The 72,089-nt window shown below is 37.7% G+C and overlaps 3 protein-coding genes, 3 long non-coding RNA genes and 1 pseudogene across 6 annotated transcripts in view; 4 read left to right on the top strand and 3 right to left on the bottom strand.

Moving 5' to 3' along the window:
• Positions 1-2,414: 2,414 nt before the first annotated feature.
• Positions 2,415-4,493, top strand: LOC126595522 (protein CURLY FLAG LEAF 1-like). The gene is made up of 2 exons (XM_050261798.1): positions 2,415-2,831; positions 3,712-4,493. Exons 1-2 carry the CDS (start codon positions 2,553-2,555, stop codon positions 4,048-4,050), a joined length of 618 nt encoding a protein of 205 aa, XP_050117755.1. The 5' UTR covers positions 2,415-2,552; the 3' UTR covers positions 4,051-4,493.
• A 6,913-nt stretch (positions 4,494-11,406) lies between these two features.
• LOC126595217 (uncharacterized) lies at positions 11,407-12,830 on the bottom strand (annotated as a pseudogene).
• Positions 12,831-17,043: 4,213 nt separating this feature from the next.
• Positions 17,044-18,938, bottom strand: LOC126595800 (uncharacterized). The gene is made up of 3 exons (XR_007613693.1): positions 18,465-18,938; positions 17,927-18,364; positions 17,044-17,267 (listed from the first exon to the last, which is right to left on the bottom strand). It is a non-coding gene; the product is annotated as an uncharacterized LOC126595800 (long non-coding RNA).
• A 7,457-nt stretch (positions 18,939-26,395) lies between these two features.
• Positions 26,396-27,431, bottom strand: LOC126595539 (uncharacterized). The gene is made up of 2 exons (XR_007613580.1): positions 27,297-27,431; positions 26,396-26,452 (listed from the first exon to the last, which is right to left on the bottom strand). It is a non-coding gene; the product is annotated as an uncharacterized LOC126595539 (long non-coding RNA).
• A 188-nt stretch (positions 27,432-27,619) lies between these two features.
• On the top strand, positions 27,620-27,880 carry LOC126595540 (uncharacterized). The gene is made up of 2 exons (XR_007613581.1): positions 27,620-27,724; positions 27,792-27,880. It is a non-coding gene; the product is annotated as an uncharacterized LOC126595540 (long non-coding RNA).
• A 10,775-nt stretch (positions 27,881-38,655) lies between these two features.
• On the top strand, positions 38,656-40,050 carry LOC126597108 (protein CYSTEINE-RICH TRANSMEMBRANE MODULE 13-like). The gene is made up of 2 exons (XM_050263879.1): positions 38,656-38,927; positions 39,737-40,050. Exons 1-2 carry the CDS (start codon positions 38,731-38,733, stop codon positions 39,783-39,785), a joined length of 246 nt encoding a protein of 81 aa, XP_050119836.1. The 5' UTR covers positions 38,656-38,730; the 3' UTR covers positions 39,786-40,050.
• A 31,002-nt stretch (positions 40,051-71,052) lies between these two features.
• LOC126597487 (uncharacterized) overlaps positions 71,053-72,089 on the top strand; it is a 2,363-nt gene continuing 1,326 nt past the window's right edge. Inside the window, exon 1 of the mRNA XM_050264282.1 lies at positions 71,053-72,089. This exon is cut by the window's right edge and continues 1,326 nt beyond it. Coding sequence (XP_050120239.1) covers positions 71,282-72,089 — 808 coding nt within the window. The 5' untranslated portion in view covers positions 71,053-71,281.

The raw sequence follows: 72,089 nt of genomic DNA on the forward strand, positions 1-72,089 counted from the left end.
AATCATATAAAAGCGAGAGAAAAAAATATACATACATACATATATATATATATATATATATATATATTTGTGTGAATTGATACATAATTGCGACTGGCATATTATTATGTTTGGTAAACGAGTTGTGTTTGTCTTATTCGTATCATTTTTGTATCATATTCCTTATCTTAATGGGTCTTATCGTGTTAAATCCGTTATTTTAACAAGTGACCCGATAACGACTTGATTTGTTTATGGGGCATGTCATTTCTCATTTCGTGTTGGATTAATGAGTTATACAAGAAATTGTCATACCTAATTTTGATATTGCAAACAATATCTTGTCAAGTTTTTTAATGACTGATTCGTTAACAGATGATCTGATAACGACATGACTTATTAAAAAGTTGATCCGAAATATTTTATTTTTGTATTATTCATATCGTATTAACATATCTTACAAAAAATTGTGAGACAAACATATTTTAATGAGGTTGCTCGGTAGTGGGTGGATAATTTGTTATGAATAAAATCATGTAAATATAATTTATTTTTTGTATAAAAAATGATGAAAACCCTTGCTTGCATGTATGTATGTGTATGTGTGTGTGTGTATTTATATGTTAGGTTCAGTTCCACATACTATTCTCAATTCTGTTTTATGTGGATTTTGCATTAATGGGCATTCGGCGCGTGGTCAGACACTGCTGCCACAGCCCACGTCCCGCCATTTCAAAACCCCACTACCTACTTCTTCTTCTTCTTTTTCTTTTCCCCGTTCCGTTTTGTTGCAGCATAGAAAATACACAAACTGTGAATTTTTATAGAAAGTTCCGGCATTCAGTTCCGGCAATCGCGTTTTTACTGGGTCTTCTTTGCTTTTATTAATTTTAAGCCTCCCGAGATTATTCCTTCAGCTTCACTTATTAACTTTTTTTCAGTAATTATAATCAAGCGCCTCATTAGAGAATGCCCTTTGAACAACCACTTTACAAGGTCTTTTAGATTGGTTTATGTGAGCTTAATTGCTATAACACAATTGCAATACAAGGTGATTTATTACTACGATTTATTGTATTCCTCTTTACGATATATTGTATTCCTCTTCACTTGTAAGTAAGAGGTCATAGGTTTAGTTTTTGTCAAAGACGAGTTTGAACCACATTATTGCTAGCCGATTATGAGACTAAACCCATCCCTTTTTACTCTAGATAACATCGTTTATTCAAAAACAAAAATTGCTATACAAGTTTTACATAGGTGAGTTTTGTCAACTAATTCTGACTCCAATTCAATTTCTATCATAATATTTGTTATTCCCTATCCCAAACCCATTAATTTAAATATTGACGTCAAGAATTTGAAGCATTCTCATATAACTCAACCTTTTCAACCTATGTTAGGAGTTTGATTTCTATAAAATAGGAATCAAACTCAAATTTTCTAGTTTATTGTTGAAAGCCTAAGTGTTTTCTTTTATAAGTACTTTTATTATAACAATTTTTATCAGACTCTAATAAACAACGTTCTATAAGAGGCTAGGAGCTAGTAGGGCGGCGGGCTGGGGCCTAGCGCCTAGACGAACTAGGCGAATTTAAGTAAATCTATTGTATTTCATGTAAATGAGTGTTTGTTTATATTTAAAATATATATAATTTCATCATAAACTAGAAAATATAATGATATATATATATATATATATTATGAAGTATTAGAACATAATAAAAACATGGGGAGCAAACATATAATGTGTATTTATTTAAGTATTCAGCAAGTCTCTTACAATTTATTGGAAATAATAAAATGTAAAAGAAAAGTTATCTATATTTTATCTAAGTGAGTCGCAACCTAGGTAGGTGTATAGGTGGGCTAGGCCGGTGCCTAGGCAGGCACCTTAGTAGGTCTAGGTGTCTTTTCTCAATTTTCAAAGTCTAGACATTAATCGGGACGATGATCAGCCACCTAGCGCCCAGAAGACGCTAAGTGGAGATTTTTAGAACAATGCTAATAAACAATAATTCAAGGATTTACTTGTCTTTCTCCAAGGATTTATCAACTATGACCTTTGGGCCACTAATACAAAGTCATTTATGCAAGTTTCTTCACATGATATTGTATTCATATTTCATGAATATGATCGCGATGAATTTGTTTCATAGGAAAATAACTTACATGTTAGCAAGCACATGACATTATGCCAATTAAACAAAAAAACTTTGATAAAAGTTTATGTATCTTTATTTCATTAATACAAAACGTTACTATAAAGATGGGATTCCGCTATGTAAGTCCTAGATTCATAATAGTCTTTGTCCATTGTATAACATAGTTCTCAAGCTGGGTCCCACCTATTACTCCCTAAAAAATCTGACGCGCATTTACAGGGCGTGAGTTCCATCATTCTACCCAACTCATCTATCTGTTTGTGCCTGCCCCCCCTTTAACCTTGTTATATTTCCCTTTCCAAAATCATACCTTTAATCTCTCTCTCTCTCGTTTGTGACCGGTGGTTTTTGTTTTGATTGTTGAAGCCCATTTTGCAATCATATTCTGGGATTTTTTTGCTGAGTCAAATGACAGCTCCAAACATGGCGACAATCGCCGCTTCTCTGGAGAGGTCTCTCCAAAACTGCTCCCTAAACAACCAGCAGAGTGAACACCACAACCGGAGAAGCGGCAACGTCACAGTCGACGGCGAAGGTCAAGGCTCGAGCGTCACTGACGGCGTATTGGCCGCCATGGGGATGCAGGGCAGGTCATCGTCTTCAACCTCATCAACCTCGGACGCCACTTTAGAGCTCAACTCCCATGTCTCCCTTCCATACCATTGGGAACAATGCCTCGACTTAAAGGTTGGTTTTTTTATTATAATTATAATTTTATCTCCTTTTTCCTCTTGATTGCTGGAAAAAAACAGAACTCATTAATTATTTTGTTTAGGATTTTTTCCATTTTTTGAAGCTTCAATAAATGCAGAAAACACAGCAGATCTTGCAACTTCTTCATTAAAATTCCTTTGCTGTATTTAATGCTTTGTGCTCTCTGTAATTTCATTAATTTCTTGTTGCATTTACTGCTTCATGCCCTTTTGTTATAAAATTCAGAATCAAGAACTTTGCATACCAAAAATCCTTTCACACACTTCATACCAAAAATCCACAGAAAGGGAATAAATGGTTTTTTATTTTTTATTATTTTATTGTTTTACTTTCATTCCTCTTCAATCTTTTACTTTAGGAGACAAGGAAAAAGAGCAAAGCTTTACTGGGTTTGAACCTCTAGCGGTGCGGCAATAAATTATTAAAGAAAAAATTTGAAATATGTCTACTTTTGAAATAGGTTTAATTTTTAGTGACTTTTGATTTTTGAAATAGGTTTAATTTTTAGTTACTTTGAACCTATATCAAAATACCCCTTAATTAAAAGGAGAGAAACTTTTTACTTTTCAATGTTTTCTCCCAGATTTTCCTCTCTTGGTAAGTTAGTACGTTTTCTTTGAAGAGTAAAGGTGAAACCTTTTTCTGTTTGAATAATTGCATTGTCTCAAACAAGAGAAAAAGAATCTGGGTTCAATCATATATAGTCGTTTTCAATGTTTTCAGTAACAAAACTTATGTATATTTGAATTAATTCCTTCAAAGAAAATAACTGAGCTCTTGAAGTGTTTTTCTATAAAATTTAGAATTGTCGGGGCGTTGTTTTTAATTTACTACTTGATTTAATAATTTGCAGACAGGGGAGATTTACTACATAAACTGGAGGAACGGGATGAAAGTGAAAGAAGATCCGAGGACAAGAGCAGAGTACAGTGGCGACTTCTACTACTCAGAAGAAGATGAAAACAGCTCCTATGACAACGAAGAGTCTTCGACCGACTCGTCGCCATATTCGTGCAGATACGAGCAGCACCAGCAGCAGGTAGAGAATCACAACAACAACAATAATGTGTTAGTAGTGGGTGGCTGCAAAGTCTGTCTCATGTACTTCATGGTCCCGAAACAGCTCGAGGACTGCCCCAAATGCTCCGGTCAACTTCTCCACTTCGATCGATCCGAAAATGGCTCCCCATGATCACCACTCACTCACATTCATTTTCTCCTTAATTTCTTAGTTAATTATAATTTGTTCTTAATCATGTTTTGGTTTTTTCAAACTTAGAACAAACCCCCTTGTGCTCTAAGATTATGAAACTATAGACAAATCACAAAAGGGTTTCTAGTTTTTAGTATTTAGTAATTTGGTAGTTTATTTTGTTGATTGCCTAGCTCCTGTTCTTTAATTTTATTTTTTTCTTGTTAATTATTTTGGAATTTTGAGGGAGGCCATGGGGAGTGGAGGAAGAGAGGAGTCCTACAGTGCCAGCATAGCACCACAACAAGGTCAATGGTAGAGCCTATTAGAGGGAGGAACAGGAATAATATTTGGTAATGATTGCGACGTGTAGGTTTCCTTCTCTTTTGTTCCATTTCCATGATAGATAATGATGAATCCATGATGATCTCTCTTTTATTTTATTTTTTTATCTTCTTATTTTTCTATATTTATTCTGTCCAAATTATTCGTTGTTATTAATCAAAGTACTCGTCAATCATCATGCGAAGCTCCCAATAATTCCGGTCAGAATTTCTCTTTATTACAATTATATCTCTGCATTTTCCTTTTCGAAGAGGACATGTTTTAATCAATGTCATTGTTTGTCATACGCTTGTATTTGGTAATCTTACTTTCTTAATCGATTCATTTGATGTGTCAATTTATCATACTAGATCAGATGAGTCTGTAAAACTTAAGAACACAAAGCTTTCACTTCAATTGCATGCCCATTTAATCGTGGGATGCATGTATTCATAACCACTTACAGATTACAATTAGGGTTTAAAATAAGGAAAACTAATGAAAAGGGCTTGAAAACTTTGAGTTTTAATGATAAGGACAAAATAAAGGGTAAAGTGAATAGTATCAGGATTGATTTTTTAGTGTAAAAATGTGGTTTTTCGTTAAAGTGAACAGTACCATGTGCTTTTCGTTAAAGTTCCCTTTAAAATAACCCCAGAAGTTCAAAATTCAAAATTCAAAAGTACAAACTGAAATTTACAAAGATTACACACAGCTTTAGTTACAAGAATAATTCAAAATGAAGTCCTACAAACAAGGAAATAAGACCGTAAGCACAATACAACTCCTCAAGAGACGTTGGTGGTAACAAACTGTTGACTTCGTCTAACAGCCCCTCGCAAGCTGACTGGTTGTGGAACAACATGAAGCTTGGACAACCAGCAACTTGAAGCGGCACCGTCGACAATCCTTTTGTAAAGAAATCAGTTACCTGATCTTGAGAACAAATGTAATTGACTAATAATTCAACACGAACAACCTTTTCCCGTATGTAATGATAATCAACCTCTAGATGTTTCGTGCGTGAATGGAAGACAAGATTGGAGGCAAGGGCAATGGAAGAAATATTGTCACACCAAATCGTTGGTTGACTAAGATGCAAATGCAGGTCTTTAAAAAGAGATTGAAGCCACGATAATTAGCTGCAGTATAGGCCAACTGTCTATACTTAGCCTTTGCACTAGACCTCGAAACTGTCTTCTGTTTCTTGAACTCCATGATACAAGATTGGCACCCAAATAAATGCAGTAACCACCTGTGAGAATGTCTGGTATTTGTACCAGCATAATCAGCATTAGAAAACGCATCAACTTAGCATTTCCAGGTTTGTAAAGACGCCGTATGCGTGGCTTTCAAGTAACGGAGGATACGTTTCACTGCCTTCTAGTGAGTAAGTTTTGGTACATACATAAACTGGCATACTTGATTAACCGCGTAGGATAAATCAGGACGAGTAATAGTAATATATTGCAATGCTCCAACAACACTGCGATAGTTTGCTGGATTCCCATACGCCTCATTATCATACGCACTTAGTTTCGCTACTACGAAACCATTTATTAGTGTCGCTACGATAACCGACAAGAAACGTATATTACTGTTGGATTTTAGGCAAAATCCGACAAAAAATAGATGCAGTGGCAGATATAATAAGCGACAGAATTGTCAGCGTCAGGAAATGGATTTTTCCGACAGAGAATACTTAAACCGACAGAAATTGTGTCGGATATAACTGACAGATAATATTAATAATGAATAAATAAGAGCATTCTCTGTTGTTAAAATCGACAAAAAATATATTAATAATAATAAAAATATAAACCACTTTCTGAATCATTTCTTTCCCTTTCAAGTTAGCCTCCCCTGATACTAATAAAAATATAAACCACTTTCTGAATCATTTCTTTCCCTTTTCAAGTTAGCCTCCCCTGCATTCATCGCATTTTCCATATTCAACCTATGTTTCAAATCCTTCCTCTCTGATGACAACATGTTTGACAGGGGAAGAATTTACATGGGCACACCTAAACCCTATATATAGTTAGATAGAAGTTTGACCCCCAACAACAAGAAAAAGGATTGAAAGACAGATAAATATATTTGAAAAAGTAAAGAAAAGACAAACCAGAAATTTGTGCAAGTTGTGTAGACAGGTTAGACACCCTATGCTTCGCGGCAACATCAAGGTCTTGACCAGAAAATTTCATCTAGCTCCATATGTCTTAGGTTGACAAGTTTTTCAATATTTTCAAGTTCTTGGGCAAATTTCATCTAGCTCCAGATGGGCTCTCAGTTGCAATGTTTGAACTGGGAAGTAATGAGGAGAGAAGGAGAAGGGAGAAAGAAATGAGGGAAAGGAGAAAATGAGGAAGTAAGGGGATGTCACATCCCGGCCCGGGGCGGATCACTTCCCGGGCTCGCTCCACTACCGTAGCACGATATTGTCCGCTTTGGGCCCCGACCACGCCCTCACGGTTTTGTTTCTGGGAACTCACGAGCAACTTCCCAGTGGGTCACCCATCATAGGAGTGCTCTAGCCCCCTTCTCGCTTAACTTCAGAGTTCCGACAGAACCCGAAGCCAGTGAGCTCCCAAAAGGCCTCGTGCTAGGTAGGGATGGGAATATACATTTAAGGATCACTCCCCTGGGCGATGTGGGATGTTACAGGGGAAGGGAGAAGGCACCGGCGTAAGGAAGAGATGGAGCAGTTTTATTTTGGAAAATTTTCATTACTGTCGGTTAAAACTAACAGAAACATTTTTTAAAATATAAATCGACAAAAAATTTTCATTATTGTTGGTTATAACCGACAGAAAAAAATGGTGGCCAAAATCCCCGCAAAATTCCCTCCCAAAATTTAAATTCCCCCCCCCCCCCCAATTTTTGTTACAATTTAAAAAAATAAAATAATAATTGTTTGGTTTAATAAATAAATAAATAATATGTATTTAAATAGAATATGTCTTTAAAAATTAAATAAATAATTGTTTGGTTTAATAGATAATAACCCATGTAAAATATGCAATAAAGAAACAAAAAGATAATTGTATAATGAAAATGTCATCACACAAACTAAATATTGTCTAATCAATACTTGAAAAACATAAATAAAAAATTTAGCACAAATTACTTTTCTCACTTCAAAATTTAGGCAAATTTAACAGAGATATGCATTCTACGAAACTAGTTTCAATGATCTAACCGTCAAACTTGTTTGTAGATACTACAAGATCGCATACGTAAAAAATCACAAAAAAAAAACATTCAGAGATTAGGTAACGGAACAAAAGTTTTCGACGGTTATAAACAAAAAATCACAATTTAACGGTTATTTTAGCTCCGATTTTGATGATCTTTTACAGCTACACTCTTCGACCCTATAAAAATGTATCGAATGGACTCGATCTTCAATTTAAAATATTTACACTAGTGGATACCATAAAATCTTATTTTATACTTGATGGGGAAGTATAACATTAACTCTAAGTGTTTGTTTAATCTACAATTTTATTGTGATACGCATTCCACGAAACGTTTTTCAACGATCCAACCGTCAAACTTGTTTATACATACTCCGAGATCGCATACATAAAAAATCGTAAAAAATAAACATTTAGAGATTAGGTAACGGAACAAAAGTTTCGATGGTTATAAATAAAAAATCACAATTTAACGGTTATTTTAGCTCCAATTTTGATGATTTTTTACCGCTACACTCCTCGACCCTATAAGAATGCAATGAATGAATTCGATTTTCAATTTAAAATATTTACACTAGTGGATAAATCTTATTTTATACTTAATGGAAGTATAACATTAAGTGTTTGTTAAATCTATCAATTTGATAGGATATGCATTCTATGAAACTAGTTTCAACGATCCAACCGTCAAACATATTTGTATATACTTCGAGATAGCATGTGTAAAAAATCGCAAAAAAAAAAAAAAAAAAAATCAAAGATTAGGTAACAGGACCATGAGTGAAAAAAAAAAGAACTTTTAGAGATTATTCTGGCAGCCGCACAAAATTTTACTTTGTTCGTGTCAATTATATCCGACAGGACCATGAGTGAACAAAAAATTATTTAAACCATGTGTTTATTTATTTATTTTTAATCAATATAACATTTTAAAATAATAAAATAGTCAATTTCTGTCGATTATAACTGCTAGAATACTAAAATAATAACCGCTAGAAACTAAAATAAAATGGACTCCTCTCTTACAGTTTCTTGGAGCGATGGATGATAAAACAAAAAATTTGTCTTATCAATGTTATGAGTGCATTAAGTAATTACTAGTGACTTTAACATTAGTTTGTGACTTTAACATTAGTTTGGTTGAACCCTCCAGGCTGGATTACTCCTTGGTGATTTAGGACTTGACAGAGTGGTCCGACATTCTAGTCGTGGCTTCAGTTTGAATCCCATATTTCCTTTTCCTAATCAAGAAGTACTCAACATAATATCACTGTCTGGCTACACACTTTTCACCTTCTTGTTTGGAGTAAAAATGGACGTCGGATTAGTATATAAAACCGGAAGAAAGGCCACCGGTGGTTTAACCTTGATAGTGCCTCTAATTGCCGCCACTATAACCCTTCTCATCCTCACATTCCAGTGGTCCTTACGTGTTGGTTATATCTGACAGGGCCATGAGTGAAAAAAAAATATTTAAACCATGTGTTTATTTATTTATAATCAATATAACATTTTAAAATAATAAAATAATCAATTTCTGTCGGTTATAACAACTAGAATACTAAAATAATAACCGCCAGAAATTAAAATAATAAAATATTCAATTTCTGTTGGTTATAACCGCCACCATTAACTTAAAAACTGCCGGAATATGTTAAATATATTAAAAAAAAGAATTAAAAAATACTGGCGGTTATAATAATTTTATGGCGATTGCATCCGACACTAAATATCCGCCAGGAATTTATGTCGGATATAACTGACATGATTTCATTGTTAACCGACACTAACTGAATGATGTGTTGGATATCTTTTATCCGACATAATGGCTTATTAAACCGCCACTATCATCCGACACCTAAAGCTAATATTGTAGTAGTGTTTTTGTCCACATGAGACTGTAGTGGATATAGGCTTAGCATCAGTGAACTTTGTATGTATGAGTAGGTCCAAAGCATATTTGGACTAACTGAGATGCATGCAATTCCCAAAATATTTGACTTTAATACCCAAAATATAGTGGAAAGGTCCCAAATCCTTCATGGAAAACAAGGTTTGTAACTTGGTGATCAAATGTGCCATCTGTCGTGGACTATTCCCAGTGAGTAGAATATCATCTACATAGATTAACAGGATGAGATACACACCTTTTTTATTAAACACAAATAAGCTGTAATCACATGTAGATTATTGAAAACCAAGTTGAAGCACAAATTTTGAAAATCGTTGAAACCAAGCCCTAAGAGCTTGTTTTAAATCGTAAATGGAACGCTGTAACTTGCAAACATGATGGGGAAATTGCTCGTCAACAAAACCCGCAGGCTGTCTCATGTATACTTCTTCATTTAAATATCCGTGCAAAAATGCATTCTGCACATCAAGCTGTCGCATATGCCAATTTTTTGAGACTGCAAGACTAAGAACAAGTTGAATGGTACTGTAATTGACAACATGAATGAAGGTCTTGGTGTAATCCACTCCAGCCTGTTGATGAAAACCATTTGCAATTAAGCATACTTTGTGTCTTTCAATGGTGCCATCTGCATTCCTCTTTATTTTGAACACCCACTTGTTTGGCAAAAGATTCATGTTTGGACGATATGAAACCAAACTCCATGTTCCACACCGTTGCAAGGCATTGAACTCTTGGACCATGGCATTTCTCCACTCTGGATATTTGACTGCCTGAGTAAAACAAGTAGGCTCAACAGGAAGATTGTTAATAGCAACATGCAAAGCATACTTAGGGTTTGGTTTATGTATTCCTGACTTGGAGTGTGTAGTCATGGAGTGTGGTGGTTCAATAGGAGCCTCGTGAGGCACTGGCATAGGTTCTTGAATTACTGCAGCTTGCTCATATGACACGGGAGGGGAGCCTACGATAGAACTATGCTGCAAAGTCACATTTGTGGTTTCTATTGGAATAGGTGAAGAAGCAAGATTAGGTTGGGTCATTGTTTGGCATGGATTGGCAAGTGTGGATGATATTTGTAGTGGTGTGTTAGTGTGAGTTTGTATAGGATTAGGCATCTCGGTCACAGAAGGACTAGTGATTAAAGGAAAAGTAAATAAGAGATATGGTGAAAGAGGATTACCTTGTGTTTGAACGCTCTCGGAGGAAGATGTGAGTCCTTGAAAAGGATAACAGTCCTCATTACGCTGAACATGGCGAGACAAATAAACTCGTCTCGTGGACAAATCCATACATTTATATCATTGATGATTCAATGAATAACCTAAGAACACACATGATTTTGATTTTTGTTGAAGTTTATTTTGTGTATACGGCATCAACCATGGAAAACATTGACAACCAAAATTTTTTTGCATATCATAGTTTGGTGGTTTATGGAATATATTCTCATAAGGCGATTTGTTAGACAACATTCGGGTTGGCAACCTATTGATCAGATACGTTGCTGTAGAACACACATTAAACCAAAACTTATTAGGCATGTATGACTGAGAAAGCATCACAATGCTGGTTTCAACAATGTGTCGGTGTTTACACTCCACAATTTCATTTTGTTTTGGATGTTTAGGGCATGAAAATCTTTGAGAAATTCCATGAACTGCTAAAAACTTTTGAAGGGCAATGCTTTTGTATTCACCACCTTCATCACATTGAAGGGCTTTAATTTTTAAATTGAACATATTTTTAACTTTGGTTTTAAACTGCATAAAAATTTCAAAGACTTGAGATTTATTTTTCATGGGAAAAATCCAGGAATATCTTGAGTAATCATCAATGAACAACACATAGTAATGAAAACCTTCATTGGAAATAATTGGAGAACACCAAACATCAGAATGTAAAAGTTGCAAAGGACAATGGGAAATAGACTCGGACACTTTGAAAGGTAACTTGATACTCTTTCCTAAAGGATAGGACTGACAAAATGTTACATTAGAGGTACCATGAACTGGGACCAATTTATTTGAAATTAAAAACTTTATTGTAGAATTGGCAGGATGACCAAGACGAGCATGCCATTTTTGAACAGAAACTCGAACCCCTACAAAGGCTGTAATTGGATTTGGAAGTTGTCCACCGCCACCAAAAAACGGATATAAGCTGTTCTCATTTCTCCCTTGGAAATGCGTCTTTCGGGTCTTGAGGTCCTTAACAAGAAAGAAGTGTGGGAAGATTAGTAAATAGTAGTCATTGTCTAATGTAAACTTATGTGCAGAAATGATACTAGTTGAGGCTTTAGGGTAGTGCAGAATGTCTTGTAGATCAAATAAGCAAGCATAAGTGTGAATTTTATTAGAACCATAATGTGAAATCAAAATACCAGAATCATTACCTACACCACCAACATCATCATTACCGATATACTCCTTCGGATTTACAAAAGATCCGGAGTAATGTGAGCATTAGCTCCTCTGTCGAGCAACCAATTGCCATTTTGTTGTTTGTTAAGGGTGATAAAAGATGATGCCATTGCAAAGAGGCGTTTGGCAGGAATGCGACCTTTAAAAGCAACGTTCATTCGTTGATAACAATCAAGAGCTGGATGACCAAGTTTGCCACATATCTGACAGACAATGCGTTCACCAGTCTCCAATTTCCATAAACATAACATTGACTGTTGTTAGGACGAGGGTTGAAGCCTCGTTAATTTGTCGGACCACCACGATTTGAGGGAGAAACCCCTCGCCCAACACCACGAGTGCGTTCTTCACCTCAACCTCTTGCAACAACAAAGGCGTTAACAGGAGCCGGTTCCACCACAGGAGTAGCGTGCTCCATCATTCTTCTTTCAATGGTTAGCAATAGTGCCTCAAAAGTCAGATACGTGATGGGTGTATCACATGCTTGAGCATCACTAATTGTCTTCTCGAAAGCTGGACTAAAATTGTTCAACATAATCTGCATTAACTCATTGTCACTCACAGGTTGCCTAGCTAGGGCAAGGTTGTCAGCAATCACATTCATGCGATCCAACTAGTCAGCCACAAAGAGATCACCCTTCTTTGTCTGAAGCAATTCATTCCTCAGAAATAGAATTTTATTTTGTGAAGAAGATACATACCTTTGCTCGAGAGCTTCCCAAGTGCTTGAGCACTTCTCCCAAGTGCTTGAGCACTTCTCTTGCTGGCCACGACAGACAAGACTGACGTAGTAAGAGAGTCATTGATCCAATTAAGGATCATTTGATCCTGTTGCATCCAGGAAGTATAGGCATGATTGACAGTTGCCACACCAAGCAGGTTCTTAGGGGGACACGACAGAGTGCCATCAACATATCCCATTAAATCTCAACTCTTGAGAATAGGAAGTATATGGGCCAACCACAGTGGGTAGTTGGTCCTGTCGAGCTTAATGTTTACCACTGTGGTCATGGAGGAAAAGCGATGGGTGAGATTGTTTGGGGGGACAAGGATGGAAGGTTAAGGAAAAGCACCGCTATTTTCAGCCATTGGAAGTGAGGAAAAAAAAACAAGGATCATTATCATTAGATAGTAGGACTCAATACCATGTAAAACTTAAGAACACAAAGCTTTCACTTCAATTGCATGCCCATTCAATTGTGGGATGCATGTATTTATAACCACTTACAGTTACAAATTACAATCAGGGTTCTTACACGGAAGTTCAAAATTCAAAAGTACAAACTGAAATCTACAAAGATTACACACAACTTTAATTACATGAATAATTTAAAATGGAGTCCTACAAACAAGAAGATAAGACTCCTAAGCACAACACAACTCCTCAAGAAACATTGGTGGTAACCAACTGTTGAGTTTGTCTAACAGAGTCATGATCATCTTGTTATGCAGTCAAAACAAGGGTTTTTTCTATAATACAATGGAATCTAAACGACTAGATTGAGATTGTAAAAAACTTAATCATGCAAATTCAATTGTTATATATATTGTTGCATCTTATATACTGATGCTGGCAAATATAATGCACGTTTGAATGTGGCGTGGGCTGAACATGCTAGATTAATTATGTTTGAATATGGCCTTCACTTGTATTTGATGATTAGATCTTGAGGTACTGGTTCTTTTTGGCCGCCTTGTGCGGATAAAGAGAGACGCTACAAATAGTATGTCCAACAACCTAGCCTAATGAGTAGCTTGGTTACCCTAATTCTTCAACATCTTTCCTTTTGTTTATTAGGTTTCCAATTTTCATCTCTTGTACTGATTTGGTTATTTCTTCAATAATATATAATTCAACTTTCTATAACAAAAAAATGCTACATTGATTCGAAAAAATAAAGAAAGATTTAAATGTATTGTCAAGCATAAGAAAATTCACATCATTTTCTTTATTATGAAAATTCATACCAATTAGCTCTTGACTTTAGTGAGATTTTATATTCCCAAAGGTGCAAGCTATCAATAAAAAAAATTCAAACAATGAAAGAGAGGAGATTATTAAGCTAGCTCTAGCCATATAGAGATCCACTCGGTATCTTACTGTTTAGAGTCCAAGGACCAGGCAATCTGGACCATTCAAATTAAATCCAATAGTCTCCATTAACTCATTTTGTTGGTCATCTCACACAAACCAAGGAATCCGACTTCTCTTTCACACAAACCAAGGGTCTAGGTTTCCTAGTGCTTAAGCTCCGGACATTAAGGTCCGAAGATGATCCAAATTCGCTCTAGCCTTAAGTATACTAGTAAATAATTTCTAGTTATAAGCTTTCACTTTTTAACCCTTTCCAAGAGGAGTAAGGTTTATGATCCCCCTCTCTTCTTGTATTTTCTTTTTCAAGAAGGGTAAGATTTATATCCCCCTCTTTTCTTGTATTATGGTTTTCTTAATTTTCAGGGATAACTGTGGTAAGGTTTATATCCCCTGACTAGGTATAACTTCTTTTTTCATATCAATAAAATTTCCTCGTACATAATGCCGAGATTAAAAATATAAAAAAAATATAAAAAACCCTTTTTTTCACGACAGACCGAAAAATGCTGGTTGTCACACAAACTTACAAAGCACTTATGTCCACACCATATTTCCAAACTCAAAGTTGAAATCTTTCCCTTTTTTTCTCAAAATTCTTTAGTTTGAATTATTGGTTAATGTTTTGCTTTTCAATTAGTCAAAGACACGTAAATAAAACTGTGTCAAAATATGTGTCATCGAATCCTAACTCATACATAAATATGTAGTGCCAACAGTTCCTAAGTTTTTGATTGAATTTGCACGCGTGAAAATACCGGACGGGGCGGAGTGAGTTCGGCTTGGTGGCCAGGTAGGTGGATAAAACGATGGCATTGGCATGTAGCTCAAACCAAAAGCTTTTGGAGTTTTTGTGAACAATAATTTAACAGATTAAAATAAAAGTCAAAATTTAGGCTGTCCAAATAAATAAATGGAAATCGTTAGCCAGCCATCTATAGCCTAGAAATTAACGTCCCTTGCCCGTGCCTATACCGATCTGGGGTGAGTTTGATTAGCATGGTCAACTGCTTTATATAGGAGAAAACCATCTGATAAAAATAGAGATTAATGGCAGGGACGCTACATCAAACTTCAATGATTCGAATCGTCTATTTTTCACGTTGCATTTCATAAACTATCCTTACAAAATATTAGCCAAATCAGAATTGTTTGAGGCATCTAATTGAGTTCAAGCAAATTGATGATCACTATGTTTAAAAAAAAAATATTGAAATTTCATCATGATAATCAAATGGGTAAATAGTTTGACCAAAAAAAAAAAAATCAAATGGGTAAATGATTTTGACTTGAATTAATTTTTTTCAAGGATAAACAGTTCGGATCGTTAAAGTTTATTCAAAAAAAAAAATAGATAAATTGTTTGGATTGTTGAAGTTCGATATAAAGTAGGCCTCACACTAATCCCTATTTTTACAAAAAAAACAAAGGAAAAAAAAAGAGAATCCGCTTGAGTAATATATATATGTGAAGTTTACTGAATTAATATTATTTAAATCAGCCTAATCCTGGTGGATGTGGTATGAACTATGAAATAACAAATAAGTCACAAAATTGTTGTAGCATATTGTGAACAATCGAATATAATGTTGTAATAGTGGTCTCTATTGTTGGAGAACAATTCAGAAATAAATAAAAATAACATAACTCGAAATTGTAGAATATTTATTAATCAAAATACTTGCTGTGCAGAATGAAATACAGAAATAAATACAAGAATATCAATGGTACTAACTTGATTACAGAAGGTAGAGGCTAGCCTAATAGCTATGTCATTTGAACAATATTTACGTCCCACTCTTGTGCTTGTGGTTCAACAACGTCTGCTCGATCAGGATTCAACTACCTAATTCTACAACCCGCACTGGATTCTAGAATTCTAGCGAATTTGCTTTGTGTGCTTACTCTTTGGAAATTTCGTACGGAAGAAAGGAGGAAGAAAAGATATCTGGAATGGAACTGAGGACTCAAGTTATATAGGCTCTTTCATATATCTTCAAATATCTTTTGGATGTATCTGAAGCTATACAACTCTTTCCAAAGAGTTGTGTCTATTAATCAAAATGTTTTTAATTAATTTTAATTAAAAACTTAATTCGAAAATTAAAACTAATTGATCAGATTAATTTTAATATATATTAATATTATGGTATAATCATCAAGCCTAATCCACACAATTAGTGGCCCAAGCCTCAATTCTCATTCCAAGTGGTCAAACACCTAACTAATATTGTAAAGGACAAAACATTTATAAAGGTCATTGGGAATCTTGTTTTCTCCAATGTGGGACAAGAGTCTCAAAACTCTAACATCTCTTTCATGTATCATTAAGAACTTTTATAATAGTTTGGAAAAAGTAAGTGTGATATTAATATATTAAGCTCATATAAGAATTTTACACTCCTAAAGTAAGCCAGAAAATTTGAGAGTAACATGAGTTCAATGTATTAAACTCACGAGTGTGATGTATAATAAAACCTCTATATAGTTATAATATTGGGACCAAATCATTTTGTAACTTTAGAGAGGTTATTACTTAATAGAGGTGTATCTAATTTTTTTTTTTTTTTTACTTTAGGTATCTTTAATGAAAAATATATGTATACAAAAAACTACTAGTGGAACACGGCAAATTTCAAGATGTAACATGAAAAAAAAAACCCCCAATTTTTAAAATCTAGGGCATGTAAACACATTTGTGAAGCTAGAAACAATATGGCTTCATCAAGAAGAAATCCATGTTGACGAGATATTACGTATCGGCCAGCTCAAAGGTGTGGTATAAACTCTATGGACAATTATTACTATATGGAGACAAATTTTCTTAATACATCATCTAAAATAATAATAACTTATTATAATCTGGAGTTTATTCTTATACATAATATGTCCAAATTGGGACAAAAAACTTTTATGGCTATAGGGAGGTTGTTCTTATATTTAGCATTATTTGACACACCTTGATTGGAGTCGAGGCATGCTGGCCGTCACCTCAAGGTGACATAACTAAAAAGGAAAGTGAAGCATAAAAATATGGGTAAATTAAAACCAAAGCTAACATTTATTTAATCTAAAGTAGAGAGTGCGCAATAGTGGAAAGAACCCATAAAACACAAGTGTTCAGAGCATAGATGACATAAAAGTGTGCAGTCGAAACTAGTTAAAGTGCTTAATACACAATCGGGAAAACTCCTACATTTATTTAAGGGTATGTCAGAACTGCCGAATATTCCTCATACGCCACAGAGTAATCAGCTAACTAGGACCTGAAGGGGCGAAAAACAGAAAGGTGAATGGGCAAAAACAAAGGTTTATAAAATACATTTATTTTTTTAACATACTAACCCATCGCCGTAAAACATGTATAATTTCTAGAAAATTATACTACGTATAAGTATAAAATCAAATGCAAATCAACAGTGAATCCAGAAATACGCTAATCATAATATCTCAATAGTAGTATAAGTAAAATCAAGTGCTCATCAATCTATTTTGACACATGAGTTCTTGCAGATGATTTCTGACATGAACAAGACTGGGTGTAATCATAATATACGCTCTAGTGCTAAAATCATGTGAAGACTGGTACTATTTGCGGTCACATACGAGTCGGAGTTGCCTATTGCAACCTGTACGACAAGATTGGCACCTACTTGGATCCAAGGTGAGCGTGCAGCGCATATATGAATATACACGTGAAAGACTGGCCCTGGCCTTGGGTGAGCACTAACACCGGGTGCAACAATGTATGATGAGTAGGTAAATTGTATATAAACATGCCACGACAGTATATAAATCTCAACCACGTAATAACATTTCTAAAATTAAATAAAACATGGCATGATAGTCATAAATCAATACAAAAGCACATGTGGAAATTATAAAACATATATATATATACACACACACACAAGTGACAACTCACTGATACGTCGATAGGTCGTAGCCTCCTAGCCTTATTTGTCCTCATACCTCCTCAGGGTAAGTCTCACCTATATGTGAAATAACTTTACTAATTAATTAATTAGGACCTACACAAAAAGGCTAGGAAAATCCCCCATAGTTTGCTCAAACTAAGGGTTTAAATATACGAAAACGTTCTACAAGAAGTCATAGACCCGTACACGTCGACCACAAGTCGGCTAGAGGCCGGACGCACCTTCATGTGCCTCCTAGCCTATGGCCACACGCGTGCCCACGCATTGGCCACATGCTGACATACCTAGGAATTATTACGTCAGACTTGACGGAATATTCCGCTAACGGTAACGGCATCAGTTAACGGCGTTAGAATATTTTGTCAAATTTGACGGAATGTTCTCCTTCTTCTTCGATTGTCCTCCGCCATTTGGTTCGCCGGATTCTGGAAAAATTTCAAATCTTCATATATTTTTCATTTCTCAACCATTTTCCACGTACTTTATATGGAAATAAAGCTGGGGAAGAGGAGAACAAGATTATACCTCTTAAAAGTTCAAAAGGTGGATGGAAATGGATCAAAATAGACTCGATAGCCCTGGACCCAAACTCTTAGTCTCAAAACCGTGTGTTTTCCTTTTTGGCTCCACTTCAAAACTAGGCTAATGGCCTCGAGGAGTTGCCTAGATGCTTCCAAAACTCCTAAAATCTTGTAACTCGAACAGAAAAACGTTAGGGAAAACTCCACCCGAGTCAGAGCTCCGAGTTGCTTCAAGTTGGACACTCAACACTCGTCCATTTCATGATCGGTTGGTACAAATGGGTTCGTGAGAATGAAAGGAGCACAAGGGTGGTGGTTTGAGTCTCGATCTGTGAAGTTTTGAAGGTGATCTTTGTTGTTGCAGAGAATAGAGAGTTACGGGTAAGGAGAGAAGAAGAAGAGAAGAGAAAGAGAGAGAAGAATGTTTATGATTGGGCAGAGATGAGAGATGTCTGATTGGTTGAAAAAGTGTGGGAAAATAAATAATTGGTGGTGAGGTCACGGGACAGATTTTAAAGAGAAAAGGGATAGGATTTGTACAATTCCAGATTACACAAAATTTGTCCCCTTAAAAAAAAAAACTGTGTTTCTAACACTGGATAATTTGCACACTCGTGTACAATGTTACCCGTTGTTAACGCACTTGAACTAAATGTAACTTTTTCGTTACAAATCCAATTCAAGTATAACATGTGCTCATGCCATCATAACAACGAGTACTATTTAATTATGATAACAAGAAAAATAAATTAAAAGCCAAATAACTACGTCCACGTCAGGTTTCACTTTTGCCAAAAAGGACATAAACGTCAATTTACATACTCGGAAAGAAAATTACATAAAAAATTTAAGAACAGGTCGTCACATTATTAGTTTTATTATACTCATGTATTATATATAAATATCACACACGCAAACTACTATGAAAGATCTAGTAAGATTGAAGAACCTCTCATTGATCGAATTTTTTTTTAAATATATTTAAGATTTGGTATTTGTTGGAGGGAGAAACTAGTGTGTAGAGATTATAAGCTTTGCAAGACAAACCCTGGCGACATAAAATTCTTCGTCAGAGAAAATCTTTGCCTTTTTTATTTATTTTCAGTGTCAAAAGGTGACTAGTTTGAGGGTCATAACTTCGAAAGATTTTTTAATATGATCGGCACACGAGGTGGTACATTACGTGTCATTATACAAATGATAGGATTTGTGTGTTAAAAAGTTAATAACTTAGAAATAAAATTTCCCACTACTTACATAAAAACACGTGGTATACCACCCATATTCCCGTCACAATAAAAAAATTTCCCCCCAACTTCTCCATGAGTCGACATTACCGAGTTTAGAGTCTATGATGTCAAATTGTCCATCATGTTTTAACTTTTAATCCACCCTTAAATCAACGGAGAGAATCCTTTAGTAGAAAAATGTGGTACACTTTGCCTCTAAGTCAATTATAAGAAAAATTAATGAAAATTGTCTGAAAACTTTGAGTTTTAATCAAAATGACAAAAAAATGTTGTAAGTGAATAATATCATGAGTGACTTTTTAAAGTAAAAATATCATTTTTTGTTAAAGTGAACAGTACCGGGAATGTTTCGTTAAAATTCCCTAAGTCATATGGATAATTTATTTTTTGGGTTTTTATTATAGACTAAGATTCTCTCCCCTTCTCTTTTTATCTCTTTCCCTTCCCTCCTCTCATATTTTCTATTTTGTCTTTTTCTTTCTATGTAAAATTAATATAATATGTTGACGTAGCTTAACCGTGACCGTTCTAATAGAATGAGAGGGAAGGGGAGGGAAAAAAAGAGGGGAGAGAATCCTACTCCTTTTATTATAAGAAGGAGGATTCTCTCCCCTCCTAATCTCTCTCCCCTTCCCCCCTCTCCTATTTAAATGGTCACGGTTAAACCACGTCAACAACTTATATTAATTTTTTTATAGAGACAATAAGACAAAAAATAATGTATGAGAGAAGAGGAGGGAAGGAGATGAGAATAGGAAGGGAGAAAATCTACTCTTTATTTTAGGTGCAATTGATTTCTCTGTTCATGGCGAAGCTTTCTTTGTTTATTGTTAATTTTTGTTTCTTTGTTATTATTTTAGAATTTAAAATTAACTGATTTTTTTATTTTTAATTCACGTGATAATATTTTGTAAGACGACGGAACGACTCTATGAATTTGCGACACTCATTTTTATAGACTTCATTAATCGGTTTTCAATTTCAAAAACTATCTTGATGAAGTTGATCAATTTGTGATAAAAACCCTTCATTTCCCTTCCTGTATATTGTAGTGTTGGTCGATGATTTGAGGGAAGGTTCTTATCCTGCGTCTTGATGTAGATTCCTACAAGACTACAATATAATTTTTTTGTACAAGATTGGAAATAATATATCAAATTTGTTAGGTAGAGGTAGGCCTGGGCACGGTTCGGTACGGTTCGATACCGAGGTAGTACCGAAACCGAACCTATGACAAACTTTCGGTACGGTTCGGTACGGTATGAATGGTTGTACCGATGTAATACCGAACCTAATAGGTTCGGTTCGGTTCGGTATAAGTATAGGTTCGGTTCGGTTCTGGGCCTATGAGGAACAAGGCCTATTTTTCAATTTATGTAAAAAAAAAAGAGGTCTGTTTTCATCTTTGCACACCTGCGTACTCTTAGTTAATTTTATACTTTTCATATTTCGGGTGTTTTTCAAAATAGGCTATGAGGTTTGTAGTTTTCCACATTGCTCCCTAAAATTTTGAAATTGTAATAATTTTACTTTTTGTCTAATGAATTATTGGAAGGCTTTTTAGCCAAAATGGTCCATGAGATTTGCATAACACATTACTTTGGTCTCTGAGATTGAAAATCAATAGAAATGGTCCATGAGATTGTCCACCATCCATTATTTTGGTCATTCCGTTAAAAACTCTGTTAAGTGTTCCGGAGCTATTGGCCGTAAGTTTGAGTAATTTTCAAAGCTTCGTAACTCAATCGTTTCTTAACCAAATTCGACACATAATATATCAAAATGAAGATTGGAAAGTGTAGAACAAGATTATACCTATTTGGAAGGCCAATGGTTGTTGAAGCTGGCCGAAAAAAGCCTAAAAAGTGACTGGTCCGCGGGAAAACTGGATAAATTTTAAATGTTCATAACTTCTTCAATACTCAACGAAATCAAGTGATTCAAAAATAAAAATCATACTTCTCGACGAGACGAAGAGAATGGTCCTCTCTCGATGGCTAAATCACCGTGGTTTGACCGAAAAACGGCTAGAAAGTGGCTATCTTGGTCTCGAGTTAGCCACTTTCGAGTCATTTTTCGGCCAAACTACAGTGAATTATCTATTTAAAAAGGTACCATTCTCTTTGTCTCATTGGGAAGTATGATTTTCATTGTTGAATTACTCGATTTCGTTGAGTATTGAAGAAGTTATGAATGTTTAAAGTTTACCCAATTTCAGGCGAGTTTTCCAGTTTTCCCGCAAACCAGTCACCTTTCAAGCTATTTTCCGGCTATATCTGACAACCATTGGCTTTCCAAATAAGTATAATCTTGTTCTACACTTTCCTATCTTCATTTTGATATATTATGGGTCGAATTTGGTTAAGAAACGATTGAGTTACGAAGTTTTGAAAATTGCCCAAATTTCCGGCCAAGAGCTCCGGGACACTTAACAGAATTTTAACGGAAGGACCAAAATAATGGATGGTGGACAATCTCAAGAACCATTTCTATTGATTTTCAATTTCATGGACCAAAGTGATGTGTTATGCAAATCTCAGGGACCATTTTGGCTAAAAAGCCTTATTGGAATTATAGTTAAATTGATGACACAGTCAGAGTGAGCATGAAACCTTTAACTAGGGGAATTGTTATTAACACTCCAAAAATCTTATTCTACACCCCTCACAAATGTATTTTTCTTTCTAATTATAGAAAGTTTGGAGTGCCAAATGAGATTTTTGGAGTGCTAATAACAATTCCCTTAACTAGGTTGATATTTACGCCACATTTACACCATATTAACTAGAAAACTCATCAATTTAATGAATAATTAGACATTCAAATATACAAACTGTGTTAATTGATACAAATTTTTAAAACCTTAGGGGCAATGTGAGAAAATTTAAACATCATGACTCATTTTAAAAATTACCTCAAACATTGAACTATAAAATGTAGTTAACCCTTAATTTTATATTAATCAAAGAGAAATCAAATAACATGCTTGTGTAGAAATATTAAAAAATTGCAAAAATCATATCATAAAAGTTAAAACGCTTGTGTTGACCCATGAAATTTGATAAGCACAAAACGATGAAATTAAGCCCAAGCACATCGTTTATCAGGCCTAATACTTTGGGTTGGAGAGAAACCATTGTTAATTACCGACTCTAATTAAACAGAAGGCTCACTCAGCAAGCATACTTCCATGTCACAGTAATAGTGATTGCAAAGTAACCATATATAAGTACTCACCAATTCTGCAATGGTAAAAAGGTAAAGTTACAAATGGAAGCTGGGAACATTTTCCAATCTTAGAAGGAATTTTAAGACTACGGAGATGTGAGAGAAAACTTGGGTTAGACGACCCCCATCTTCATTAATTCACATTCTCAACAAAGATGGTCTTCCGTGCCCTCCTCTTTAGGTTTTTTGCTGTTGGGGTGCTGCAGGGTGACGCTTGCTTCTTTGGCAGTGTCTCTGTTTTTCTAGCCCCGGTAATGCCCTGTTATGTTTGTTGCTTTGTTGCCCCTTCTGTGGGCTTTCTTTGTTTACTTGGCTTTCGCCCTGGTAATCTATTTTCCCAGATCTTTAAAAAAAAAAAAACAAAAAAAAATCTAACTCACCTCTATTAAGTTAACTTTATAGGTATATACACATCTGAAGGCGAATATATCCCTTGAATCTAAGATATTTCTATTAAAAATAACAACCAGCCTTGAAAAGCAGCTGAGCTCGCTCCATCAAAATTAAAAAGTAATTTAATGGATATATGCTACATATGGTTCACAATCTTAGTAATAAAAATGTAATTTAGTAATAGTAAATACTAGTTACGTTACTCATATATGTGGGTGTTATGTTGATTTTATCTATGTAAAAACCGACAGATATCGTGCATGAATGTTGGAAGTTGAACTGAATAAAAATGTAGAATTTATGGTGTATGGGAGTGGAAGGAAGAGGCTGTGACAAGTGACAAGGTGGTGCAGCTAGCAGTTGGTGTGTGGATGTAAGGCCCTCCGTCCTAAAAGATTCGAATTTCAGAGAGAGAGAGAGAGTGATGCTTGATCAAAAAGGTACAACGGAAAGAGAAAGAGATTGTGGCTTTCAACTAGAGAGTGCAATCGCTCGGCTCATTCGGTGGTCAAATTTGTGTTTAAGGAGGGTCGAACTTTCATCTGTAACTGTATTGGTCCAGATTTTTTGTTTAATACATGGCTAAGGATTTAAACATCTCTATTCGTCTTTAATATATTTCTATCTTTAGAAGAAAAAAAAAGAGAAAGAGATTATCTTTGGATCTCTTCCATCAATGTCATCTGATTAAGTGATTCGAATCTTTGAAATTTCATCAAACGGTAAAAAATTATTATAGCTGTTAAGGAGTCAAAACAGGTGGACCGTTAGATGAAATTTCAAAATTCCGAATCACTTGATCTGATGATCTTGGTAGAAGAGATTCGGATATGATCTCTTTCTCCAATTGAAAGAGATTAAGTACGTGAGACGGGTGCATATGGTCCAAGAGTGAGGAGCAGTATTACAGCTATAGTACATATATGGGGTCTGAAGACTGGGGGGGGGGGGGGGGGGGGGTGTGTTTTCAATTATATATAGGGCATAGCTGGACTAGCTTGTATGGAGAAAACAAAGGAGTCTTTCCTGCAGGTTTTGGTTGCCAGAAACCAGAAAGGAATCTATGCATCGATCAAAGAATGCAGTGAACTGTGCTCTGTGGACTGTGTAGACTGGAAGAAAGAGATGAATTAGTGTGTAGCTAGCAGATGAAAGGTGATATTAGAGGAAAGAGAAGGTCTTGATATATATATATTGTTGGAAAATTTAATAATAATATTAGTATATTAAATTTATTAATTGAATGGAAATTAGAAGTCGGGCCTTTTGGTAGAAATATATGTCCACTTAAATGAAGTGTTGTAACTTTTGACTCTTTATGAATAGTCACATGTTTTCCAAATAGATATCTGTTGGAATGCATGCAAGTCATATCTTTTGTTAAAATGCATGCATGAAATAAACATGTTGGATGACTAGTGAAATTAGGCTAGTCAACATTCTTTGTGTAAATTAGGCAAGTTAGGCAAGTTAGGAAATTAGGCAACATGGTATCAGAGCAGGAACTCAAAATTCCTGGCTCTGTTGGTCGTTTCCGCTAAGTTTCTTTTACTCTAAGCCAAGATGGCTGGAGAACATTCATTTACTCTAAGCCAAGATGGCTGGAGAACTTTTACTCTAAGCCAAGATGGCTAGAGAACATTTACTCTAAGCCAAGATGGCTGGAGAACATTTACTCATTTACTCTAAGCCAAGATGGCTAGAGAACATTTACTCTAAGCCAAGATGGCTGGAGAACATTATGAAGCTGAGAGCTCGATGGATGCTTTAGCTCTACCTAACGTTGTTCAAGTTTGCGGCACGAAGCCATTTCAAGTTTGTTTGTTTGCGGCACGAAGCCATTACTGTTTGTTTGCGGCACGAAGCCATTTCAAGTGGGAATTTGGTAACATGGCGCAGCAAGAAGCAAAGCGTTATTTTTACTAAACCTCTTCCTACGGTTCAGTTCATGCGCATTCTGTCCAAGCTTGGCTCAAGGAATCCCCTCGATCCAGCTTGAGGGGGAGTGTTGGAATGCATGCAAGTCACATCTTTTGTTAAAATACATGCATGAAATAAACATGTTGGATGACTAGTGAAGTTAGGCTAGTCAACCTTCTTTGTGTAAATTAGTCAAGTTAGGTAAGTTAGGCAAGTTAGGCTTATGTTCTCTTTCTTTTCCTATATAATGTTTCATCTTGTAATTGTTTTGATATGAAATACACATCAAAAAATTCAACATTGTATCAGAGCAGGAACTCGAAATTAGACATAAGCCTAACTTGCCTAACTTGCCTAACTTGCCTAATTTCCACAAAGAATGTTGACTAGCCTAACTTCACTAGTCATCCAACATGTTTATTTCATGCATGCATTTTAACAAAAGATATGACTTGCATGCATTCCAACACTCCCCCTCAAGCTGGATCGAGGGGATTTCTTGAGCCAAGCTTGGACAGAATACGCATGAACTGAACCGTAGGAAGAGGTTTAGTAAAAATAACGCTTTGCTTTTTGCTGCGCCATGTTACCAAATTCCCACTTGAAATGGCTTCGTGCCGCAAACAAACAGTAATGGCTTCGTGCCGCAAACAAACAAACTTGAAATGGCTTCGTGCCGCAAACAAACAGTAATGGCTTCGTGCCACAAACAAACAAACTTGAAATGGCTTCGTGCCGCAAACAAAGAATAATGGCTTCGTGCCACAAACTTGAACAACGTTAAGTAGAGCTAAAGCATCCATCGAGCTCTCAGCTTCATAATGTTCTCCAGCCATCTTGGCTTAGAGTAAATAAGTAAATGTTCTCCAGCCATATTGGCTTAGAGTAAATGTTCTCTAGCCATCTTGGCTTAGAGTAAATGAGTAAATGTTCTCCAGCCATCTTGGCTTAGAGTAAATGTTCTCTAGCCATCTTGGCTTAGAGTAAAAGTTCTCCAGCCATCTTGGCTTAGAGTAAATGTTCTCCAATCATCTTGGCTTAGAGTAAAAGAAACTTAGCGGAAACGATCAACAGAGCCAGGAATTTCGAGTTCCTGCTCTGATACCATGTTGAATTTTTTGATGTGTATTTCATATCAAAACAATTACAAGATGAAACATTATATAGGAAAAGAAAGAGAACATAAGCCTAACTTGCCTAACTTGCCTAACTTGACTAATTTACACAAAGAAGGTTAACTAGCCTAACTTCACTAGTCATCCAACATGTTTATTTCATGCATGTATTTTAACAAAAGATGTGACTTGCATGCATTCCAACACTCCCCCTCAAGCTGGATCGAGGGGATTCCTTGAGCCAAGCTTGGACAGAATGCGCATGAACTGAACCGTAGGAAGAGGTTTAGTAAAAATAACGCTTTGCTTCTTGCTGCGCCATGTTACCAAATTCCCACTTGAAATGGCTTCGTGCCGCAAACAAACAGTAATGGCTTCGTGCCGCAAACAAACAAACTTGAAATGGCTTCGTGCCGCAAACAAACAGTAATGGCTTCGTGCCACAAACAAACAAACTTGAAATGGCTTCGTGCCGCAAACAAAGAATAATGGCTTCGTGCCACAAACTTGAACAACGTTAAGTAGAGCTAAAGCATCCATCGAGCTCTCAGCTTCATAATGTTCTCCAGCCATCTTGGCTTAGAGTAAATAAGTAAATGTTCTCCAGCCATATTGGCTTAGAGTAAATGTTCTCTAGCCATCTTGGCTTAGAGTAAATGAGTAAATGTTCTCCAGCCATCTTGGCTTAGAGTAAATGTTCTCTAGCCATCTTGGCTTAGAGTAAAAGTTCTCCAGCCATCTTGGCTTAGAGTAAATGTTCTCCAATCATCTTGGCTTAGAGTAAAAGAAACTTAGCGGAAACGATCAACAGAGCCAGGAATTTCGAGTTCCTGCTCTGATACCATGTTGAATTTTTTGATGTGTATTTCATATCAAAACAATTACAAGATGAAACATTATATAGGAAAAGAAAGAGAACATAAGCCTAACTTGCCTAACTTGCCTAACTTGACTAATTTACACAAAGAAGGTTGACTAGCCTAACTTCACTAGTCATCCAACATGTTTATTTCATGCATGTATTTTAACAAAAGATGTGACTTGCATGCATTCCAACACTCCCCCTCAAGCTGGATCGAGGGGATTCCTTGAGCCAAGCTTGGACAGAATGCGCATGAACTGAACCGTAGGAAGAGGTTTAGTAAAAATAACGCTTTGCTTCTTGCTGCGCCATGTTACCAAATTCCCACTTGAAATGGCTTCGTGCCGCAAACAAACAGTAATGGCTTCGTGCCGCAAACAAACAAACTTGAAATGGCTTCGTGCCGCAAACTTGAACAACGTTAGGTAGAGCTAAAGCATCCATCGAGCTCTCAGCTTCATAATGTTCTCCAGCCATCTTGGCTTAGAGTAAATGAGTAAATGTTCTCCAGCCATCTTGGCTTAGAGTAAATGTTCTCTAGCCATCTTGGCTTAGAGTAAAAGTTCTCCAGCCATCTTGGCTTAGAGTAAATGTTCTCCAGCCATCTTGGCTTAGAGTAAATGTTCTCCAGCCATCTTGGCTTAGAGTAAAAGTTCTCCAGCCATCTATCTTGGCTTAGAGTAAATGTTCTCCAGCCATCTTGGCTTAGAGTAAAAGTTCTCCAGCCATCTTGGCTTAGAGTAAATGTTCTCCAGCCATCTTGGCTTAGAGTAAAAGAAACTTAGCGGAAACGACCAACAGAGCCATGAATTTTGAGTTCCTGCTCTGATACCATGTTGAATTTTGGATGTGTATTTCATATCAAAACAATTACAAGATGAAACGTTATATAGGAAAAGAAAGAGAACATAAGCCTAACTTGCCTAACTTGCCTAATTTCCTAACTTGCCTAACTTGACTAATTTACACAAAGAAGGTTGACTAGCCTAACTTCACTAGTCATCCAACATGTTTATTTCATGCATGTATTTTAACAAAAGATGTGACTTGCATGCATTCCAACACTTGTAATTGTTTTGATATGAAATACACATCCAAAATTCAACAATATCTCACATTCTATAAATAGGGAAGCCCCCTATAATCACAAAAATAACTTTTCATTTGTTTACATAATCATACATAGAGTGCATTAAATATTAGAGAGTCTCATTGAATCCATATGAGAGAGTTTTTAACACAATCGTGGTTCATGGAGTATTGTGATTTGGAGTGCTACTATTACAAGGACGTGGTCGTTGTATCATGGGAGACATGCACCGATCAACTATGAGCACCGGAGTGGGGCGTAAACTTGTCGTATGAACAAAGTGTCCAACAATTGTCTCGACCATATTTTCAGGTTTTTTCTAATCTATTATGTCATGTTCGTTAACATTAGTTACTCATGTGCATCCATCACTTTGATATATAATTACATGAATTATTTCTTGATTTTCCATGGGATTTAATATAACAATAGATCCAATTTTTCCAACATATATATATCGTTATTTGCTTCTTGGTGGTGGTGAGTTGATCAAAGACACAGGGATTGACTGATACTAGCTAGTATTGGAGTACAGATCTTCTCCGGATCTATAAAAACTGAGCCTAAGGATCAAATAATTCGGGCCCGTGAAATTTGATCTAATGACTACAAACAGGGGACCCCTCTAAAAGTTATAATAATTGTAGCCGTTGGATTAAATTTCAACGGCCTGTATCATTTAATCCTTAAGCTCAATTTTTTTAAATCCGTAGATGATCTGTACTCCTAGTACTGCAGGCAATATGATAAGGACCCTCTAATTCAGTTGAAAATTCTATCATTCTATAGTGTATGACATGCATCATTTGAATGAGGCGTTAAATGTGCAGCTAAAGATTCAACGCTCCAGTGTATGCACCATTTGAATGACGCGTTGAATGTGCAGCTAAAAATCCAATGGTCATAATTCCAACCCACATATATGACGGTGTATAATATTATACACAACGATCAATTGTCTATTAATTTACCAAATATATTATTAGGGAATTGTTATTGGTACTCTAAAAATCTCATTCTACACTCCAAATTTTCTATATTTGGAAAGAAAAATACACTTGTGAGGAGTGTAGAATGAGATTTTTAGAGTGCCAATAACACTTTCCTATTATTATTACCATCTATTTGTATCATTTCTCTAATAAAAATATATCTATATGCGTTAATAAGCTCTATATCTATTAGAAAAATAATACAAATAATGGTACAAATAAAAAGTAAATTCAGCATTACTCTTTATTTAACATATCTCTATAATCTGTATCTTTTCCTTTGTGTTTCAGACGTTTCTCTGCATAAATGGAATCTCTGTCAATCTGTCCCTTTATCTTTTACTGTCCCCCAGCACCTGTTTCTTTCTTCCATTTTGCATTTTTTCCCACTCCTCAATTACTAATACTTCCTCTCCACTGCTCACTGTATTTTATACACATCACTTAAATATATTTGTGAGTCGGTATTACATTATGTATTTTACTCCATTTGTAACTATAATTGACTTATTATTTTGATAGAATTTTGATGCTTTGAACATAAAGTAATAAAGTTGATGAATTTCAGAGTAATTCTAACTGGAGTAGATTCGTGATTCTTTCAGAATGATTGTATACAAATTTCAGGTTTTAAGTTCAAGCCGTTTGACTGAAGAAATAAGTGTTAAATGTGCAGTTCTTCCAGATTAACCTTTATGCACATTTTGGGCATTTTGAAGGTCAAAATGACATATTTTGAGAAAGGTTCATTCTGAGGATTTGAAGAGAATGTGTCAAAGCTTTAAAAAGAGACAAAAGTGTGATTTTCTCTACAATCTGAATTTGACTTTGAATAAAAAAATCATTATTTATTATTTTAATTAGATTTCCATATTTATTAGAAGACCTTGTTTATGTACAACAAGGAATAAGAAACTATAAATATAGTGTAGCCATGTATTAGGGTTATCTACGCATTACTTTAGAGAACTTGGCTAGGCTTCGGAGATTGCTACTTTGAGACAATGTGTTTCAATCCTTTTTTTTCTTCTTAATAATAATGTTTTTGGGTTTAATTATGAATATGCGTGACTAACTTTCTTTGTTAGGGCAAGATTATGAACTTTAGCATGAATATATAGTCTTTATTGAATTACTTCTGATATTATGCGTTTCAAAAAAGTTGTTAAATTGGGTGGGTACGTAAAAGATGTGGGGAATGTTGGGGTGAACCATAAAAGTTTTGGGTGAAGCAGGATCTAAATGTTGGTTGGGTAAGCGTCTTGTAGTAGTGATTGATAATTGTAATTCACTTAAGGCGAATCCTGCTCTTAAGGGTTGCGTTGTTTTTCAAAAAGCTTTCACAAAGTTTTATGAGTCTTGCATGTGTATATTTGATCTGAATATCACAGATAGGTTGCATGTTAGATATACATTCTTACTTGAATATCATGAGGAGAATATGCATAAGGAAAACCTAACCTTTAAAGTTGCATGTGTACTTCATAAGTAATTGGTAAAACTATATAAGACTATTAAAGTGACGGCGAAACTCTAGTGTCTTTAATACTTGATTTTTCAAAACTGTGTTTTTACATTATTCTCTACTTTTTGCCGATTTTTGTACTTGCTTTTTACTTAATTCCTTTCATTATTTCAATTCACAATTTCAATTCTACTTCTAAACTTTGTTTTCAATAATTAATTAAGACTTAGTTTTAAATATAAATTGGTTTGATAATTCTTGTGGAGAACGTCTTTGCATGAGTTGCTATATAACGATAACCTTGTTTCTCTTGCAAGTATTTTAGGTGTTTTTAACTTTTTCACAAAAATGGTAAAAATCCTACCACTATTCATCGTATATCCTGCATTTATTTTAATTTCTTTGTAACTAGACCTAAATTAACTTCGAAAGTAGTTTCAGCTCCAAAACCTCTCAAACTTAGACACATAATCCAACATTCAAACCTGTTCCTAAGCTTAGAGACTCCCTCCAATTTCCAATATTAGTTTATATGATCAATGGCTATATCATATGTTGGGTTATGTGACATTGTGTGGCTCTCCAAACAACAACTGGAGATGGATACGAATAAAGGTCCGTTGGGCTTGCCCACCCTTTGATGAGTTCATTTGTTGTTCTTCCTACTTAATTTTCTTGAGTTAAAAAAAGTTGTTTTTCTAACATAACCTAATTTACAAGTTTCATATCACACCTAAAATTCTTTAGATAGTTGACTCTACTAGCGCGAGAAGATCTAAAATAAGCATTATAAAAATGTAAGAGGAGTTGATCGAAGAATGTTGCATTGTTGTCAGCTATATATATTTTAGTGTTATAAACTTCTTATTTAAGTGTGATCGTGTAAATCCTAAATTAGATTTTATTCTAGTTATTCTTCCCTATTAGGACTTGTATTTCTTGGAGGAGAATGATTTCTTCTCTCTCTTCTTACTGTAAATAAAGACACTAAATAGGAGGAATAACAACATCCTATACACAATCCTACAAACACATCTCTCTCTATATTATTTCTCTGTGCCGCCGCCCCCTCTCCCCTGTCAGTTAAATATAGGCCACAACACGTTATCATCACATTCCTACAACTACGCTTAGGAATCTGACGTAAAAAATTATTTGTCTTCAATCAGGGAAGTATTATATTTCAATTGTTTTTAATTGATTAAATTTTGATTTTATTGATTCATATACTTTTATTGTTTCATTTTAATTTTTTTTGTTGAACGTAATACAAGCTTTGGAGATGGAAAGCCAAAATTGAAGTTTTTTTTTTTTTTTTGCATCAAACCAGTTCATCAATATCATCACACAATCAGGTTCTTTCAAAACAAAGGTTTTTATCTCGATATTTTTGCAGCCCTAATAGCATGAACATTCACCATAATGCATGACCCAACTTTACGTTTTTCGAACTTTAGATTCTACATAAATTGTGTATGCATTATATCCATAATTGTTGAATTATGTGAATTGATATTGCCATGAATTGCATATATCTACTCGTGCATTGAATTATATGAATATGCATGCAATTGAATTGCATTTAACTAAAAAAATATTTTGGGTTCTTTGAACCCAAACCCTCTAGCAGGCCGGGACCATGGAGCCCCCTTAGGCTCTAAACCTAGAACCCGACGCCATCATCGGCATCACCACTGATTTTCTACAAAATCATGGCCTGTAGCCATTCCTAGCCACCACGGTTGCCATTCTCGATGACTTGAGGTCATCTCCATCAAAATCATGGCCGAGATTTTTCGTAATCTCATCGGAGTTCAAAAACCCTAACTCGAACATAAGGGTTTCTTGGTTCGTTGACGTCGAGATTCCATTCTCGGTCACTTAGGAAGAGGTTCTACAATGAACCATAGCCTAAGACCGTCTCCAAAAGCGACGGGTTCGGTGTTCTTCTTCAGCAAGCACACCCAGCACACGGTTGTGACGTTTTTTTGGTTCAAGACCCAACCTTTCTGGGCTTTGGTTCTTCTCGACCCAACCTAAAACCTAGACTTAGTTTTTGGGCTTGTATGCAGTAGCCTATTACAACCCTCTCATTTCAGCCCACTCGTGACACCAGCCTAATTGGGCTTTGGTGTTCCTATGTCCGCACTGCAGTGAAACCAGTCCGCGCGACTGATATGGTTTCCCTGCACTAAACCACACTGGATCCCAGCCTTTGTGCTGTGCATCAGTGTACGCAATGCACACGATTGCCCCCTATTTGGGGCTCTACCGTCTGAGCCTGCGCCTGCAGCCCAACTCTGTGCATATGAGCTTATTGCCCTAGCTCGGCCCGCTTCTTATTTAGCCCAGTTTTTGGGCCTGGACCACGTCACAAATTTGATAAGCTCACTCATGGGTTTTTGGTCCTTATTTTTGGGCCCCGAGCTTAATTGTTTATTTTTTTTAGACAATATGGGTTTTATATTTTTTTCACCCGCACTTTAATTTTGGCCTAAAGTTCAAATAATTAATTCAATTATAATCCTAGACCTGAAGTTCTATTTGCATATTTTCTTGTTACATATTTCTATATATATATGAGTTCGTTTGTAGGTACTATGAACCTGAAATTCATAAATTTTTCTCGACAAAATTAATTGAATGGATTTATGTTTTCAAACTTTTATGCATGTGATTGGTTCAATTAAATTTATTTTAGGTATGACTAGTGGGACAGTTAGTTGTTTGGAAGATAGTGCAACCACGCATACCGTTTTGCATGAACTCATCTATTTCACTAATTTCGTACCTAAGAATGCACCTTTGATAACCCTCTCAGATTCATCTAACCTGATCGAAGGATAAGGAAAGGCCCATATAATGTTGTCCAATGGCACTATTTTGACCATTCAAGAGGCACTTTATTCTCCAAGTTCCGGAAGAACGTTGTTGAGCATTAAAGATATACGAGACAATAATTACCACATTGAAACCTATGTAGAAAATGGAGTTGAATTTCTATGCATAGCTTCCTACAAATATGGCCAGAAGCGTATTTTAGAGAAGATGAAGCGTATCCCAAGTGGTTTGTATACTACGACCATACGCCTTATAGAAAGCCACTATGTGGCCGACCCTACCTATGGGACTGTGCATGAAATTACACTTTGGCATAATCGTTTGGGACACCCTGGACGAACAGCGATGTGCCGTATTCTCAAATCATCACACGGGCATCCACGAACTTGAAGTTTAGGTTCGATTCAAGGAATCGCATGTCAAACCTGCTTCATAGGAAAGCTTATTATTAAGCCTTCTTATGACAAGATTTGTATGAATCCTCCTATTTTTCTACAAAGAATTCAGGGGGGACATTTGTGGACTAATTCACCCTTCACGCGGACCATTTAGATATTTTACGGTTTTTTTTTACGCTTCCACACCTTGGTCACACGTGTGCTTATTATCCACAAGGAGTGTTGCTTTCTCCAAACTATTGGCTCAAGTTATCAAGCTCAAGGCTCACCACTCTGATTATCCGGTCAAATCTATTCGATTGGATAATGCTGGAAAATTCACATCTAAAACTTTTGAGGACTATTGCATGTCAGTTGGGGTTGAAGTTGAACATTTAGTACCCCATGTTCATACCCAGAACAGCTTGGCAAAGGCATTCATTAAGATTTTACAAATGATTACTCGATCGTTGGTCATACGTACTAAGCTCCCGATCATTGCTTGGGGCCATATAATATTGCACGCAGCCATATTGGTTCGTCTAAAGCCTATTACGACCCCAACTATACAGTGCCCTTCAGTTGGTTACCGTATATGAATGCGATATATCGCATCTACATGTTTTTGGTTATGCGATCTATGTGCCGATTTTGCCGCCCTTACCTAAAAAAATGGGACCTCAGCGAATGATGAGAATCTATGTCGATATGATTCTCCTTTAATTATTCGTTACTTAGAACCTTTGATAGGTGATCTGTTTACTACTTGTTTCACGGATTATCACTTCTATGAGACAGTCTTCCCATCGTTAAAGGGAGATAAGAACATCAACGTTCTGAAGAATGACGTAAATTATTATGGACGACTCCTACTTTATCTCATTTAGATCCCCGCACCGCTCAGTCTGAGACTGAAGTGCAGCGCATATTAAATTTTCAGAGCATAACTCAAAGCATGCCAAATGCTTTCACCGATCTAGCACGAGCGACAAGATCACATATTCCAGCTGCGAATGTGCCTGCAAAGATGGATGTATCAAATGTATGACAGATTTCCCTCCTAGAGGCCCGGGATGCCATTTTGGCCGATCCACGTATATTAGGGGCTAGCCAATCATCTGCCCCTACACAAAATCATGGTAGACCACTTGGTTCAAATGATTCACACCCTCGGAAGAGGAAACCCACGACATAGGCACCTGCAAAGCCTACCATGAATCCGATTGTCGCCTACTTATTCTATCCAACTCATGAGTAAATTCTAGATTACGGAAGCATTCTTGAAGAGATGAATCCACCTTTTGAGAATCATGAGATTTCGGTCCATTATGCTAGTTTGGATGATGTTTGGTGTAGAAATGAGATGATCGTCGACGATGCATTAACATATGCAGTAGCTACTGAGATCATGTTGAGGTGTGACATTGAACCCCGTTCCGTTGATGAATGTCGATGTAGAACTGATTGGTCAAACTGGAAATAAGCAATCCAAGTCGAACTCGATTTGCTTGTGAAACGTAAGGTGTTTGGACCTGTAGCTAATACTCCTCCACATGTGAAGCCCGTTGGCTACAAGTGGGTTTTCGTTCATAAACATAACGAGAAGAATGAAATTGTGGGTTACAAAGCTCGTCTTGTTGCGCAAGGCTTCTCACAACGTCCTGGGATTGACTGTGACGAAACTTATTCATTCGTTATGGATGTGATTACCTTTTGCTACCTTATAAGTTTGGTAGTTTTCGAAATTCCGAGTATGTAGCTGATGGCCGTAGTAATTGCATATTTTTATGAGGATCTTGATACAAAAATTTATATGAAAGTTCTCAAATGACTTACATTGACTGGATCAAATATTACAAACCCCGAAACACGCTCTCAATTCGGTTGATGTGTTCACTCTACGATTTGAAACAATCCGAAAAATGTGGTATAACCGTCTGAGTGAGTATTTGACTAGTTGGGATATGTGAACAATGAACTATGCCCTTGTGTGTTTATTAAGAAGTCACATTCTGGTTTTGCGACTGTTGCAGTATATGTCAACGACATGAATCTTATTGGAACTCCTGAAGAGCTCACTAGAACTGCCGCTCACCTGAAGTCAAAATTTGAGATGAAAGATCTAGGAAAGACTCGATACTGTCTCGATCTTGAGATAGAGCACCGTTCAGGGGAAATCTTAGTACATCAATTGAACTTCACCCAGAAGGTGTTGCGCCGTTTTAACGAAGATAAAGAGAAACCTTCGAGTACTCCTATGGTCGTTCAATCGTTAGATGCAAAACGAAATCTCTTCCCTCCGAATGAGGATGATAAAGAGATTTTAGAGCCTGAAGTTCCTTATATAAGTGTGATAGGCGCTTTATTGTACTTAGCTCAAAGCACTAGACCTGACATCTCATTCGTTGTTAATCTTTTGGCAAGATGCAGTAATGCACTAACACGCAGACACTGGACTAGAGTTAGAGACATCTTCCATTACCTTAAGGGTACTACGGATCTGGGCTTGTTTTATCCCTATGGATCCTTGAGTGATGCCGCACCCCTTTATCTCGAGTCGATTCTCGCCTTATTGGTTATGCTGACGCATGATACTTATCTGATTTGCACAAAGCACGCTCTCAAACAAGTTATGTCTTTATTGTTAGAGGCTCCACAATCTCTTGGGGTCAACTAAATAGACCTTAGTTGCCACTTTGTCTAACCATGATGAAATTCTCGCCTTACACGAAGTAACTCAGGAATGCTTTTGGCTGAGAGCAGTTGTGGGTCATATTCAAAGCTCCTGCGATCTTCACCCCGTCATTGACGTCCCAACGACGATCTTTGAAGACAACGCATCATGCATGGAACAACTCAAGAAATGTTACATCAAATGAGACAACACCAAGCATATTGCGCCAAAGCTCTTCTTCTCACATCAACAATAAGAGCATCAGAATATTAAAGTCATGCAAATCCGTTCACAAGACAATTTGGCCGACCTCTTCACCAAATCACTACCGAAGGCAACGTTTCAGAAGCTTGTTCAAGGAATTAGTATGCATAAACTTTCTGAGTTGTAACATTGCTAGTTCTCATTGGAATTATGTCAAACTCAGGGGGAGTATCCTGAAGTATACTTACTTGATCTTAATATACTATTTTTCCCAACGATTAAGAGCATTTTTTCCACTGGGTTTTTGCTACCTAAAGAGGTTTTGACGAGGCACCCACCTTGGGTTGATCATATCCCTGATGACGTCTCGTAGACGTTTTATTTGACTTTGCATTTCTCACGCATTTTTCCTTAGACTATGGATTTTGTCCCTACTCGAGTTTTTACCATAGCCATAGGGTTTTTTGTGAGACTTACTCCTTATGCAAGTTCCTACCTTATTTAAGAATAGCATATTCCCAAAATCAGTGTCGACAAGTCGACTTCCTTAACCTCTACATGATGTCGAATCTACTTGAGTGTTTACACACTCAAGGGGGAGTGTTATAAACTTCTTATTTAAGTGTGATTGTGTAAATTATAGATTAGATTTTATTCAAGTTATTCTTCCCTATTAGGACTTGTATTTCTTAGAAGAGAAGGATTTCTTCTCTCTTTTATTACTATAAATAAAGCATTGCATATGGGGAATAACAACATGATCTACACAACCCTACAAACACATCTCTCTCTATATTCTCTCTCTGTGCCGCCGGCCCCGTCTCCCCTATTAGTTAAAGATAGGCCACAACATTTAGTATTTTGTATTAGTTCTTTTTCATAGATTTATTTGCCTTTTTAAGTACGATATCTAAATTTTCAATTTAAAAAAATCATTATTATTATGGAGAGGGAGAATAATTTGAAATTATTACAATAATTTAGAAGAGGGAGAAGTTTCAAATCCAGCATGGGTGGAATCCATTTGGATATTTGACCACATGCAAAAACTTTAGAAAAACAAATATATGTTGAAGCCCAACACGCTAAATTTCTAAATACTTCTACAATAAAATAAAAGAAAAATATGTTGAAGAATGCAATCCAGACTTAACAGAATAAATTATAATTTATATTGAACGTTTTACTCCTAGTTGCACTGAAAACTTTTATGATAAAACCTAACATCTACTGAATTAAGCAAATAGTTAAATTAAGACTATCAATATGATTATTTGTGAAACATTGAAGGCCCACTCTGAAATCTTGATAAAACAGCCGCTTTTTATCATTAGTCATTGTGGTTTTGGTAAAAAGATAGATTTGTTTCTTTGTTCGTTTTAAATGGTAAACGATGGACTGTTAGGTCAGAGTAGTGTAAGTGTGAGATAGAAAAAGTTACATTCTTTCTGGAATGGTGGTTAAAAGTCTGGAGAATCGATGTTAGGTTAAAATGGTGTACGACTTTTGTTTTTAATTGACCTACAACATCGGCTTATTTATTACGAGGATTTTCATGAGAACGAGAGATGGATATTATAACCATTATAGTTGCAATACTGAAATGAGTGTAAAACATGGAATTCAAAAAAACAAGTTGTCTCTCGCATGTGGAAAACGTTTAGCAAAAGAAAAATGCTAGAACAAAACACATTTCTCCTAGCGCTCGGCATGTAACGTAATCCACAGAGTAACCCTTACTATATATATGATTTATCTAGATTCTAGAGCAAGAAACAGCACACAAAAGCCTCTTTCAATTTCTAGTAGCAGCATTATTTGAACTAGGCTTTGATAAGTACTAGTGCTAAAGCAAAGCAATGAGGTACCATCCTGTTCCCGGTGGCCCTCCGCCTCCGCCACCATCAGACTACCCTCCCCCTCGTCCTCCTCCTGGCCCTCCACCACCTGGCTATCAGGGTTACTTTTATCCTCCCGCGCCAACCCCAAACCAGCCGCCGCCTTCTTCACTCCAAGACAATGATGGCCCTGGTTGCTGTTCAGTTCTTAGAGACTGGTATGCGCATACTCTCCTTCTCCCTACTGACTCACTGGCTTTCAGCTTCTCCCCTTAATAGTTTGATCATATCATGTTTGGCATGAACTGAGTAACTGTGTGTTTACTCTTTGTTCTTTTATATTTTCTAACTTTTGAGGACAAAATTAATCTTTTTTCTTGATAACGATCAGCTCCAAATTTAGAATTCTAGAATGAAAAGGCTAACTATTTTTCCAATTGAAACTAAGATTAGAATAATGTAGCTAACAAGTTTTGATTTTCCCATTGCTTACTGAAGAAAGTTGAGATTCCACTATAAAATCAATTGACAATATAGAGAGTAGCCTAACATCTTATAAGCCCATACAAGGTCCCTCCTCCCATCAATGTGGGACTCAGTCTCAACATGCTCCCTCACATGTGGCGAATTTTCAAGCCTAACACGTGGACAACATAACTCGGGTGACATGAAGTACATGTGGCCGTTGGGCTTCACACGTGGGATAAACTGCACTAATACCATGAAAAAAATTGAGGTTCCACCATGAGACCAATTACCAATTGACAATTAGATTCTACTATTTTATTTTTATATAAGCGATATTATACTTTAACTTAATCTAAATTGTGGGGAAAGGGACTAGAACTTTGGTGCATGAAGGCACCACGTGCTTTTCCAATGTGACTATGTTCACGTCCGCTAATCTTTTACTTTTAAATGCCTTAATTCTGTATGTAGGTCAGCTAAAATTACTTTTTGACTTCCTTAATTTGCTCTTGTTCCACTGCTTCACTGACCCCTGCGATATCTTGTTTACATTTTTCAGTTTGGCTGCAATTTGTTGCTGCTGGATATTGGACTCTTGCTGCCCTTAGGCCATTAGATACATCGATCTCCTCTTTAGAACAGCAGTACTGGTGTTCGGTTACTTTTCTATACCCACCTAAGATGGAAAAGACAATGTTCGAACCTGGGGATAATTTTTATTGTTGGGGACTCTTGAGATGCAGCATTTGGTTGTATTATTAATCAAAAGTAAACCTCTATTGCTCTACAAGCATGCACAATAACGAGTGCAAGAAGATAATTAAACAAGGGGAAGGCACATGACACTATTGTCCTCCCCTTGTGCTTACTTTATTCGATATGTTTCCTCTCTTTTTAATTCTTGCGATTCTTCTAGCCCCCCGGGTTCTGCTAATATTGTCAGCAACTTCACCACTTAAATTCTATATGCTATGATAAACAAAACTATCCAAATCTGGATCTTATACCTCCGTTCAACTTACTTAATATATTTTTTATGACGACAGTCGCTTCTGTTGCCTAGGAGAATCGTAAACAATTCCTTCCTTACCTAACGTTAGTGGAGTAGCCATGCAAACTCGATTGTTAAAAGTTAAATAATGGAAACATTATCACGGTAAGTATATATAGACTACATAAATAGTATGTGTATATAGGTCTTAAACAAAATTAGATATTCATCGCCATTTGCAGTAACAATCCAAGAAGTTGGGTCACCACTGCTATTGATATTTTATTTTCGGGTGGAACCTCAAATCCATCAAGCAATACCTGCTCTCCTCTCTTCATATGTTTCAAGTTTGGAGTTTGGGTGTGTATATAACCCGTCCTAGTAAACCTAGGATTAAGTAAATACTTATTGATCAACTCCACTGTGGAGGTTTTTTTTTTTTTTTTTGGTTGAAAAACGGGGCTAAAAGCGAGCCCAAACAAACCTACTCAATAATAAATCTAGATTGGGACATCCCAAGTCGATCCTCACGAATAAAACTAACTAAACAAGGAGGAGTATCAAAATAAAAATGACCTAAATCTAAATCAAGACTATAGGTCACTAAACTGTCCGCCACAAAATTCTTTTATCTGTAAACATGCGGAAATTCACATTACCAAGATCTTGAAAGGAAATCTCGACATGCAAACACAAGGGGACCTAAGGGATGATTATTGCTAGCAGCTTGCAACACCAAATGAACTGTGACTGCAGAGTTTGATTCCACCAATAATTTATCAATCCGTAATCTCCATGCCAATTGTAAGCCCAAGTAAAAAGGCCATAGCTCAGCATTAAGAATCTCACGTGCCCAAATTGGCGCAAAACCCAGAAATCCATTTACCATTAGAATCTCTCAAAATACCACTGCTCCAATAGAATTATTACTTCCTTTCTTGCAACCATCAACATTAATCTTAAACCAACCTGAAGGATGAACTTCCCAATGGAGCAAAGATTCAATCCTATGAGGTTTATCAATCTTGTGAGTATTTGCCTTCAACCATTCATAAAGATAAGCACAAATAGAACTTGTAGGCTCATCAGTCATGGCAAAATCTTGCTCAAAAATAAATTTATTTCGCCAAATACCAAATAAACCAACAAGCAATGGAAAAAACTAACCTCTACTCTAAACCCCCCCCAATATGAAAGATTTAATGGTGAGATTAAAATGAAGAAAATCATGAAAATCAATGTGTATGACTGTGGTTTATACATTCCCAACCTTTGCCAAACTTCTCTTGCCTTAGGACAATCTTTGAAAACATGAGCCACTGATTCAACGCCACATGTCACGTCTCGATCCCGACCTACGTTTAGGATTGACACGTGACGTCAACAAATACCTGTATCTCTAACTTACCCCACCTCCGGGATATGGCAAAGCAGAACTCGAGAATCGAATCGTACAGTAATTTTTTTTTTTGTACACTTTATGGCTACATCTACCCTCCTTGTTAGACTGCCTACGTACCATAAATAGGGATCAAGCCATTCGTAGTTCATCATTCATTACACTCGAACAATCATCACATAAATCACTATGTCTCAACCTAATACCACACAACAGGCATGCAATATCACGAGTAACATTGGACGAAGCGCAACATAAATCTCTAGCCATATTGGTCAACGAGTCTAATCATAATGACAACAATCACAACCAACATCATTCCACAATCACATTAATCAATAACACATACCATACACCAAAATGCAGGGTTAGAGCGACACAGTTCGGTCGAAGTCTACATCTTTGATGGTAAAATCAAATTCAAGGAACCAACAAGTCAAATGATGCGATTTCGGACCACTCAACGAAATCTATCAACATCGGGTTTCAGACCACTCAACGGAACCAAGACACCAAAGGGGATTCCAGACCACTCAACGAAATCCAAACCAAGATACGATTTCGGACCACTCAACATAATCGTGGGGTAGAAGGGATTCCGAACCTCTCAACGAAATTCGAGTGGATACGATTCCGGATCACTCAACGGAATCGCAGAGTACAATGCATATCAAATCACTCAATGAAATACAAGCTGGATACGATTCCGGACCACTCAACGGAATTGCGATCACAAGGGATTCTGGACCACTCAACGAAATCCAGACGGAGCAGGAAACTAGACCACTCAACGAAACCCCATCGGATACTTAGTTCCGGATCACTCAACGAAACCGAGCGAAAGTCCAAGGAATATAGCAACGGCTCGAAGAACCAATACAAGAACCAAATACTTAATTTAGAAGGGCTGAATGAAACAAAAAAGTGAAATAAGGAAATAAGATGTGAAACAAGTGTCGAAGCAACAAACCCCATGACAATGGGTTAACGGTCCACTTCTAGCCCTCACATTTCATCACATCATGCCAATCATACAACATAAACCACATTTCAAATATGTACGTCAATCACATTTCATAAAATATTTCCAATTCACAATCAAATCATATAAATCGATGGCTAAAAATAAAAATAAAATTCAATATAAATCACATTTGATAACCAAATAATACAATATGGCGCCACTAGTACGTAAATCGAGATAAATGTCAAATGAGATGGACACGTCATCATGCTGAGCCCAATAAGCTCCATGGAATCAACAACACTCTAGAAAAACTCCGGCTAGTTGACTAAATAGTCAACCATCGATCAAGATCAAGAGTAGGGCCACAACCCTAGAAATCTAAATTGGAGGATTCGCCTATCAGATTTCTGATCCGTAACTTTCCAAAGTCCACATTATGCTTCTAGAACAACGTACTAAAATTTCATTACAATCCAACAGTCGGATCTTCCCCAATAGCTATAGTTATGTGGTAGCTGACGTTTACATTTAAAAACTCAGAAATCTAATTCGGGAAGGTCTGTAGTTGGATTCCCGATCCGTAAGTTCTTATTGTCCTTAAATATTACGTATTATTACGTATTAAAGTTTCGTAATGATCTAATGGTCAGATCGTCGATCCATATAATGTCCAAGTGGTGGTCTATCAAAACTATAGTCATATGACGAGATTTCATCAATCGAACGTCACATATGGAATCAAGTTATCAAAATTAGTCTAGGAATGGTAGGTGGGGTCTCGGCCCACGCGCCACCCCGACTAGCTGAAAAATTCAATTATTTCCAAAAATTACCAAATTTTACAGCCAAGTAGATCTTAGTGAGGGGAAAATTTTTCATACCTGAGCCAAAGTCCAATTCATTAGGGAAACGCTTGAAATCGCCCACGAACCGTCGGAACCCTAGAAATGGGTGTGCTTCGATTCTCCTTCCTCGGTGTTCTGCCGCCCCTAAAACTGATTGGATGTTGTTCTAGGGCTCAAGGGGAGTTTAATGGTGAAGGAGATTGACGGGATTACATTCAAAAACAGCGGATCGCCGCCAATGAAGCCTTCGGTGTCCCATCGCAAAATGCCACAATTTGGCCCAATTTCCATCGAATTTTGAATGAACGATGGAGGAGAAAAAGTGTGGTGGTGATTGCAGGTGATGGTTGGGTACAATGAGCTTGACAAATGGATAGGAACCACCGGAACCTAACCGGGTCGAACGGGTTGAGTGTATGGGTGTACGGGTCGATGGGGTGGAAAATCAGTTTCTCTCTTTTCTAATCATTCATCCTCTCTCCTTCTTCTCTCCTGCATCTCTCCTTTTCCTCCTCTATCACGCTGCCATCTGGCAACTTCTAGTTTTTCTTTTCTTCTTTTTTTTCTTTTTAAACCTCTAGTTTCTTCATTTCAACTCCGATTCACAAACGGTTTTCGCCTACGCTTTCGTAGGGTCGAGCTCTATCAAATTATACTTAGTGTGATCCCAAGTCCACGATTTTTTTTTAATGATTACTGACCAAAATTCAAACTTCATAATTAGTTTAATTAAAATCTAAATTTAATATAAATTCCCAAAAATAATATAAAATTTCCTTCATACAAATACGTAGTTTGCAATAGTGAAATCCAGGAACGGGATTTCACACAAGTACATCTCTGACAATCAAGGTTATTAGTCATACCCCTTTTTAGCCTTTGTTCATTAGTGAGAAGCTTATTAAGAGAGAGCAGCCATAAGAAACTCTAAACTTTTGGAGGAATATAAAGTTTCCAAATGAATTCACATTGCCAATTAGGAAGACCACTTGAATTAATGACAAACATATAAGCGGATTTAATAGAAAAATTACCATCACTTGTTGCACTCCAGATACACTTATCAGACAAAGCATCAAAACCAACTAGAATGCTAAGAATTTGTTTGACAATCTCCTTTGGTAAAACAAGTAATAATTTACCTATATCCCAATCATTATTGTAACAATAATCTGCTTTAGTAGCCTTAAGCATATCATCGGAAAGCAAGCAAGAAACATGATGAAGCAAAATACCACATTTAGCCCATTTGTCCATCCAAAACCTTACCATATTGCCATTTCTGTTTCACCATAGTAGACCCTCATGCAAAAGTTTTGTCCCTTCAAGAATACCTTTCCAAGTACAAGAAGAGTGTAAAGTAGTTTTATCATTGAGTAACCAACCCATATCACCTTTAATATACTTTCCTTGTAAAACTTTTGCCTAAAGGCCATTATCCCCCTACATCAATATCCAAGAGTTCTTAGCAAGAAGAGCCGAATTCATAACTCTCATGTTTTTCAAACCAAACCCCCCCCCCCCCAAAAGACTTCTGAAGGCAAACTTGGCTCCATTTAACCAAGTTAACCTTATTTTTGGATTGAATGGAGCCCCAGACGAAGTGTTTGGACAAAGATTTCTCTGGACAAGGCTCTCTGGACCTTAGCACAACTCTCTAAGGGATTGGCACTTTGGATGTGTAGTCGGGCTCTTGCTTGTTGATGTGCTACAAGAAGAGAACAAAGTTAGTTCTGAAATGTGCCTTTGTGGGGCCTTAGGTGTAGGCCTTAAGACTCGCAATAAAAAATAACTAAGTGTTAGGTGTGTCACTGCTATCTCAATATAACAGATGTAGAACAAATGTGTTTTAAGTTGATTACTTGATCCCTAAGTTACTCAAACTTTTTGTTATCAAAGGACTGTCATAGATGGGTTAAGTCTATATTAAGTTCTTTTTCTTGCCTTATAAACAAGGACTTTTAATTCATGATCTTGTATGTTCGAATGGAAGGAGTCCATAGCCCTTTAAATCATTTGTTTGGCTCTATATCGCTTTTAATGAAAACATATCCATTAAGTTAACAAGATCCATACGCAAATAGGACTCTCAAAATGACAACACAGGTGGAAATAACTTGAATACATACTGAAAAGTATACTAAGCAATAGATCTACTAATTTAAAAAACAAACAAAGAGACTCGGGCAAGACTTCACCTTGTCTGGCAAGGTTGAACCTCTTGCAGTCACTTCTCTTTGAGTTTACAGAGATTGTATGCTAAAAAGGGATGGATGGTAAACAAGTTTACATGAGGGAGTCGATCCTACACCACTAAGGGAGGTAGCAGAGCTTTTATACTAGATAAAAGATGTCTTTTGTAAGGAACTATCACTAAAAGGGCTTAATCTAGATTGATTTAAGCTCTTGGATGCAAATCTGGCTTGAGAGCGGAGTTTGTATGCTTGTTTGTTTGATTGGTTGAGTATCATTGACCCTGGGGCCTGTCTTTCCTTTTATAGACAATTTAGCCCGACTGCTGTAGCTTTTGCTCTTGCCCGAAAGCACTTGGAGGGTAGTGAGTCATTAACTTTTTACTTGTAATGCCACTAGAAACTATTTTTTGGCTGCTAGTAGGTTAGTCTTCATCACTTGTCACTTCACTCATAGACATGTGGCCTTCATCTTGGTTGAGAAGACTTTAATTTGCTCTGGGCTTAAGGTTGGGCTTTGGGCAAGTCTTCCTTTTAATTGGCATCCTTGGGCTTTATTTTCTTCAAGCCCAACATTCAAATATTAACCCAAACACGAAGTTCTTATTTAACCTGTCAAGTTGATCACAAATGGTAATTGGTAATTTCACTGTCTGCATAACATAAACTGGGATGACGGAGGTGACAGACTGGACAAGAGTGGCCCGACCAGTAAGAGATAATGAATTCACCTTCCAAGCAGAAAGTTAAGGTTGAGCCTTTTCTACCAAGCCTTTGTAAGTTTTTGGTGATGTGAGAATGAATGAGTGGAACTCCTAAATACTTTCCCAAATCATTAGTCAGGGGAGAACCACAAATGCGACTCAGTTCAAGAGCCATTCCACGATTAATATTAGGTGAGCAATAGATTCTCGATTTTTCATAGCTTATTTGCTGCCCAAAAGCCAAGCAAAATCAAGGCACTCCTTAACGATCTGAGCTTTTGCTCTTTGGAGGCTTCACAAAATAAAATAATGTCATCTGCAAACATAAGATGAGAGACAGCAGGTCCTTGTCTTGCAACTTGAATAGCTTTCCATTTTCCAGAATTAACAGCTTCATTAATCAGATGAGATAATTTTTCAATGCAAAGAACAAATAGATAAGGAGAAAGAGGATCACCTTGTAGAACACCTCTTTGTGGGCAAAAGCTATTAGTTTTCTCACCATTTGAAACAATTTGGAAATTCACATCAGTTATGCAATGCACTGGTTTGGTATTATTGTGTTTTGAAAAGAAAAAAAAAAACTGTTTCTGCTGTGCTATGAGAATAAGCTCATTTTTGCTATCTTACGTTTTCAGTTTTTTTTTTCACCCAAAATTATGAAAATAAGCTATTTTAAAGTGTTTATCAAACATGTTTTTGAGCTCATCTTTTTTTTTTATACCCATTTTTTATAAAAGCACCTCAATACCAAACCAATACTACATTACCTTGCACATCAATTTCTTGAAGAGTATTCCGAATAAAACTCCATCGAAGCTTATCGTAAGCTTTTGCTAGATCAATTTTCCAAGCTAAGAAGCTTTTTTTTCCTTGCGCTATCCGGAAAGTGTGAAGGACTTGAGCAATAACTATATTATCGGTGATATACGTCCCTGGCAAGAAACTCACTTGACAAGGACTAATAATCTTGGTTAAGATGGGCCTCAATCGGTCAACCAAAATTTTAGTCACCGTCTTATAAATAGTATCGCAAAGACTGATAGGGCGAAATTGTGAAATAAGCCTCGGGCCAACAACTTTAGGAATTAATGTGATAAGAGTATTTCCCAGACCTGGAGGAAGAGAACCGGAATGAAAACACTGGAAGACCATCTCATACACATCTTGACCACAAAAGTCTCAACAATTTTGGAAGAAAGAAGCTGGAAAACCACTGTGGAGTTTGAATCCATAGAACAGTATCATAATAGTAATTAAATTTTGTTGAACTCAAATACCTATTTGAGGAGAGCGAAAACTCCTCACTCCATACTACATAATTACTCACTGTTAAAGCAAACCCAGCTAATCGATGGGCTACCACATTGCAACGACGCAAAACATACTCAAATTTCACCTACATATTGATCAGCCCACACATTTACGTCCCCGATTGACACCTAGAGCAGGGGACTCATACTCACTTTTCTTAACTGCAGCAACCACCAAAGCTGCATCACATTCCAGCACCACCTTGGACTGACCAAGAGATAACGCCAGCTTCAAGCCTTCACCAATTGCCAGCGCCTCAATATGAAGATTTTCCAGTCCAAGTATATAATATGGATCATAATTTTTTTGTTTGGTTACATTAATTAGTATAATTTCGAAACCAAATAGAATTTGAAGATTTTCCAGTCCAAGTGCAATATGGATTTGTTAATTCACATAATTTTTTTTGTTCGTCTAAATTTATTAGTATACTTCCGAATCCTAGTAGAACTTGAATTTTGTACTAATCCCTATAAATACCCTAGCTTAACATGATAAGATTGTTATTCTCGTATACTCTGTATCTCGCTACATCGAAACATAAGAGTTTCATTGTGTTTTTATTGTTAGTGTTTAGACGCTCCCATCAATAAAGCAGAACAATGACTCATAGCTTTGGAGACACCATGAGTTTCGACCATGGACACACCATGAGTGTCGACCATGGACACAGTTCGAGTTACGGTGGCCATGGACACAGTTCCACTCACAGCGGCCATGGACGTGTTCGACCTGTGGAGCATCATCATCATCATCCCGCACCAAGCAGTGCGGAGTACTTCCATGTACGTGTTCGACATAAGAAGCGTCATAATCATCCCGCACCAAGCAGTACGGATCACACCCATGTACATGTCCAACATAAGAAGCGTCATCATCATTCCGCACCAGGTAAGTCACCTATAATTATAAATTTGCGACAGGTAGTATTTGTTTGGTTTAATTGAATAATTAATTAATTCCTTGGAATTTCAGGGATGCCAGAACAATATCATCTTCCAGTACCGTCCGCCTTTCCACCTCCAGTGGTACCACCACTTTCGGTTACCCCAAAAAAGAAAAACAAGGGCGGCTTCCTTAGCGGTTGGTATGTCTGATTTCTATGAAAGCCTATTGTTCGTCAAACTGAATATTTGTATATTTCATGCTTCAACTGCACAATTATATAACTCCCTCACATCATCAAGTTTATTTATCTTATATTATTATTAGATATTTGTTGATCCTGGTTATGCTTATAGAAAGTTGTTGAGAATGAATTCACATTGATGAGATGAACCAAGGAGGGACCTTGCATGTGCTTATAACGAGTTGTGCAACTCCCTATATTGCCAATTGGTTTTATGGTAGAACCTCAACTTTTTTCATGTTATCAGAGCAGGTTGTTCCACGTATGAAGCTAAACGGCCACACATGCTCCACATCACCTGACTTGTGTTGTCCACGTGTTAGTCTTGAAAATTCAAGTGTAGCAAATTTTCAAATCTAACACGTGGACAACACAAGTCGGGTGATGTGGAGCACGTGTGGCCATTGAGCTTCACACGTTGGACAACCTGCTCTGATACCATATAGAAAGTTTCAACTAAGTGTCAACTTGATAGGTTATTGATATGAATAGGATACATTATATACAAGTCATTAACTTGGAGTACAAGTAGTATTCCCTTGTGACACAAACAATATAAATACAAAATCTGGAAAGATAATTACAGAATCAAAAACCCAAGTGGAAAGAGAATCCAATAAGATTATTCTTTCCTAACAATGCTTTTGTTAAATCTTACCTTAATTAGGTCAATTACTGCATATGTGAACAGTAACCCAACAATTGTAATCTGGGAGGTATAAAAGTAGAATAAACTGATCCAATTTAGAGTTAGCTTAAGACCTGAACCTCAATTGTTTATCTAAATAATAACCTCAATTACGCTTGCGCCACTTTAGACCGTAGTTCAAAATTGATCCAGTTGAGCACAAATCTTTGATAAATTTTTCAGACCCCTTACCGATATTATTCCAAATTTGACCCTTAATAATAATATATTAATAGTAAATATCCAACATATAAACTATAATATTTTCCAATCATATCATTGGATTCAACTGAATGCCCTATTTACCTTGGCAATTCCATGCATTAGTTTCTGTTGATGCCAAAATTTGACACCTTCAAATACAAGACAAGTGGCTGGGCCAAAAGGGCTTGGGATCTTTGAATCTTTGATTGAAATAAATTAGTTGGTTTTGGTGTTAGTTTCTTTTATCTCCCTCCTTTTTTTTTCCTGGGTCTGGAAATCGTTTTCTTTTATCTGATTCTAATTTCTGAGACATGTCCTTCTTGTTGTTTACTATCTGCAGTATAGCTGCCCTTTGCTGCTGCTTCTTGTTGGAGAACTGCTAGCTGCTTCTTGGCAAAGGAGCCGTCACCTTTTGTATACATATATAATTCTGGTTTTGTCATTGGATTTTGTTATTTCTCTGCAGTTGGATTCTTAAGACTAGAATTCTATCAATTTTGTACATATATATTGTATAACTTTTAACTCGTTAAAGTAGTTCGTGAAATTGTCATATTTACTAAGAAGTTCATAAATTTTTAGAATGGTTATTTTTTTTATGTCATTTTAAAGTTAATATCATTAGGTGAGAGATTTTTTTAATGTACCTGAGCACCATGATATAATAATTTTACTAGTTTTATAAAACATATTTGTTGTAGCCCTATTTAACTGAAGAATTATAAAGAGAGAGGGTACAATAACGCAGAGAGAAATTTAGTGAATTATGAGATGTGTTTGATCTCAACCTATTTGTTATTATGTAAATTCTTTACTCTTTAGGTATTACAACTGAAATAAGATGTCTATTTAGAAGAATCTATATAATCTCAACAATCACATTCCTAGCTAAATTAGGACGGCAACACATAATACTTTCTCCAATTTTTACTAAATTGATATCAGTTCATTCTATAATTGTCAGCGTTTAAAAAAATGCGCCCCGAGGAGCGCCTAGGCGGCTTTGGAGGCGGAGCGTCGGTGAAATTGCCTTTGCCCAGTGAGAGAAGGTGAAAACTTGCCTAGACGTGGTGGAGGCGAGCCTAAGGCGGTCAATCGGGCATCGTTTTTGTGTAAGAGCTGCTGGAATCTGGACAATTTCGGTTGAATATGGAAGTTGCAGACGCAGCAATGCTGCGTGAAGAAGATGAATAGCACGGCGTCGTTTGCTTTGCTTTCATTTGCTTACTTTTTATTTTTTTAATATTATTTTTTTGGCTGATTCTTTTTCTCTTTAAAGTGACTTTCAACAGTCCAACATCCCAACTTCTAGCATCCAAAGCATATGCTCCCAACATATTTATAAAATTTAATATTATTTTGTAGATTTCTAAAAACTCATTTCTATAAAAATATGTTATAACTTTATATTCCTTAATAAGTAAGTGGCCAGCAAGAAAAATAAGTATTTATTTGTTTTTGTTTTTGTGTAATGCTATATTTGTTTTCTTTCTTAAAAATTTATTCTTGTTTTTTCTTTTACGACTCTTAAGTATTCCACCAAAATATTATATAAAATATGTAATTATATATAGTTTATATACTAAAAATCTTAAGTCTTGTGAGGCTTCGCCTTACGTCTCAAGGCTTTCGCCTAAGTGGGGCTATCCGAAGAACGCCTCGTTTACGCCTTAGCCTTTTAATACATTGATAATTGTCATATTAATTTGAACTATTTTTCTTTATCAAATGATCCCAAGATCATTTCTAAATTAATTTTTTTTTTAAAGGGACAAGCTGCGAGTTTCGTCATGGAAATACACTATTTCAGAGGCCGAAAAGACAACATTTCAGCCTCTATTTTGAAGACTCGTTATTTTATATGAATTCAAAACTATAAAATAATGGTTATTTGTTACTATTAATTTCCTCGAACATATAAATTGGTAAAACAATGTGAAGGAGCAACGAGCAAGGACGTCTTCCTAAGGAAAAATGTTTTATTATGTTCTAAACACGAATGATAATTCACATGTTATTATATAAATGATGATAATTTATTTTTAAGTTGTTTATTTTTTTTAACACTATTCCACCATCTATGTGGTCCGATCACGTAGAAAAGATTTCTCCTTTTTAAGGATGGGGAGGATATTATCCAAGTCAAAAGACATAGATTTGGATGACATGCTATTTAGGGGTAAAGTGCACGTTGTCATGTTTATCTCCTTTGTAAATTGGGTCAATTGCCAAGTTGCGATCCTTCCAAAAAGGGTAATGCATGGAAGATGACAGTTGGAGAGCTATGCCTTCGCCAAGTGTCAATCTTTTTTTTCAACCGACTCATTACCTGTAAAACCCCTCCCCAAATTTAGTTGTAATTTTACTTTTTCCCCTAAAAGTATTTGAAGTTTTCATTTTGGTCCCTTTATTCCTTTTTGATCTGGACCCTCCGATTAGATTCTCTTTCCCTCTCAGCTTGCCACGAGGCAGCGCCTCAAGCCTATTTTTCTTCTTGTTTTATCTTTCCCTTTCCCCGAGTCAACACTATTCTCTCTCACACCTCTTTTACCCTCTCTCGGATCTCCCTCCCCAATCTACACCCACGCACACCCGAGCCACCACGACGACGACACAGCACCACCACCACCCTCGTGGACCTCTCCTCCCTCTCCCTTAGTCTCAGAGGCACCTAGAGGGCACCTAAACCCAGGTCCGGCGAGGTCATGGACCTTAAGCTAGAATCTGGCCATTTCCGGCCATTTTACAGTGAACCTCAGGTAACAATCTCTCCCCTCACCTTGCACTTTGTTTCCACACCTAGATTGTAGGCTGAGATGGTGTTTTGACATTGACCGGAGCACGGGACGCTTCAACCTCCTTCCCCGACAAGGTAGTATATATTCATCTATTCATATATTTTCTTGTATGCATGCATGCATCAATATGCAGAGAAACTTATGCAAGTTCTATTTGATATAGATAAAACTGCATGCCCATAATTACAACGTCTATGCACAAATGCTATCTCCTTATATATATATATATATATATATATATATATATATATATATATATATATATATATATATATATATATTTCATTCATATATGCTATTATGTATAAATCACAAAGCAATTGGCGTCCACTTTATATATGCATTTGTTTTTGTCGCTTTATAATACCTCCCGACTTGCATATGATATACAGTCAAATCCATTCCAACCCAAACTTGATATAAATCAAACCAATTGAAAATCAGGAATTGACACTAAGATGTGCATGTGTAGCTCCCTGCAATTTAAATGTATCGAGATTCATACATGAAACAATGCATACACATAGACTCTTTAATGAAAAATAGAAGAGTATATCTAGACTTACACTAATTTATTTATGCAGCAAATGATGATTCCAAACATCTCACATAAATCACAAGTTGGCATCTATATGGATTTCAAGTTTAATCATGCCTTCACAATATATATAAATAAACAAGCATATATATAAATAAACAAGCATACTCGAAATAGCAAAAGCCCTAATTCATTATGCTCCAACTCATCGCACTATAATCACACATATAGGAGAACAATTAATCATGCATGAAACAGTGAATTGAGTTACCTGAATGCATCATTGGACCTATATTCGTCAACCCGATTGCAATTCCTCGGCTCCAAATCAACGAAACAAATTATCCATCAATGCTCGAGACCCATCCATGCGAATTGCCATCACTCCCAATTCCCATGGACCTCGTACCATTGCAGATTATCGAAGTGAATTGTCATTGTTACATACACACCGAACCAAAATCATCGCCAAAGCGATGGCCAGAATCCCATCAACACAAATTCCAGAAGAAAAAAAAAAGACAAACCATGAACGTTAATATCTCTTAGACAAACAAAAACTTATTAATGTCGTCAAACCAAGATTTCATCTTTCTTTTATCTTACTAATATTTGGTCTGTACAAGGCATATTTTATGCACATCTTTATAATCACATTCATTAATTCAAAACGATAAGACCCACAAAAAGCCACGGATAATTGATAACAACAAACATGTAAGAGCAACCATACAAGCTCTATAACAAACTAGCCAAGAACATAAGATTTAACCAGCTAAATCACAATCATCACTCCAAATATATTCTGTATATGCAAATACTGAAGTTGTTTGTACCATACTTGACCAATCCCGAAACTACTGAGCACCGATCAACGTTATACCGTCAAAGACCCAGAAGAGTTTCCCTACAACCAGGAGGCCAATCACAGTGCGACACGTGTCGACATCAGAAGCCAATCATAGCGCGACACGTGTTAACATCAGAAGCTAATCACAACACGACACGTGTCAATGTCAGAATGAAAAGTAGAAACTCTCTTCTATAAATAGAGATCATTCTCTCACAATATTTTTGAATGTCATTTGTACTACATCATTCACTAGTACTCATTAAAGGAGAGCTTGAACCTATGTAGTTGTGCAACCCTTCACAATTAATGAGAACTCTTCTACTCCGTGGACGTAGCCAATCTGGGTGAACCACGTACATCTTGTGTTTGCTTCATTGCCCCTATCCATTTACTTACTTATCCACACTAGTGACCGGAGCAATCTAGCGAAGGTCACAAACTTAACACTTTCTGTTGTACCAAAGTCCTTACTGATTTTGTATATCAACATTTGGCGCCGTATGTGGGAAACGACACTTATTCCCACTCTCTTCAGCTTTGTCAAGCTGGTTTCCACCATTCGTACACTCTCTTTTGACCAGGCATCCCTTTCCAACATGGGGAGCGAAGGAAGCCACAGCACACAGAATGACACCCCTCTTGCACCTAGTGCGAAGCAACAAAAGAAGGAAGGAAAGAGGGTTGCTCTTCAAGCTAAAGTCGATGAGCTAGAAGCTCAAAACAACAAAATAGCAATGAAGAATGAGGTCCTCCAGGAGCAGTATGAGAAGCTCTTTGAGACGCTCCATGAAACTATGCGTACTCAAACACGCGAGCTTGTTGCCCCTGTGGACATCAACCATCATCTGGATGCCCCCTAACACGGAGGGTCATCTTCCTTTGACATGGGTATCCCTGATGAGGAGCAAGCTAATCATAAAAACATTGATCAATATGAGACTTCTCTCAACCCAGCTGCTTCGACCCGAAGCAGGAGAAGTGGAGGAAGACACCTCCTTGCAGAAGGGTTGGAAGGATTGAAAGCTGTTTATCGTGACTACCGAGATTTCCTAAAGCAACGTCGAGAGAATCCCCTCCATATATGCTCGAAGATCAATGACCCCAAGGGTTTCTAAAAGACTCGGTCCCCTCCCACGACCCAAGCTAGCTGCCAATCTAGGGAAGGAACGACATGTCCTAGAGGAACATGAAGGTACAGGAGACTCTGAGGTATTCCGACATACTCGCCCTAGAAGTCAAGACGGCGAGTCTAAGGAAAAATCACACGCCCTTGCTCAAACTTTCCTACTTCAAAGAGGCGATGGAGACTTACGAAAGAAAATCTCAGTGGTACATGACTCCACTCAAGACCCCCTTGTTCTACAGCTCCTTGAGGAAGTAAACAAGTTGAAGGCCGAACGTCAGGCCGAGATACCTGACTGGAACCAACCCAGGCCTGGCCCTCTCACAAGGAGGATCCTTGACACCCCTTCAAGCGAAGACAAAATAAAAGCTTGGTTTACAACTCTATACTGGAAGGGAGGACCCAATTGAACACCTTAACCTCTTTGAGTCCACCATGGCATATCGGATGCACACCGACGAAGAGTGATGTCTTCTCTTCCCCTCCACCCTCTCTGGCGGACCTCTAAATTGGTATTGCCGTCTTCTACCTGAGACAGTAGACTCATTTAAGGAACTAAGGAAACTATTTGTCTCTCAACACATCTTTCAGACCGATCGCTTGCATTCTGCATATGACTTGTACACTATTTGCCAGAAATCGGACGAGTCACTACAAGAGTATGCTGGTCGTTTCAGCCATGAGTTTCTCGCTGCGCTGAGGCAGATGACAAGACCGCCCTCAAGGCCTTCACGGCAGGCCTATGTGATTGTTTCTTCAAGTACATGATCAATGCCAACAATTGGAAGACTTACTCTGAGGTGATGGCACAGGCTTACAACCATGCCTCCGCCGAGGCAAGGACATATCAAGGGAAACCCCCCACAACCACCCCTTATCAGCAAGTAGGGAATGAAAGCCAGATCCAACCAAATAAGAATCCTCGACCTTCTAAACGGCAGTGGTGCCTCCCTCTGCCTTACTTAATACTTAGCCAAGTCAACAGACATATCAATCTCAGGGCAAAAAGAACGATTTCCATCCTCACCAGTCTCATTTTAGTAAAAAGAGTAAGGGACACTACCGTGATAACCAAGGGTATCGCCATGATAATCTCCGACCCCAGGTAGTCAACACAGTGGGTCAAGCACGTGTCAGGACAACCCCTACCCCGAGGTATGAGGCATACACACCTTTGAATGCCACATGCGTAGCCATTTACCCCAGCATAGCACACTTGATACCGAAGCCAAATCCGAGGCACCCGGATTACAAGCCCACGAAGAACATGGGCACGTTTTGCTGGTACCACGAGTATAACGACCATGACGGTAAGAAGTGTATCACCCTTCGTGATCATATTGAAGCTTTGGCACGTGAAGGAAAAATTGATCAATTCCTCTTTCACCCTCTAATGGGTAACCGTAACCAACGCCAGGTAAATATGATATATTCCATAAGTGGTGGCACACCCATATCCATAAGTGGTGGCACACCCATATCTACATCTTCCAACATGGCCATGAAAAATAGTGAACGAGCTTTAAGGTTTGGCCACCAAGTGTTTCACGTGGAAGACATCAGGGGAGGTAAGTATCAAAAACTTAACTGGGATCCAATATGTTTCTACCCTGAGGAAGAAAGAGGTATCATTTACCCTCACAACGACCCACTGATTGTGGAAGCTCACATAGCTAACTTTAAAGTACGACGAATCCTGGCAGACACGGGGGCTTCGGTCAATATCATGTTTGCTGAAGCTTTCAGGGCACTTAATGTAGCTGAACACTTGCTCGACCACTCGATTTCCCCTCTGATAAGCTTCTCTGGTGATATCATGCAACCTTTGGGAAACATACACTTACCTTTCACCATTGGTACATGCCCTTACATAGCTACCATTACCACTAACTTCCTGGTGGTTGATTGCCTAACGGCATACAATGTCATCTTCGGACGCACATGCATCAATGATCTCAAGGCCATGGTATCCACACATATGTTGTTGATGAAATTTCCAACCCCCTATGGCAATGGTTACATCAGAGGAGATCAACTTAATGCACGATCATGTTACAACACTTCGGTCAAGCAACAACACCTTCATGTGCCAAGGAAACCCTTTCTATACATGACCAAGTCATAAATACCAGCCCAGACGAAGCCAACTTGGATCTTCACGATGGCAATAGTCATCCCGACGATCCTCGAGATAACTCTTTCACCCAGCAAACACAACCTACTGAAGAGTTGGAGAAGGTCTCTATCTTAAAAGATTATCCAGATCGCATGGTGAAGATTGGCACCACCTTGTCACCATCACTTCGGTTGGCCTTGATCTCGTTTTTGCAAGAGAACACTAAGGTCTTTGCCTGGTCAAACGAGGACATGTCAGGCATCTTTCCCGATATAATCTGTCATCGCTTAAGTATTGACCCCAAGACCAAGCCAGTGAGACAAAAGTGAAAATCTTATGACGCTGAACGGTACGAGGCAATGAAGGCAGAAGTTAAAAAACTCAAAGGCATAGGCTTCGTCCGCGAAGTCAATTATCCAACGTGGGTAGCAAATGTTGTTCTTGTTAAGGAAAGTCTCCTGCTTCAAAAGGTCTTCTGGAGAATGTGTGTCGATTACACCGACCTAAACAAAGGATGCCGGAAGGATAGCTTTCCTCTTCCTCTCATAGATAGACTTATAGACTTTACGGCAATGTGTGAACTCCTGAGCTTCATGGATGCTTACTCAGGATACAACCAAATCCTCATGAACCCTTCGGACCAAGAACACACAGGCTTCACTACTGACAGGGGACTATATTGCTATAAAGTCATGCCCTTCGGCCTAAAGAATGCAGGAGCGACTTATCAGAGACTGGTCAATTCAATGTTCGCCGAACAGATTGGGAAGAGCATGGAAGTTTACGTTGATCATATGCTAGTCAAGAGCAAACATGCTGACTAACACATCACCAACCTATATGAAACTTTCACCATTCTGAAGAGGTATCGAATGAGGTTGAACCCCAACAAATGTGCCTTCGGCGTAGGCTCTGGCAAATTCTTAGGCTTCATGATAAGCCAACGAGGCATTGAGGCTAATCCCGAGAAGATCAAAGCAATCCTCGACATGAAGGAACCGGTAACTTCAAAAAACATCCAGAGCCTTACTGGCAAGGTGGTAGCCTTAACTAGGTTCATCTCTAAGGCCACAGACAGATGTGCTCATTTCTTCAAAACACTTAAGGGAAGTAAGAAGTACATTACATGGACTCATGAATGTGTTGAGGCATTCAATAACCTCAAAGACTACATGAGTAAAGCCCATCTGCTCTCCAAACCTGAGGTTGGTGACACTCTCATTATCTATCTATCGGTATCGGCTTCAACAGTAAGTTCTGTTCTCATTAGAAATGATGGTAATGTCGAACAGCCTGTCTACTACGCTAGCAAGGCCTTACAAGATGCGAAGACACGATACTCTAACATTGAGAAATTGGCTCTAGCATTGGTCATGTCTGCTCGAAAACTTCGCCCTTACTTCCAAGCACACTTCATCATCGTGCTTACCAATCATCTTCTTCGACAGATACTCCAAAGTCCTGACACTTCCAGGCGAATGATCAAATGGGCGATAGCATTAGGTGAGTTTGACATCTCCTACCAACCAAAGCCAGCTGAGAAGGGCCAAGCAGTGGCAGACTTCATCACCGACTTTACATATCCTGTTGACATTGTTTCTACGCCTAAAGAAGTGGTTTCATTACCCTCGGAAGCTCAGAAAATAGAACCAACAGCCCCATCATAAAGTCTATATGTTGATGGCTCGTCCAACCAACAAGGTTGTGGAGCAGGACTAGTCCTTACAACCCCTGACAAAGTGGTGATGGAGTATACTCTTCGTTTCAAATTCAAGGCGTCGAATAATAAGGCCGAATATGAAGCCATCCTAGCAGGCTTACGTTTGGCCAAACACCTTGGGGTTAAACGAATTGATATCTTCAGTGACTCCCAATTGGTGGTTAACCAGGTCACCAACAACTTTGACGCTAAGGATAGCTCTATGGCAGCCTATCTGGCACAAACACAATTGTTGCTCAAGCACTTCCACCACCAGATCACCCAAATTCCTTGAGCGGCAAACAGTCATGCAGATGCTTTGGCTCGCCTCACCTCAGCAGTGGAAGACAAGATTGGGAGAAAAATTCAGGTCGAATTGTTGGCAGCACCAAGCACCATGGCTGCGGAAGTGTGCAACTTACAACAGGGGGATAATTGGATTACCCCGATTTATAGATTCTTTGCTCATTGCACCCTTCTAAATGACAAAGCCAAGCTAAGCAGATTCGATACAAGGCTACCCGTTACTTGATCATTAATGACCAACTCTACAAGAGGGGTTTTAACCTACCATACCTAAGATGCCTTACGCCCACAGAGGCGGAAACTGTCCTTCGGGAAATACATGAAGGAGTCTGCGGAGATCATGCTGGATCTCGATCCCTAGCTCATGTGATAAGTGTCAACGCTACGCAACTATTCCTCACTCCCCTCCCGAGCCGCTCACTCCTATGATCAGCCCTTGGCCCTTCGCCCAATAGGGACTTGATTTGATCGGCTCAATCCCTGCAGGGAAGGGCAAGGTTCACTAAGCAATCGTTGCAGTTGACTACTTCACAAAGTGGGCTGAAGTAAAACCCTTGGCAACCATTACTGAGGCAAAAATAGAAGACTTCGTATGGAAGAACATCCTTTGCAGATTCGGCATTCCCAATGCGATAGTCACTGACAACGGGCGACAGTTTGACAACAATAAGTTCAGGATGTTCTACTCTAAGTTCAACATCAACTTATGTTTTGCCTCCCCAGCTCATCCCTAGTCTAATGGACAAGTTGAAGTCATCAACAAAATAATTAAGCGAACTTTGAAAACCAGCTTGGACAAGGCTAAAGGTTGTTGGCCAGAATTTGTACCCCAAGTTCTTTAGTCATACCGCACTTCGTATCGGACATCAACATGAGAAACCCCATTCTCACTTGCCTTTGGTACAGAAGCAGTTGTCCCATTTGAGCTTGAACAAGCAACGTTCCGAGTCCAGAACTACGTGCAAAGTGAAAATGACAAACAACTTACCCTCAACTTAGATCTAGTCGAGGAACACAGAAACCAGGCTCACTTGAGGAATGTCGCCTATAAGCAGCGCATCTCCAACTACCATGACTCAAGGGTCAAACCTCGTTCTTTCAAAGTGGGCGACTGGGTATTGAAGAAAAGATTACTCTGCGACAAAGTCCCGAGTGAATGAACACTTAGTCCAAACTGGGATGGACCATTTGAAGTTGTTGGCATCAGTCGCCCTGGCTCCTACAAGCTTAGAAGCTCCGATGGTAAGACCCTTGGCCATCCATGGAACGCTGGTCACTTGAAGTACTATTACAAGTAAACTCACATTGTACAAGTGTTAAGCTTCATCTGTTCGGCATCCTATGTAACAAATACTATTTGGCATGAATTCAATAAAGAGGTGATTTAGACAACTCGATCCTAATCCTCTTAGATTCCTAGCAATGAAACACTCGGGTTCAAAGCTTCAAGATGAATGCTTCCAACATGAAACAAAGTCTAAGTATATGTCAACAAGACTATACATATAAACAAACAGCTTCACAATATATTCGTTCAATCATACATTCCAACACATTCATACATAAGCCAACTGTGCTTTGAAATGGTTCAACATATTTTATGTCATTCGACACTTGCTACAATGTGCCTAGACACCTTGCCCTTATTCTCACCAACCAGGTGATGACATGTGAAGAATGAACTCATCTTCATGCCACCAATCAGGTGATGAAATGTACAACCCGTACTATCCTTCATGCCACCAACCAGGTGATGACATGTACAACCTGTACTCTAATATCATTTGGCAACTTGCCACTCATGTCACCAACCAAGTGAAGAAAGAACTCATCTTCATGCCATCAACCAAGTGATGAAATGTACAACCCGTACTTTAATATCATTTGGCCACTTGCCACTCATGCCACCAACCAGGTGAAGAAAGAACTCATCTTCATGCCACCAACCAGGTGATGAAATGTACAACCCGTACTCTCCTTCATGCCACCAACCAGGTGATGAAATGTACAACCCGTACTCTAATATCATTTGGCAACTTGCCACTTATGCCACCAACCAGGTGAAGAAAGAACTCATCTTCATGCCACCAACCAGGTGATGAAATGTACAACCCGTACTCTAATATCATTTGGCAACTTGCCATTCATACCACCAACCAGGGGAAGAAAGAACTCATCTTCGTACCACCAACCAAGTGATGAAAGCAACTCACCATTCATTCCACCTACCAGAAGACGAGTGGTACAACTTGTACATGTGAACTCCTAGCATTCACAAATAATTAGAAACCCTCAAGCTTGACAACTCAACTAGAGGAGCACTTATGCCCAACAAGAGTTATAGTCACCAACAAAGTCTTATTGCAAGTCAACAACAACTTCAGTGCATGGCATACGAAGATCAAGCTATTCAGCTCTCTTGCATTTGCTTCAAACATTTCCTTTCTGTAATAATGCAAACACTACAACTCATAGAAAGCTTCACACTCTTGATCAAGACAGTGTGAAGCAAAACCAATTTATGGTGCCAACAAGAGCTTCATCAAAAGAGTTCAACCACAATTCTCAAAAGCTTCACACACTCGTGATCAAGACAGTGTGAAGCAAAACCAATTTATGGTGCCAACAAGAGCTTCATCAAAGGAGTTCAACCCCCACAATTCTCAAAAGCTTCACACTATCTTGATCAAGATAGTGTGAAGCAAAATCAATTCATAGTACCCAACAAAAGTTTCAACTCCAAAGCTTCACCCACAAAAGCTTCACCAATAAAAGCTTCATCAATGGAGGACAACTACAAATTCTCAAAAGCTTCACACTATCTTGATCAAGATAATGTGAAGCAAAATCAATTCATGGTACTCAACAAAAGCTTCAACTCCAAAGCTTCACCTACAAAGCTTCAACATAAAAGCTTCACCAACAAAAGCTCCATCAATGGAGGACAACTACAATTCTCAAAAGCTTCACACTATCTTGATCAAGATAGTGTGAAGCAAAATCAATTCATGGTACCCAACGAAAGCTTCAACTCCAGAGCTTCACCTACAAAGCTTCAACTTCAAAGCTTCACCTACAAAAGCTTCAACACAAAAGCTTCACCCACAAAAGCTTCAACACAAAAGCTTCACCAATAAAAGCTTCATCAATGGAGGACAACTACAAATTTTCAAAAGCTTCACACTATCTTGATCAAGATAGTGTGAAGCAAAATCAATTCATGGTACCCAACAAAAGCTTCAACTCCAAAGCTTGACCTACAAAAGCTTGACCCACAAAAGCTTGACCCACAAAAGCTTGACCCACAAAAGCTTGACCCACAAAAGATTCACCCACAAAAGCTTGACCCACAAAACTTCACCCACAAAAGCTTCACCTACAAAACTTCAACACAAAAGCTTCACACTATCTTGATCAAGATAGTCTGAAGCAAAATCAATTCATGGTGCCCAACAAAGCTTGACCCACAAAAGCTTGACCCATAAAAGTTTGACCCACAAAAGCTTCACCTACAAAAGCTTGACCCATAAAAGCTTCACCTACAAAAGCTTGACCCACAAAAGCTTCACCTACCAAACTTCAACACAAAAGCTTCACCTACAAAAGCTTCACACTATCTTGATCAAGATAGTGTGAAGCAAAATCAATTCATGGTGCCCAACAAAGCTTCACCTACAAAGCTTTAACACCAAAGCTTCACCTACAAAGCTTTAAAAAATATATATATATATATATATATATAAAATTTATTTTTTTTTTTTTTATTCGAAAATTAAAAAATTCGAAAATTCGAAAATTCAAAAATTTGGAAATTTAAAAATTCGAAATTCGAAAAAAAAATTGAAAAAAAAATTTTGAAAAAAAAAAATTGCATAGGCCTTCTCTTCTTTGGGCCTAACAACTTTCATAACAAATATATATGAAGAAGGAGTTTTGGGCTACCACTTAGCAAGGAAATGCCTCATTCGTCAACTCCCTCAACCGGAGACTTGGGGGACTCCTACCATATGCTACTGCACCTTGATACTCGGAAGTCTCACGACCACTCAGTGACTTGGATTTTTCAAGTCTCTAAACGAGAAGTTTTCCTCACTCGGGAAATTAAGGGAGCACTACCTCAACCTACATGTTTCACTCACACAGCTTCAACATACAAGCTTCAACAAAAGGAAAAATTCAAAGAACTTAGTGAAGAAGACCTTGGTGTATTTAACACAATACGTTGAAATGAAGCAAAGCTTGTTTATTGATATCTCCGATAAGTTACAAATATGTACATATACATGAATCAAAATAAACAAACAAGAGGGAGCCTTCACAAAGGTTGCTCAGGAGAAGTCTCAGTAGTCGGCAGAGCCCCAGAAAGAGGAGGCACCAAATGGTGATTATTTGGAGCCTCAGTACTAGGCAGAACCCTAGAAGGAGGAGGCAACGAAGGTTGATCATTTGGAGCTTCATTACGCAGTACAGCCCCAGAAGACGAAGGCAATAAATACCTTTGGAACAAACCGACAAACCTCTGATGATCAAGTAAAATCTGACCATCAGATTCCTGCAACTGGTCGAGCTTCCTCTTCATGTTTGTAGCATAGTCATGTGCAAGCCTGTGCAATTGTTTATTCTCATGCTTGAGCCCTCTGATCTCCTATTTGAAACTTATCACTTCAGCCGCCAGTGATTCAACTTCGGGGGTTCGAGCAAATAGGCGTTGGGGCATATTAGACACAGAACCTGCACACTGAACACTGAGAGCCAGAGAATCCTTAACAGCCAACTCATCAGATCGTTTGGAAAGTAGTCTGTTATCTTTGGGAGTGAGAAGGTTCTTAGCCACCACCGCAGCGGTTATATCATTCTTCATCACAGAGTCCCCAACGGTAAGAGGACCAGTAGGAGATAAGAAGGATGGGCGCCATATATTGTCTTGAGAAGGCATTGATGCTTCTTCACCAAAGTTCAAGTCAAAACGACGGTCAGATGGGCCAGACATTCTCAGAAATGATGAAAGAGAAATGAGGTACAATAAATCTCTAAACTAAGGGAAGAATTCCTACAAGCAATAACTCTCTGAATGTACTTCTTACACACAATTAGTGTCCTTATAAAAGAAAGGGCAACAGGGTCGTTGGTTCAAAAATCGAAGAGGCACCACTCTTCGGATTTTGAAGAGGCACCACTTTCCACACGCAATATCAGCTCTTCGGGTACCGCAGATAACTTTGCCAAATATCTCTGACAAAGTTTAGACACATAAATTTTGAAGATCCAACTACCCTACTATTACCCATAAGGGTAAAGGAACATCACCACTGCTTAATAACTATAAAGTCTCAATGTGTGTCAACCTCCGTGCTCCGTGGCAAGGCAGACTGGCAAAAATGCCTAACCTTTACTCACATTCGAGAAAACACTCCCAACAAGATTGCTTGCTCAAAAATCGAAGAGGCACCACTTTCCAAATCTCGAAAGCCATACTCCCAATAGGATTACTTTCTTAAAAATCGAAGAGACACTGCTCTCCGAATCTCAAGAGTCAGACTCCCAACAGGATTGCTTTCTCAAAAATCGAAGAGGCACCATTCTCTGAATCTCGAGAGCCAGATCCCCGACAGGATTGCTTGTTCAAAAACCAAAGAGGCACCACTCTCCGAACTTCGAGAGCCAGATTTTCTTGGATAAAGCTTGTCTGCAATCTTCACACGCAACATCAGCTTTCCAAATACCACAGACCACTTTTTCAAAGGGCTCTGACAAAGTTAAAATATGTGAAGTTTGCAGGTCCCACTACATTGCTATGACCAAGAAGGGTAAAGGAATAGCATTATTACTTACTCAAAAAATGAAGAGGCACCGCCCTCCGAATCTTGAGAGCCAGACTCCCAATAGGATTACTTTCTCAAAAATCGAAGAGGCACCGCTCTCCGAATCTCAAGAGCCAGACTCCTAACATGATTGCTTTCTTAAAAATCGAAGAGGCACCGCTCTCCGAATCTCAAGAGCCAGATCCCCGACAGGATTGCTTGTTTGAAAACCGAAGAGGCATCGCTTTCCGAACTTCGAGAGCAGATTTCCTTGGATAAAGCTTGTCTGTAATCTTCACACGCAACATCAGCTTTCCAGATACCACATACCACTTTTTCAAAGTGCTCTGACAAAGTTAAAACACGTGAAACTTGCAGCTCCCATTACATTGCTACGACCAAGAAGGGTAAATGAATAGCATTACTACTTGTTATTAAGGAGACTCCTATATATGTCGACCTTCATCCTCCACGGACAGGTAGACCTGCAAAAATGCTCAACCATTCCTCATATCTAAGAGGGCACTCCCAACGAAGCCTCTCGAAATACTCAGCTTTTCCCCCCTAATAATACCTATGCAAACCAGCCACACCAGAACAAGAGTATCTCATATCATCAGGGTCAAAAGCAAGAGTATCCCATATCATGCTTTTTCCCTGTCTTTTCCTTTACCCTTGTTCTTACCTGCAAGACAAGGAGAAAGAGAGCAATCAATCAGCACTTGGAATCAAGTTTCCAGTCAAGAATTGACTGCCTGGAACCCCTTGCCTGATTACTTACCTGGCATTGCTCTCGAGTACTCGTCTTCAACATCTTATGCTTCCAGAAAAGATACCATATCTGCCTGAGGAACAGATAGGGCAAGTAAGAAGGATACAAGGAAGCATGTGAAGATAAGCGCAACAGAACACATGTCGATTCATCTATTACTTCGTCAACAGCAAAAGTATCCCATATCATCAAGGTCGAACGCACTCTTGATTTGATGGACTTGTTTTGACCCTCAAATTCTTGAGTCGGCCTTATACTCTGGAGGAAACTAGAAAACCCTCAAACCAAGTTCAAGAATAAGCTTGTGGAAAGTTACTTCTTCAAAAGAAAAAGTATCTTATATCATCTTTTCTCCATTTGCTTCTCCTTATCCTTGTTGCTGTTTACGACACAAGGAGAATGAGAACAATCAACCGAAAGCTGAAGTTGAACCTCCGATCCAGGTTGCTTGCTTGGAAGTCTGATTGCTTACCTTGTCTCTTACCTCTTTCGGCAAATTTCCTAGCTCGGCGACTTGGGGGACTCCTACTATAGGGTTTTGTATCGCACTTGACCAAGCCTGAAACTACAAGTAAGCTTCAAGTCAAATTGATACATTACCTTGTGCATCTTCATCGATTAAAGATACCACCCCTGGATAAAGGAAAAGTACTTCCAGAGAAGATGCCACATCTACGTATGAGACAGATAAGGTAAGTGAAAATGATACCACACTTCGGTACTTAGAAGTTTCGTGATTACTCAATGGCTTGGATCTTGCAAGTCCCCAACCGAGGAACTTCCCTTACTCGGGAACTTAGGGGAGCACTGTTTGTACCATACTTGACCAATCCCGAAACTACTGAGCACCGGTCAACGTTATACCGTTAAGGACCCAGAAGAGTTTCCTTATAACCAGGAGGCCAATCACAGCGCGATACATGTCGACATCAAAAGCCAATCATAGCGCGACATGTGTCAACATCAGAAGCCAATCACAACACGACACGTGTCAATGTCAGAATGAAACTAGAAACTCTCTTCTATAAATAGAGATCATTCTCTCACAATATTTCCGAATGTCATTTGTACTACATCATTCACTAGTACTCATTAAAGGAGAGCTTGAACCTATGTAGTTGTGCAACCCTTCACAATTAATGAGAAGTCCTCTACTCCGTGAATGTAGCCAATTTAGGTGAACCACGTACATCTTGTGTTTGCTTCCCTGCCCCTATCCATTTACTTACTTATCCACACTAGTGACCGGAGCAATCTAGCGAAGGTCACAAACTTAACATTTTCTGTTGTACCAAATTCCTCACTGATTTTGTGCATCAACAGAAGTAATTTTTGCAACACATACCTGCAGACTGTTTGACGAAGTCTTTCCCATGTTTGTATGCCATTAGGTCATGAGTAAGTTCAACTCACATTCCCAACAGTCTTCTGGATAGTTGCAACCCGCTAGAATGCCCTCTCAGATTCCAAAGCCCGAACTCTAAGCTTCAAATCACCTTGCTCTAATCTTTGTATAATTTCAGCAAGCTTTTTAACTCTGTCAGCATGTTCATGGATGAAGAAGCCATGGGCGAATCTACACACAACCTTCTCCTCTCTGCAAAACTCAATGCTCTCCAAGCTATAGGTAATCGGAACAATAAGAGTGTTTTTGTGAGAGCAGGGGCTTGTAGTTTTTATACTACAAAATCTGGATTACCCTATAATAATCCCACAAGGAATATAAGACAAAATCGTTGTACGAGTTCTATTCTTAAGCTTATCAACATAGAGTTTCAATCCAAACCAAAGTCGAATTAACTCTCATAAACATATTAAGACTTCTTTATAGCAATATGAGACAAGAAGGATTATTACAAAACCGTATGAATCACACTCATATTCTAACATCAACTACATAAATTAGTGTTCCCTTGTATATCTATCACTCCGATTGATTTTTAGTTGTGAAATTTCTTTGGTGCCCCGTAGCAGAAGTAAATCGTATATTTCTCTAAAATAATATTGAGTTTGAAATGTTTTTCTAGCGTTGATCATTGGATTATTTCAACCGAATGCCTTGTTGCCCTTGAGAATTTGATGCATTACTTTGAATGATTGAAATAAAAGTATTGGTTTTCTTTTATGATTGATGTCGTCCCCTCTTGTTGTTTACTATTTTTTGCAGTTGTGTGGCACTTTGTTGCTGCGGCCTGTTGGAGAACTGCTGCTGGTAGGCATGTCTATATATATATAATTGTGCTTCTGAAGCCAAACATGAAACACCTGCAGCTTCTCTGTATGATTAGATTCAGTTTCACTCCAATTCCATGAATTTGTATGTTAAACTTTTTGTTGTTAAACGTTCAACCTCAATAATATTTCAAGAAGTACATTCAGTTATTGCTTGACATTTTTTTTGTATATTGGTAAGGAATTGTTAATTGAACTTGGAGGGTATTTAAATTGGGGGAAAAGGAAGGGCATTGCAAACTCCCACAGCCCCAGAGAGTAGCTGACGGACTAAACAATGACAACATACTTGAGAAGTTTGTGTATCTTCTATGCTTGTTGGAAAGCCCTTCAAGTTAGCCCAAGCGACAAGGGAGATGGACAAATGTGGAAGATTAAAATAAGTTTAGGATTTGATTCCATTCCTGACTTGTTTACTTATCTTTTATGAGAACGAAATGAGAATGATTAGAGAATAATCGGTTGGGTTCTTTTAGTCAAAATAGTTTCTGAGATTGATATGACTTCTTACTATGGTTTTTTAGATCTATAATCGATAGAAATGGTCGCCTAGTTTTGTCCGTTGTCAATCATTTTGGTCATTCCACGAAAAAATTTAGTTAAATAAGGATCAAAATACAAATAAACATTCATTTTTTGTCAAATTCTTTCGGCACATTGTTTATCAAATTGAGTGTTTTTGTCATTTTGGTCCTTATTTAACCAACATTTTTCACAGAAAGACCACATCTCTTGAGTTTCTAATCTCAAGAATCAAGGTGAATAGTTATACCAATTACAAATACCATTTTAGTTAAAAACGCCTAATTCGTTGTTCAAGCATGGAATAAACAATCCTTGTAAATTAGTAAGACATATGACTGAAACCTTGCATATCCATTCGCATGGGACGGACGATCAAAGAGAATTAGGTCAGACTGGTTAGCATATGAGCTGTTTCGGTTTAGGCACCATTAAAGTGTGGCGGGGCTTTTAACCATTCTTGCTGGTCTGGATTTTAATGGTGTGGCTGTAGCAATGGAATGGTAAACAAGTTTTGAAGGTATGGCAGTAAAAGCTTGGGTTGTGTCATGTGTGGCTGAATTAGGAAAGGGAATGGTTCGATTAGTAATTTGGTTAAACGTGTGTCTGCTTAAACCTTCTTTCTACGCGTTAGACAAGAATAATGTTAGGACACCAATCAAATTTACAAATCAAATGATGTGTCATTAATGAAAAATAAATACATTAATCAACATTTAAATAATAATTCAATCATCAATTTACTGGTGAAGACATATCTTATGCTCATTATTTGTAGTCTAGAATGTATAATAGCAACTTTAAGCTTCCCTCCCACAAGCTATGGACGGCCTAAATAAACAAACTGCCTGCATAATACTAATGATATAAGGCTTTTTATATTAGCACCCCATAAAATGTTGAATGCACCCCACATTAAAATTTAATATTAAATAACTTATTTACCTCATGATGCAATGACAATTTTGACCTTATTAAGTTTTATAAAAAAAATAAAAATTTCTAAATACACCCCAAATCACTTTTAACGTAGTGAATGCCGAGCTCTTCAGGAGCTAGTCAACTTGGTACAGTTCATACTTTGATCTCCGATAACTGGATCATCTATTCTTATACCGGACACTAATACTGGGTTACACCTGTTGCTTATGCAGACGCTAATACTTGGCAATAGAGATGACATTGAATAAATGTCAAATAGTAGCTCGGTTGTTCTTACAACCGTGCTCAAGCTCATTGACAAGTATGATTTGTATGGACAAGTGGCCTATCCTAAGCATCACAAGCAATTAGATGCACCTGACATATATCGTCTAGCTACAAAAACAAAGGTACATACATACTATATGATACAGGCTTCAATTATGTCTTTAAAAATGAGCCATGGTTGGCTTCACAAGGTCATATGACCCTTCACAAGGTCATTTTCAACACTTAAATTTCTAAGAGTAATAATTTACGGGGATTTCTATTGAAGGGAGTTTTCATCAACCCAGCTCTCATGGAACCTTCACAATGAAGCCATTGCTGATGATTTGAAATCTTTCGGCAAACTAAACTTCAAATGGTTAGATTCAATCTCTGAAAATTGAAAATGAGTGTTATAAGATTTGAGAAATGTGGGATGTATAGAAAATACAGGGTGTATGTACAAAATATAAGGTGTAAATTGAGAATGTGAGGTGTGGGGGTATTATGGGAAAGTACGTGAGGTGTATTAAGATAATTTTTAAATGAAAAAGAAAATGTAGGGTGTATTAAGTATGTGGAGTTTATTCAACAATTTGTGAGATGTTAATATAATAAGCCATGTTATAATATAAAAAAAAAAGAAAAAAAATCGTAATTATTAAATGATACTATGGAAGCCAAACCCCGCACATCAGTGCAATGAAAAATTATTATTGAGACTTAGAAAAACTATTATTTTAGAGGTTATTATTGTCGAAAATTAAATGAATAATTTATGAATTTAGTGATAAATAGGTGCTTGTTAATTTATAAAAAAAAATATTATGATTTGCTCATTTTTGTGTTTTTTTTTTCCTGATAAAGATACATGTATCTTGTAGGGTTTATAAACTTTCAAAATAATTTAAGAACAAGACAAGGTCTCATTTGAAAGGAATAAAGAAATCTGCTTGGAGTGATGAGATAAAAGAGAGCATTGTGCGAGTATAAAAATGAGGATCTCTCTTCTACTTAAAAGATTTGCAAACAATTGGTTCAACAAAAGTATCAGTTGATTTATGTCAACCAATCAACACTATCAAACACACTGTATTTGTCGGATGAGATGAAAAATAGCAACCAGCGAAATATTCCAGAGTAAGGAAAAGTATTGTATGAATGGTTTCTCTAATTTCACCTTTATAATAAACACTTTGATCTCTAATAATCCATTGTCTCTTGATAAAATTAAAAATTGAAAATGAAATTGCAAAACTAATTAAGAAAATTTTGTGTGGAGAACTGCATGATTTTCGCCCTTTTGACCTCGAAATTTATTTTTCATGTTTTTTTGAAAAATAGAAATTCAGATAATTATCTCATAACATACATATAGAATTACTTAATCTATAAGCGTCGCGATGGCTGATAAGGTAATATTTTCAACCACCGTGTGACAATTCATCATTTGAGCTTTTCCATTTTTGGTGCGAAATTCCTTTGTAGAAATGCTTTTTCCTTTATCGTATTTATTTTTAAAATTCAATAAATCTGAAAAGGAAAATATAAAGCAGCAAAATTACAAATGAAAACCCAGAATCGATGAAAACCCTGCCGAAAAACGTGGCGTGCAAGTAACGGCCTCCTTTAAATTCGGCGTGTCGGGTATCTTCCGTTGTACACCACACACACTCACCTCAGCGACTCGGTCGATCGGCGATTTTTCACAGATCTCTCAGCCATGGCTCCCCCGACTCTTCTCGGCCCTCCAGAGTTCAGCAAACCCGCACAGACCACCCCACCGTCTCAACCCGAACCCAAATGCGAGCCCAAACCCGCAACTGGCGAACCCTTCGTCGACCTTATGGTCTCCAGTTTCAACAACATATCGATGGAAAAGAAGCCCCCGATGGGCCTGACGGAGAACAACTCCGCCACCTACCTCTCCACCGGCAACCCCTGCCTCGATCTCTTTTTCCACGTGGTGCCGGACACCCCCGCCGATTACCTGGACGAGCAGCTCCCGCTGGCCTGGGCCCATAACGCGCTGACCACGCTCAAGTTGATTTGCAACCTCCGAGGCGTGCGCGGGACGGGGAAGTCCGACAAGGAGAACTTCCACACGGCGGCGTTTTGGCTCCACGAGCACCACCCCAAAACCCTCGCGTGCAATTTGCAAACGTTTGCGGAGTTCGGCTATTTCAAGGACCTACCGGAGATTCTCTACCGGCTTCTGGAAGGCGAGGATGTGCGGAGGAACCAGAGGGAGGAGTGGAAGAACCGAAAATCCAGCGGTGGCAAGAAAAGGTGGAATTCGGGTCGGGATCTCGGACCCGAACAACCGATCCCGTTCAAAAAAATCGGGGCGAAAAGAGAGAAGAAGGCCGGCAAAAAGAAGGAGATGACGGAAGAAGAAAAGGAAGCGAAGGAAGCGAAGGCGAGGGAGTGGGAAAAGTCGGAAAAGGAAAAGGCGAGCAGGCTGAGGAAGGAGAAGAAGATCGCCATGGCCAAGAAGGCGGTGGCCCGGTACGAGCACGATGCGGATTTCC

The sequence above is a fragment of the Malus sylvestris genome, chromosome 13 (assembly GCF_916048215.2).
Source record: "Malus sylvestris chromosome 13, drMalSylv7.2, whole genome shotgun sequence".
Lineage (NCBI taxonomy): Eukaryota > Viridiplantae > Streptophyta > Magnoliopsida > Rosales > Rosaceae > Malus > Malus sylvestris.

Bases quoted from the DNA above. Each gene is read 5' to 3' on its own strand.
- LOC126595522 (XM_050261798.1), top strand. From the start codon at position 2,553: ATGACAGCTCCAAACATGGCGACAATCGCCGCTTCTCTGGAGAGGTCT. The intron at 2,832-3,711 runs GTTGGTTTTTTT...AATAATTTGCAG, and splicing joins AACAATGCCTCGACTTAAAG to ACAGGGGAGATTTACTACAT.
- LOC126597108 (XM_050263879.1), top strand. From the start codon at position 38,731: ATGAGGTACCATCCTGTTCCCGGTGGCCCTCCGCCTCCGCCACCATCA. The intron at 38,928-39,736 runs GTATGCGCATAC...TACATTTTTCAG, and splicing joins TGTTCAGTTCTTAGAGACTG to TTTGGCTGCAATTTGTTGCT.